Source organism: Dipodomys spectabilis, unplaced genomic scaffold, assembly GCF_019054845.1.
Source record: "Dipodomys spectabilis isolate Male_0828 unplaced genomic scaffold, ASM1905484v1 ptg000513l, whole genome shotgun sequence".
In the NCBI taxonomy this organism is placed as follows: domain Eukaryota; kingdom Metazoa; phylum Chordata; class Mammalia; order Rodentia; family Heteromyidae; genus Dipodomys; species Dipodomys spectabilis.
This window is the reverse complement of record NW_024871190.1, coordinates 803745-875833: the sequence shown is the minus strand read 5'-3', so window position 1 is coordinate 875833 and position 72089 is coordinate 803745.

Below are 72089 nucleotides of genomic sequence, written 5' to 3'. Positions count from 1 at the left end.
TCTAAAACAAAGCTCCAACAAAGAATTTGAAGCCATCAAAGCCAACCAATTAGAAGGAAAAGAAATAAAAAACAAAGTAGAAAGTCTTGACAGTAGGTTAGACCATGCAGAAGATTGAATCTCGGGGATTGAAGACAGCCTAGATATTATAGAGAAAGCACATACAACCACCCAAGAAAAATCCAAGAAATATGATAGATCTATTCAACATTTTGAAAACACCATCAGAAGGCCTAATCTGAGGATAATGGGTGCAGAGGAGCACCTAGAGACAGAAGTTAATGGTCTAGGAAATTTGTTTCACAGCATCCTAGCAGAGAACTTCCCAAACATGCAAAAAAGATAGGCCTATTCAAATACAACAAGCTTTTAGAACTCCAAATAGGCCAGACCAGAATAGGACATCCTATTGTCACATTATAATCCCCACAGGATCAATTCAGACCAATGAAAACATCCTTAAATCTGTCAAGGAGAAAAGATCAATCACCTATAAAGGGAAACCAATTAGAATCACCTCAGATATCTCAGCAGAGACAATCAAAGCAAGAAAAGCCTGGAATGATGTATGCCATGCCCTAAAGACAAACAACAATGAACCAAAAGTACTGTACCCAGCTGTATTCTCCTTCATAACCGAAGGGCAACTAAATACCTTCCATAGCAATGAAAAATTGAAACAATATATCTCTACCTAACCAGCCCTACAAAAGATTCTTAAAGATGTCCTACACATAGAAAACCAACAAGACCACAATAGAGGCCAAGAAACTGCCCCCAAACTGAGAATCCAAAAACCATAGGAAGAACCTAGTTGCCGCAGCCCCCAAGAAAGTGGATAAAATAGCAGAAACTCCTAAGTACCACTCTGTCCTATCTCTTAACATTAATGGACTTAACTCTCCAATTAGCGACATACACTGTCTAGCTGGATTAAAAAGATCCTTCTATCTGCTGCCTTCAGGAATCTTGCCCATAAAAACAAACACATTTTCAATGTGAAAGGTTAGAACAAAATGTACCAAGCAAATGGCCTCCATAAAAAAGCTGGAGTTGTAATCCTAATATCAGATGAAATAGATTTCATATTAAAATTAGTAAGAAGAGATAAAGAAGGTCTCTACATATTAATTAATGGATCTTTCTTTCAGGAGGATATTAAAATTCTAAACATCTATTCGCCAAACAACGGAGCACCCAAATTTATCCAAGAAGTATTACTTTCCCTCAAATACCACATAGATCCAAAGACATTAATTGTTGGGGACTTTAACACGTCACTTTCCCACTAGATAGATCAACTCGGCAAAATCTCGGAAGAGAAACCGAAGATATAAACAACTGCATAGATCCACTAGATTTAACAGACATCTACCGAATATCTCACCCAACAGCTTCAGAATACACGTTTTTCTCAGCAGCACATGGAACATTTTCCAAAATATACCACATTGAAGGACACAAAGCAAACTTGTCCAAATTAAGAAACATTGAATTTATACCTTACATTCTCTCAGACCACAAGGGAGTAAAATTAGAACTCAACACCAAAAGCCACCAAAGAAATTCCTGTAACACATTGAGGCTGAACAACACACTGCTGAATCACGAGTGGGTCATGGAAGAGACTAGAAAGGAAATTCAAATGTTCATGATATTCAACAAAAATGAACACACAAACTACCAGCTCCTCTGGGACACAACAAAGCATTACTCAGGGGTAAGTTTATAGCTCTGAGTTCCTACATGAACAAATTGGTGAGATCTGAAACCAACAAACTAATGAGGCATCTGAGCATCCTTAAAAACGAGCAGCAATATAAATCCCAAACCAGTAGATTGAAAGAAATAATTAAAATTAAATCAGAATTAAATGAATTAGAATCCAAAAAAACTATAGAAAGAATCAATCAAACAATGAGTTGGTTCTTCGAAAAAAACAAAATTGACAGACCCTTAGCTAATATTATCAGAAAAAGAAGAGAACACACCCAAATAAATAAACTTAGAGATGAGAATGGAAACATTACTCCACAAACAACCAAGATTCAGAACATTATAAGGGAATACTTCTGAAAACCTTATGCTAAGAAGTTTGAGAACATGACAGAAACGGACCTTTTCCTAACAAATATTGACATGCCGAAACTAACACAAGATGAGTTAAATCATCTAACAGGCCCATATCAAGTATTGAAATAGAAACATCAATAAGAGACTCCCATCTATGAAAAACCAAGGACCAGATGGTTTAACAGCAGAATTCTACAAGTCCTTCAAAGCAGAGCTCACACCAATACACTTCCAACTCTTCAATGAAATTGAAAGAGAAAGTTCACTACCGAATTCATTCTATGAAGCCATCATAACCCTCATCCCAAAACCAGGCAGGGACTCATCAAAGAAAGAGAACTATAGACCCATTACTTTGATGATCATTGATTCAAAACTTGTCAAAAAATTTTGGCCAATCGACTTCAAAAGTTCATCCAAAAATCATACACGATGATCAAACAGGATTCATTTCAGGGAAGCAAAGCTGGTTCAATATGGGCAAGTCATTTAATATAATTAATCACATCAACAAGAGCAAGGATAAGAACCACATGGTTATTTCAATAGATGCAGAAAAATTATTTAACAAAATCCAACTTCCCATTATGATGAAGGTTCTGGAAAAATTAAGAATCCATGAAACATTCCTCAATACAATAAAGGCTGTATATGACAAACCTACAGCCAGCAATATACATAATGCTGAAAAACTAAAGCCATTTCCTCTTAACTCAGGAATGAGACAAGGATGCCCAGTCTCTCTAATGCTATTCAATCTAGTATTTGAATGCCTAGATATAGTAATAAGACAAGATGCTAACATAATAGTGATCCAAATAGGGAAAGAATTTAAACTCTCCTTCTTTGCAGTTGACATGATCTTTTATTTAAAGAATCACACAGAATCCACTCCCAAATTACTCAAAACTTTGGCAAAGTAGCAGAGTATAAATTTAAATCTCAAAAATCAAAGGCATTTCTGTATGCCAACAATGAGAAAAGTGTGGCTGAAATTAGGAAAGCAATTCCATTCGTAATAGCCCACAAAAAATAAAATATCTAGGAATTAACTTAACCAAAGAAGTGAAGGACCTCTATGATGAAAACCTTAAAAACTTGAAAAAGGAATTCAAAACAGAACTTAGAAAGTGGCAAAAACGGAAGGACATGGGAAGATGGCGGAGGAGAAGCTGGAGTCAAAACAAGCTCTCACATCGAAAGCAGTTTTAGAGTTCCAGTGAACAGTCGCAAGCCAGAGAATCACACCAAGTGTGCCATCACAGATCAGAGAGTTAGGCCAGAGAGGGAATATCCAGGCAAGGAGACAGATCTGAGCTCTTGCCAGCAGCTGCCGCTGTAGCATCTGCGACAGGGGTGGCTGTGGCGGCCACAGATGCCATACCTGAAACAGAGAGAGTCCAGGACAAAAGAACCATACGGAGCAGGTGAGCGAATTCTACTCATCACCAGCAAGAACCGACACGGAGCACACATCTTTATCCTCCAGTTCCCAGACCAGAGATGACCCAGGAACCAAGACGCGGCTTCAGTAGAAGCCTGACGTCCTCACTCCTTCTCAGGAAGCAGAGGAGGGAAGGCCACTCCTCCCCCCCACCCCCCAGTACCGGAGATCTCCATCTTGGATACCAACAAAGCTCCGAGGAGCTGCTAGCTCCAACTCAAGCCTTGGAATAAAACTAGGGTCATTTAGCAGGTCACAAGAACTTAATGGTGTGACCTGCCAGACTCAGCTCCACCCAGGGAAAAGTCACCCAGTTCAGGCACCAGCCCTAGGAGTGGATTTCTTCATTGGGTAATCAGAGCCAGAGGCTGCCCCTCCCTTTAGCAGCCTCGACATCAGTAAACAGAATCCCTGAGAGTGGCTCCTGGCTGGGCTCTGTGAGTTTCTCACAAACTAGCCCCCAGGAAAAGCTACTGTTTGCTGAAAGACCTCAACTCTACCCAGAACCTGGCCTCATCACGGCATCTCCAAACTTGAGGAAAAAGCCATCACCGTCTTTTGTGATACTCAAAGCAAACCCCCCTCCCATTGAACTAACTTGGGAGGAGGATCGAAAAATCCTGGGCAAAGCAGAGCATTTTTCTGCCTGTCCAAACAAACTGAATTAAGAAACCAACCAAGCCACAGGACCATAAGCAGACCAGAGACTCCAACCAGAGGCTGATTACAGACACAAGGGAGATATAGGATTTTTCCCAAACCTCCCCCAAAAAAATCAAAGAACTGTTTTATTTTAATCTTCTTGTTTTTTTTTTATACCTTTTACAATTTTTTTTCTTTTCTAAAACGTTTTCTAATTTTTAATTTTCACCTTTTTTGAAAAAAATTGTTTTCTAGTAACTTTTTTTCCTCCTTATAATCTTTATTTTAGGGGTACATATGTGTGTGCATTTTTCCTTCTTTTTTTTTTCTTCTTTAAAAAAATTTCTTTTTGTTTTTTGCTTAGCTCGACTGAACTTCTGATCTTTTTTTTCTTTCTTCGTTATTCTTCTCACCTTTTCATCTCTTTTGTTATTCTTTATGAGACTAAATTGTTGTTCTGCACATCCTCAGATAAACCCTAGTTGAATATTGGACCCTATCACCCATTGTGTCCACACTTAATCCACAAATTTATTACTCAATTCAAAACTTCTGAGACTTAAATTCCTTAATGGCAGTACTACCTCTTTATACCTATATAATATTTTAGGTATTTTTATTTTTAAGTTTTTCACATCTCGTTTATATCCCTCCCCTTCTCTCATTATATTAACGTTCTTTGAATAGTTTGTTCTCGATCTGCATATTATTAATTTTTAATCTTCTATTTTTTTCTGGTCTCTTTTTGTTCCCTTTCTTTTTCTTCTTGATTTCTCTCTCACTACTTTAATCCTCTCCAAACTGTTTCCTGCTTTGAGACTAGGACTACTTAAGTTAACTCTCCCTGTGCCTTCCCACATCACTCTATTCCTATTTTTTACCTACATCTCTCCCTAACCCTAATAATTTCTGGTTTACCAAATTCTTCTTTGTGGTTTATAGCCCATTAATATATACTTGTTTGATGTTGAATAGAGGTATCTGTTGAACTAGATTGTATCTGCAGACTATTGACTGTGTATATACAGACTTTGGTTGATGCTTGCCCTAAGTAAGTGTTCTAGCACAAAACTGGTGTTACTTTCATTCCAAATGGGCAGAGTAAGCCGGAAAACCACAAGAAAAATGGCAAGTCTGGGTATCTCCACTCCCACTCATGATAATCAGAGGACAGAACAGATAATGAATAATCCAGAAGAGATTTCCCAAATAGCTCTACAAACACTGCTGGCAAACATGATAAATGAAAAGACTGAAAACATACAAAGAACTCTGTATGAGCGTGATAGGGAGAGAGAGGAGGCCAAAAATGGTCAATGCAGGAAAAGATTGAAAACATACAAAGGATTCTGTATGAGCGTGAGAGGGAGAGAGAGGAAGCAATCCAAAGGTTTATGGAGGAATATCATGAACGTGAGGAAGCTACTCAAAACCTGATACAGGATTTGCACGAGCAGGTTGAGAATACTCAAAAAGAAAGGCAGGAATGGCATGAACAGGCTGACAACACTCAAAGAGAACTACAAGAATGGCATGAACGGGAGGAAGCTAAGCAGAGAGTAATATAGGAATTGAGAGAGGAGGATGAGAATACACAAAGATCACTAAAGGCATTCATGGGATCCATTAACAAAGAGCTGAAGGAAGTCAGGGAGACCACAAAGGGAATGCTGAATGGAACCCAACAGAAGGAATGGGAGTCCAAGGACACCATAAACAATCAATTAAATGATTTGAGAATAAACACTAAATGCCAAACTAAGGAAGTAAAGAAGTCCGTACAAGATCTAAAACAATGCTTCAACAAAGAATTTGAAGCCATTAAAGCTGAACAATTAGAAGGAAAAGAAATAAAAAACAAAGTAGAAAGTCTTGACAGCAGGTTACACCATGCAGAAGATCAAAACTCGGAGACTGAAGATAGCCTAGATATTATAGAGAAAGAGCATACAATCATCCAAGACAAGTCCAAGAAATATGAGAGATCTATCCAACACTTGGAAGACACCATCAGAAGGCCTAATCTAAGGATAATGCGTGTAGAGGAGCATCTAGAAACAGAAGTTAATGGTCTAGGAAATTTGTTTAACAGGATCCTAGCAGAGAACTTCTCAAACATGCAAAAAGATAGGCCTATTCAGATACAAGAAGCTTCTCGAACTCCAAATAGACCAGATCAGTATAGAATATCCCTCCGGCACATTATAATCCACACAGGACCAACTCAGACCAAAAAGCTGTGAAGGAGAATAGATTAATCACCTATAAAGGGAAACCAATTAGAATCACCTCAGATTTCTTAGCAGAGACAATCAAAACAAGAAGAGCCTGGAATGATATATGCCAAGCCCTAAAAACAAACAACTATCAACCAAGAATACTGTACCCAGCTAAACTCTCCTTGATAATTGAAGGCCAAGTAAAACCCTTCCATAGCAAAGAAAAATTGAAACAACACATCGACACCAAACCAGCCCTACAAAAGATTTTAAAGATGTCCTACGCATAGAAAACCAACAAGACCACAATAAAGGCCAAGAAACTGCACCCAAACTGAGAATCCAAGAACCATAGGAAGAATCCAGTTTTTGCAACACCCAAGAAAGTGGATAACATGGCAGGAACCCCCAAATACCTCTCAGTCATTTATCTTAACATTACTGGACTTAACTCTCCAATTAGGAGACATAGACTCTCTAGTTGGAATAAAAATCAAGGTTCTTTTATCTGCTGCCTGCAGGAGTCACGTCTTCCCATAAAAAAAAAAAAAAAAAACACATTTTCACGGTTAAAGGCTGGAGCAAAATCTACCAAGCAAACGGCCCCCATAAACAGGCAGGAGTTGCAATCCTAATATCAGATAAAATACACTTCAAATTAAAATTTGTGAGAAGAGATAAAGAAGGTTGCTACACGCTAATTAAAGGATCTCTCCTTAAGGAGGATATTACAATTCTAAATATCTATTCGCCAAACAATTGAGCACCCAAATTTATCCAAGAAACACTACTTTCCCTCAAATCCCACATAGATCCAAAGACATTAATTGTTGGGGATTTTAACACACCACTCTCCCCACTAGATAGATCAACTCGGCAAATCTCAACAGAGAAACTTCAGATCTAAACAGCTGCATAGATCAACTAGATTTAACAGACATCTACTGAATATTTCCCCCAGCAGCATCAGAACACACGTTTTTCTCAGCACCTCATGTAACATTTTCTAAAATAGAGCACATTTTAGGCCACAAAGCAATCTTGTCCAAATTCAGAAACATTGAATTCATACCCTGCATTCTCTCTGAACACAAGGAATAAAATTAGAACTCAAAACCAAAAGCCACCAAAGAAAGTCTGATAACACATGGAGCCTGAACAGCCCACTGATGAATCACGAGTGGGTCATGGAAGAGATTAGAAAGGAAATTCAAATGTTCATGCTATTCAACAAAAATGAGCACACAAATTACCAGCTCCTCTGGGACCCAGCAAAGGCAGTACTCAGATGGATGTTTATACCTCTGAGCTCCTACATCAACAAATTGGAGAGATCAGAAATCAACAATTTAATGAGACATCTGAACCTACTTGAAAAAGAGCATCAAGAAAAACCGCAAACCAGTAGATGGAAAGAAATAATTAAAATTAAATCAGAATTAAATGAATTAGAATCCAAAGAAACTATAGAAAGAAAGAACAAAATGAAGAGTTGGTTCTTCGAAAAAATTAACAAAATTGACAAACCCTTAGCAAATCTTATCAGAAAAAGAAAAGAACACACCCAAATAAATAAACTTAGAGATGAGAATGGAAACATCACCATGAAAACAACCAAGATTCAGAACATTATAAGAGAATACTTCTCAAAACATTATGCTAATCAGTTTGAGAACTTGACAGAAATGGACCTTTTCATAGCAAACATAGACATGCCAAAACTAAATCAAGATGAGTTAAACCATCTTAACATTTCCATATCAAGCATTGAAATAGAAACAGCAATAAGAGACCTTCCAGCTAAGAAAAGTCCAGGACCAGATGGTTTTACAGCGGAATTCTACAAGGCCTTCAAAGCAGAGCTCACACCTATACTGCTCCAACTCTTCAATGAAATTGAAAGAGAAAGTTCACTACCGAACACATTCTATGAAGCCATCATAACCCTCATCCCAAAACTAGGCAGGGACTCATCAAAGACAGAGAACTATAGACCCATTTCTTTTATGAACATTGATGCAAAACTTTTCAACAAAATTTTGGCGAATCAACTTCAACAATTCATCCAAAAAATCATACACCACGATCAAACAGGATTAATTTCAGGGATGCAAAGCTGGTTCAATATGCGCAAATCAAATAATATTATTCATCACATCAACAGGAGCAAGGATAAGAGCCACATGGTTATCTCAATAGATGCAGGAAAAGCATTCGAGAACATCCAACACCCCTTTATGATGAAGTTTTTGGAAAAGTTAGGAATCCATGGAACATTCCTCAATACAATAAAGGCTTTATTTGACAAACCTACAGCCAGCATTATACTTAATGGTGAAAACCTAAAGCCATTTCCTCTTAACTCAGGAACAAAACAAGGATGTCCACTCTCTCCACTTCTCTTCATTCTAGTATTAGAATGTCTAGCTACAGCAATAAGACAAGATGTAAACGTAAAGGGGATCTGAATAGGGGAAGAAGAAATAAAACTCTCGCTCTTTGCAGATAACATGATCTTGTATTTAAAGAATCCCATAGACTCCACTCCCAAATTACTCAGGGTGATTCAAAACTTTGGCAAAATCAATGGCTTTTCTGTAGGCCAACAATGAGAAAAGTGTGTCTGAAATTAGGAAAGTAACTCCATTTGTAACAGCCCCTCAAAATATAAAATACCTAGGAATTAACTTAACCAAAGAAGTGAAGGATGTCTTTGATGAAAACTTTAAAATCTTGAAAAATGAAATTAAACAGAACTTAGAAAATGGCAAAACCTCCCACGCTCCTGGATTGGAAAGATTAACATCGTGAAAATGGCAATATTTACCAAGGCTATCTACAACTTCCATGCGATACCTATCAAAATTCCAACCTCATTCTTCAAGGAAATAGAAGAGGCAATCCAAAAATTCATATGGAACAATAAAACACCCCGAATAGCAAAAACGCTCCTCAATGGAAAGAACACTGTTGGAGGAATATCAATACCAAATTTCAAACTCTGCTATAAAGCCATAGTAATCAAATCCGCTTGGTATTGTCACAAGAACAGACCTCAGGACAATTGGAATAGAATTGAAAACCCAGAAATGAACCTACTGACCTATAGCCATCTAATTTTTGATAAGGGAGCTAAAAAATAGAATGGAAGAAAGACAACCTCTTCAGTAAATGGTGCTGGCAAAATGGTTAACTACTTGTAGAAAAGTAAAGCTAGATCCTTATATATCACCCTGCAGCAGAATCAACTCCAAATGGATCAAGGACATCGGAGTCAAAGCAGACACTCTGGAAACATTACAGGATGGAATTAGAGAAAACCTAGGTCTCCTTGGCTCAGGCCGAAATTTTCTTAATAGAGACCCAGAAACACAACACATCAAAGAAAGGTTGGACAAATGGGATTGCATGAAGTTGCACAGCTTCTGCATAAAGGACATAGCTAGCAAGATCAATAGAAAGCCCACAGATTGGGAGAAGATCTTCACTAGCCATACAACGGTCAAGGGTCTCATATCTATAATATACTTGAAACTCAAAAAATTAAATCCCTCAACAACAAATCCTCAAAGAAACAAGTGCCCAATAAATAAGTGGGCTAAAGACTTGAAGAGAAACTTCTCTGAAGAAGAAAGAAGGATGGCCAATACACACATGAAGAAATGCTCAACCTCCCTAGCCATAAAAGCCATAAAAGAAATGCAAATCAAAACAACATTGAGATACCACCTCAATTCAGTTAGAATGGCAAAAATCAAGAACTCTAACAACAACAGATGCTGGAGGGGATGTGGACAGAAGGGAACCTTACTTCATTGTTTTTGGGAATGTAAACTTGTTCATCCACTTTGGCAAGCAGTATGGAGGTTCCTCAAAAGACTCCACATAGAACTCCCCTATGACCCAGCAATCCCACTATTGGGCATTTACCCAAATGTTTACAAACAAGAGCACACTAAAGCTACCAGCACAACTATGTTTATTGCAGTATTATTTACCATAGCTAAGATATGGAACCAACCTAGATGCCCCTCAGTAGATGAATGGATCAAGAAAATATGGTATATATACACAATGGAATTCTATGCCTCCATCAGAAAAAATGACATTTCCCCATTTGTTAGGAAATGGAAAGTCTTGGGAAAATAAATATATTAAGTGAAGTAATCCAAGCCCAAAGAAACATAGGTCACATGGTTTCCCTTATTTGCAATATCTAGTATATATATGAGTCAAGCAGGAAAGATCAGATAATATGATGTTAGGAAAATGAACCCTTAGATATGTATTTAAATGTTTTTTTTCTTTCGTGCATTTGTTTCTAACTCTTTTATAAGATTATTTCTTTGTAGCTTTGTATGTCCCTCCCCCACAGTATAACCTCTATTTCACTATATTTCATGTCGGTATAATTTGTGGAGGAGATGGGGAAAAATAAGTCGTTTAAGGATGCAGGTGGACCCGATGCATATATGAGAAGTACAAGTTGTCATGTCAAAACGAACTTTACAACTTTGTTGCCCGGGGGGGGAGGGGGGGGGGATTGTGTGGAAGCGCGGGGGGGGGGGGGCTGGTAAGTGATGTGACGGCAAACAAAGGAGGAGGTTTCAATGCTTGATATGAAATGTACTCATTATCTTGCCCATGTAATTGTAACCCCTCTGTACAGTATGTTCACAAAAAATAAAATTAAAATTAAAAAAAAATACCTGAGCTTTTAAAGTAGCTAAAACACTTAATGAGTTTTATAAGAATTATTTAATCACACATAGAATTGTAATGTCATCATTTAATTTTGAGATTAAACAATCAAAGAACTTTGCCTTATGAAAAAACAAGTGGCAAAAACTCTCATGCTCCTGGACTGGAAAGATCAACATCGTTAAAATGGCGATACTTCACAAGGCTATCTTCAAATCCAATGCGATACCTATCAATATTCCATCCTCATTCTTCAAGGAAATAAAAGCGGCAATCCAAAAATGTATATGGAAAAATAAAAGACCCAATAATATCTAAAATGATCCTTAACAGAAAGAATAGTGATGGAGGAATATCAGTACCAAATTTCAAACTCTACTACAAAGCCATAGTAATAAAAACAGCTTGGTACTGCCACTAGAACTGACCTCAGGACCAAAGGAATAGAATTGAAAACCTTGAAATAAAACTACAGACCTATAGACATTTAATCTTGGATAAGAATAAGGGAGCTAAAAAATAGAATGGAATAAAGTCAGCCTCTTCAGTAAATGGTGCTGGCAAAATAGGTTCATCACTTCTAGAAAACTAAATCTAGATCCTTATATATCACCCTGCACCAGAATTAACTCCAAATGGATCAAAGGCCTCAGAGTCAAAGTAGCCACGCTTAAAACATTACAGGATTTAATGGGAGAAACCCCAGGTCTCCATGGCACAGGCCGAAATTTTCTTATAGAGACCCAGAAACACAACACATCAAAGAAAGGTTCGACAAATGGGATTGCATGAAATTGCAGATTTTCTGCATGGCAGAGGACATAGCTAGCAAGATGAATAGAAAGCCCACGGATTGGGAGAAGATCTTCACTAGCCATATAACAGACAAGGGTCTCATATCTAAAATATACTTGGAACTCAAAAGATTAAATTCCCCAGCAACAAATTTTCAAAGAAACAACTGCCCAATAAATAAGTGGTCTAAAGACTTACAGAGAAATTTCTCAGAAGAGGAAAGAAGGATTTCCAATAGACACATGAAGAAATGCTCAACCTCTCTAGCCATAAAAGTAATGCAAATCAAAACAACATTGAGATACCGCCTTACCCCAGTTAGAATGGCTATAATCAAGAACTATAATAACAACAGATGCTGGAGGGGATGTGGACAGAAGGGAACCTTATTGCATTGTTGGTGGGAGTGTAAACTTGTTCAACCACTTTGGAAATGGTATGGAGGTTCCTCAAAAGACTCCACATAGAGCTCCCCTATGACCTAGCAATCCCACTTTTGGGCATTTACCCAAATGTTCACAAACAAGATCACACTTCAGCTACCAGCACGTCTATGTTTATTGCAGCCTTATTTTCCATAGCTAAAATATGGAACCAACCCAGATGCCCCTCTGTAGATGGATGGATCAAGAAAATGTGGTATATATACATAATGGAATTCTATGCCTCCATCAGAAAGAATGATATTGCACCATTTCTTAGGAAATGGAAAGACTTGGAAAAAATTATATTAAGTGAAGTAATCCAGGCCCAAAAAACTTAGGATCCATGGTTTCCCTTATTTGCAATAACTATTATATGTCTGAGTCAAGCAGGAAAGGTTAGATAAGTTGATGTTAGGGAAATGAACACCATGATATGTATTTCAATGTTTTCTTTTTCTTTCAGGTGATTGTTTCTAACACATTTATAAGATTATATCTTTGTTTCTTTGTATGTCCCTCCCCAATACCATAACTCCTGCTTTCACTGTATTTGAGGTTCGTATAATTTGTGGTGGGCAAGGGAAAAAACAAATCATTTAAATAGGTATACAGATGAATCCATTTCAACAATGAGATGTACAAGTCGTTATATGGAAAAACAAACTTACAACTTTGGTGGGTGATGAGGAAGATTGGGTGGGGGGACTGGGAGAGGATCGGAAGGGGAAACAAAGGAGGAGGCTACTATGCTTGATAGGAAATGTACTCATTATATTTCCAATATAATTGTAATCCCTCTGTACAGTATTTTCACAGTAAAAATTAAAATTAAAAATAATCATCTAGTATTATTATAGTATTATATTCTGACTTATTACTTTACTTTGTAACAGTTTTTAAACTTTTTGCTTCTCTGCTGAAATTTATGTGTTTAAATATTATCATCAAAGTATATCCTTCGGGTACTGGGGGCAGATTTTACAAAGTTTTTAACCAATGGCTTTTAAGAATTCTTAATTGGTATATTATTTGTTTCATTTTTAATTTCAATTTTATTTATTGTGAAGGTAATATACAGAGGGGTTACAGTTACATAAGATAATGAGTACATTTCTTATGGAAGGAACATTGATATCCCCTCCATGGGTTTTATTTCTACACTCAAACAACTACTGTACTTTTGCTTTCTTTGTTCATGTATTTTCATTATAAAATTGATATACAGATGGTTTGCAGTTATTTAGGTCAACTAAACAGTACAATTCATTTTATTTTCTAAATTTCAAATTTTGAACTTCTTTTGTTTCTTTAGGGTAATTCTTTTTTCATAGTTGTAGGATTAGTTAATTTAATTTTGCATGATTTTAACACATGTAAATTATTCAGGCACATATATTTTGCTTTTAAAATATTTAACATGTGAATATCTAAAATTATTTCCTTAATTTATATATGGAAGGTGAATTTAAATAAATTTATTTTCTTATAGTTCTAAACATATTTTCCAGGTAACAAATATTACTATATTTCCAAGAAACACATACTTTATTAAGAAAAACTTCATAACCCGGTTATTTTTTGTAAATATTTGTACTTGAATTAAAAATAAGTTTGAGCTGGGCAAGGTGATTTGTGGCTTCCATTTTCTAGTTATGGTAGTAACTGTGAATAGGGTTTGTAATTCAGGAGAGCCTGAGAAACTGAGACCTCATTATAAAAATATCCATATTGAAATGATTAGAGATATGGCCATCCCTAGTGAGATATAGAGCAGCTGGTTATCACCAGTAACATCAATATTTTGTCAAAATAAAAGGATAAATGCTTCAAAATGTTCATTATTTAAAACTTGTTTGCAAAGGTTCTCATGTCTTCAATTTCTTATTTTTCAATTAACTTAATCTATAAGAATCCAAGTATATTGTGACTATTTTATTTCTACTAAACTTTTAAATAGTACAAGTAATATTATGATTTACTATATTAAATTACTTTTTACTATTTGTGGTAATTTCTTTTGTTTAATATGATAATAATAATCCCAATGTGTGTATGTGGTATGTGTGTGTGTTTATGTGGTTTTTGTGTGTGTATGATTTGTGTGTATTTTGTAATGCTTGGGATATCACTTGGGATAACATTGTTTCACATATGCTAAACCAAGTTTTTACCTCTGAACTATACTGTGCAGTTATAATGTAAATAGTGCTTTAAATTATGACTTTTAAATTTTCCTTCCTAGTATGTTTTTTCAAAATTATATATGCTACAATGTGATCCATATTCTATCCATGTTAGCAAATTTTATTGTTATTTTATTGTTACTTAGAATATTTCCACTTCCAAACCCTTGCGTTTGTTGATAAAGGTTTTATTTGCTTCTTTTCTCTCTTCATTCTTTTTGCCTTTATATTTTACCTATTCTTTCTCTTATTTCTTTGGTAATTAATTATCACAATCTTATTACAATTTCTTTACATTGTAACAGGTCTATACAATGCTTTATTTTCAATTTTATTTTTTCCCATCTTCTCTGACTCTCAGTCCACACTATTAGGTGGATTAAAAAGAACCTTGATTCAGGACACTTTAATTATTTTCCTCCTCCTCCTCTCTCAAGACTTTCTGTTTTTTGAAACACAAAACCAATGACATACACAAAACCAATGACATACAGCTCGTATGTGGTCCATCATTCTATTCTATCCCCTCTCACTCTCCTCTGTAGTACAGCTCAAATCATTATCATTCAGGTTTATTGTGCTATAGTGTTATCTAAATTTTAACTCATTCCTAAATTAATTTTAGTTTTTTCAAGCATTCTCTTAAGACATTTTACTATATGTAATATCTGGGATCGTGTGTTTTCACAAAGTGCCAAATATGATTGATGATCAAACATCTAGATAACTGTTAAATACTGGTCCACCTGCTCAATAAACTTGTATGTAAATTCAAGGAATACAGGTCAGTCAGAATAATTTTGTAAACTGCTGTAGCTTGAGCCCTCATACTAGATTTGAATCATATTACCATGTTTAGTCTACTATAAGAACAGACACATAGAAGAATGTAACAGATTTGTCAAAAATAAATTCTTAGTTTTATGGTCAACAGATTTTGAAGAGGATGCCATGACTTTATTAAATAAAAATAGAATCTTAAATTGGTGTATTTGCACTATTGCCTCTTTAGATTTAAAGAATGAGCTTAGACTACTTCCTCAAACCTTATACAAAATTTTAAAATAAAATATGATTATCAAACTAAATGTGAGATGTAAAAACCTATAAAACATAAATGTAAAAATTCATGGCATTGGATCAGTAAAGGTTTCTAAAAATTTGACATGGAAAGCATTAGTGGCTAAAGAAAAGAAGAATGTACTGGTTAATATCAACTGATAACCTTTTATAATTCTATGAAAGAAGTGAAAACATATCCAACAGATAGAGGGCACATATTTGTTAATGGTACAATGTTAATGCTACAATGATACTGAGTCTTAAGTACTTTTATATCTTCTAATTTTATATAATGTTTTCCCAAACAGGATATTTCTTTAAAGAACATATGTAAATTAATAGTCAATAGGAGGAGCATATGAAATAAGCTCCTCTTTAGTTTCTAAGAAAAAATAAAATGAAAACTCACAAGTATGACCATAATATAAAAAGATGACGCAAAATATAGTAATGCATTTGTGGAGAAATTGATATACTCCACATAGTAGATTGATTTGCATAATACTGCAATCATTTTAGCAAGCAAGTTTTCAAGTCTTCAAAAGGTCAAAGAGAATTGTATATGATTCAGCCATTACACTTCTATGTGTGTATTAAAGAGAATTAAAAAACTTATTTGGACATAGAATGTAGTTCACTGACAGTGCACGTCAATAGTCTGTGTGAGACCTTGGAAATAATCCCCCAAAACGAATTTTGATAAGACACACAATTGAGGATGTATGCTGGACAAATTATTGTAAGTGAATTTTATATCTATTTTAATATCTGTTCTAAAATTTACACCATTTCTATTTGAAGAAATGCAAGGGAAAATTAGGCTTGGAAAATCTATGATTGTAAAATTCACTTCCAAAGCACTAAATTGTATACTATAGAAGGAGATAATATATGGCATGTGAATTACATGTTAGCAAAAAAAAAAACAAAAAAAACCCACTATTGTTAATGATACTTCACACAAATTGAAGAATACCTAAAAAGATGTTTTCGGTGTTGGCTAAATCTATTTGTAAAGTACAGCTTTTAGAACAGAGATTTGATTTCTGTTTATTTTGAGTTTTTTGGTCTGTTTGTTTTAGTTTTACAGAGATAGCTCAATCAAAAAGTGTATGTGATACCTGGAATACCTAGGGATTATGCATCACTTATAAGTAATTGATAACCTTTGCTGGAAGAAACGTTTAGCAAATGACAGAAGACCCAAATATGTACACCTGTGATTTATGAAAACCATATGTTACTTGCTCAATCCAATTGCTTTTCTCTACTTTGCTAAGAAAAAAAGTATTCTCAGGATAAGAGCCAATAGCAATGAAAAGAAACAAAATACACAATAATCTTGATTTATTTGTGAAAATAACAAATGAAATAAAGCAATTCCATTTAAGGGGCTCTAATATTAGTATCTATGAAGATGTTCCTGAATGCCAACATCCACTGAATTTTTGGAATTTTAATTTCTACCAACATATGAAAACTAGAATAAGAAAACAAATACAGTCTTAGAGTAACTAGCCTTGGAATCAATTTCTTAATAGTTTTGAAATTACAAAAGAATTGATACCATTAAAAATGATTCTTTACTATGGAAATCATTTAAAAATGTTTAACATTTATTATAATTCAAATACCAAACAAAAGTAATTTTACATATTCATTACAAATATTATTTTATTACTATCGCAAAATAGAATAAAACACCAGTCTTGATATGTTATCATTATTTTTAATTCCTAATCATTACCTAAATATCTTAAACAATCTAAATAGTCATGTATTTAACATAGATGTAAATATTCTATACTTTTACTGAACATTTTCCAGGGGCATGTATTCATGTTTCTAAGAAATGTACACAGCAGTTAAAAGATGCTTTTGTGAAATTAATGTAATATATTTTGTTGCTGTTGTTGTTGTTGTTGTTTACAAGGCCGGTGCATTGTCCTTAAGCCTTTTTATGCTCAATGCCAGCACTCTACAACTTGAGGCACAGAGCTAATTCCTGTTTATAGTGGTTAATTGGAGATGAGAATCTTACAAGTACTTTTCTGTCTGGGCCAGTTTCAAAAACAAATCTAAGATCTCATTACCCAGAATAGCTCCATTTATAGGCATGAGTCAGTGGCACTTGGTTTGATGTATTTTTTTTAATTTTAAATATGTTTTAAGATGTTTGTTTCATTGTAATGTACATCATTCTACACATAAATGTAGACATATGTATATATTTCTGATGACAACTAATCTCTAAAAATGTATGTCTTTCTATTCACACACACACACACACACACACACACACACACACACATTTCTGAAGATAGACACCTTCTAAAACTTTATGCTCTTTTTTGACCTTTTTTCATTTCACAAATATACAGTATATTTTTCCAAAAGTTTCCTAGAATAGAATGACTAACCTTCAATAGAAAGTAGAGTTTATTACTTTCAAGGGTATTTTAGATATACACATGATATTGTAGTAACATTTACAGTATATTACTTGAAATGATTCTGTTCAAACTCTTAAATATTTGTGTGTAGTGGTGGGGAAAGAGGAAGTGAATTCACACTGGTTAGGAATTTGCAATACTTCAAATTTCTATTCCATAATTTGTTATAAGCACATAGTCAAGTTACCTGTTATGGCTTAATTTTTTTGTTTCTTTATTTGTTCAAAATTTTAATATGGATGTATGCACAGTGGTAACATTAAAATTATTAATCAACAGAGAAATAATTGCAAAATCATAGATACATATCAGACTTCAATAGTTAGCAAATATGATGCTAATATTAATTTTATGATGATGATGAGGGCCACAGTGTACCCTGATAATGACCATGTTGTGATTCAAAAGGAAAAAAAAAACTTTACACAATTTTGAAGCTAGATTTCCCACATTGAATACATAGTAATCAACAGCTTTGGATTACATACAATAAGAATAACAAGACGAGAGTTTCAATATCAAGAAATGTAATCACAGATAGTAAAACCATAAAGTAATTCCTACAGTCTCTTTCATGTATGCTCACTATTCTTGGCGGTATTGTTTTCTTATAAATAAAATCATTAATTTCCACATTTTGATGGAATAAGTTGTACTTTTCAACTTAGTGTGATTAGTTCAAATAACAGGAAAGCCATGGCTCTCATATACATACAATTCAATAACCAATGTTTTCCAGTAATATATTAAGAGTATGTTCTTCAATACAGCTGTAACACATGACAAAATTTACATAATACTACTTACATATCTGTAGTTACCTTAAAAGTACTTAGGCCTTAGAGCAAGGAGGTAAAATTTATTTTTATTTCTGCATGAAATAATTTGTGACTTTATACCAACAAACTGAATTTGACTCTTTCCTTACTTGTATGTTAAGTTGGAAAATGTAAGGTCTCTTCACTCTTCTCTTTTCTTGCTCTAGAAGTCAACAAATATATTCTTCATTATTTCTGGTAGATTACATCCATTTACAGATGGGAAATGTAAGGCCAACAGTCAATGTAGTGAGCAAAGAATGATAGCAGAATTTTTGTCTGAGGTCTTCACTCTGTGTGCTTACAAAGAGTAATTTGGTGATGGAGAGGACCAATATGAAAAGAATATGGGGAAAAAGCATACTTTGGAAATGGTTGTTTTAGGACTAGGTGACAGTGATGAGTAAATGAAACAAGCTGGTGTCAGGGGCATGAAAAGGAGTACATAGAAATCATATTAGAGACAAAACCTGAGAAAATCTTGATCATTCATCTTATCTAATGGGAGGGAGTAGAAGGGTAAGAAGAAATCTAAGGTCCTTCCACAGGTCTGGCTAGCAACTGTATTAGTGATATTCTTAGTAATAAGGACCACAGGTGGAAATGATGGATTTAGGGGATAAAACTCTGATAGGTCTAAAGTTCATATTAAACAGATGCAAAGATAGGTATGTTTAGACATCATCAAAATATCAACGACCATGGATATGAAAAAGGATAATAAAATAGGGGGAGTATTATTGAAGAGAAGAGGAAAAGAAAAGTTCTCACACAAATGTGAGCAATGTGAGCACCAGTGTGGACAAGATTGGAACAAAGTGAAAAACAAGGAACCAAAAAAGTAATAAACACACATTTTCCTAAGTAAAGGAAGGAAAGAATTTTCAGGAAGATATTGAAGGGAATATGCTATTTGGATTTGAAAAGTGAAAGGATATAGACAAGTTTAAAAAGAACAGTGTTTTGTTGAAAGTTATATTGATAAAATTTTGAGCCCATAAAATTCTGGATCCATGAATTCAACAGATCCTGTTGATTTTAAATGCTGGGAACAAATGCTTTTTATCCTGACCTTAGCAAAATTATACAGATATAACTCTCATGAACTTTACTTAGAGGTATTCTGTGAATATTTTTGAATACTTTGTTCAGCCAGCAGATTAGAGATTGAACTACAGCACAGACAAGCCTAATTTGTCCTGCAGTTCCAATTAGTGACCCATGTATCCACAACAGTTTGAGATTTTATTGAAATATCTTTAGATATGTTTGGATATTTTATCAGCCTATTCATTATAAATGTAGGAAAAGTAAAACCAAGTATTAGGTTGAACATACAGCTTTGCTGATGTGATTGAAGACTTCTGGAATTGATTCCTCTTTAGAGTAGAAAATGCCTCAAAAGCCATTGACACATCATAACTGCCGTATACTCTATTTAACTCTAGTTCTTGTTAGGGATATCTCCACGCTGAAATAAATCAATGAATTCTTATATGTAGGACTTACTCTTATAAACTTCAAGCTTTTATTGAATGGAAGAGTTCAGACATTTCCCTCACCACTAGGATTAAATGCCTATAGAGGTAAGACATTTTGCTTTAATGCCTTTCTTTCATTTTCTTATAGCCATTTGCAAGTAGGGAAGGATTCTGATGTAACAACAATACAATGGTGACTTGTTTTAACACAACGTCTAAGATCTAGTGTTAATTCGGATACTTACTAATTAGCTCCAGATTTTGTGGATATTTATATTTCTCCTGGGTAAACTAATGAGCTCCAAGAAAATGTCCCTAAGAAGCCTTTCAATTCTAATATCACTGTTTGTCTCAAAATGCTTTAAATTCTACATTCTCTAATGTGGTCATACGGTTATATTGTGGAACTTTTCGCCTCAGAGAGTGAGTACTACCCTATTGCTTAACATGGACAAAGTACCAAACTAAAAGTGGTAGTTGAACAGTGTTCTTAGCAATTTTTACAGATGAAATGGAAATAGAGCAACTATGAACTCAAAAGGAATGTGCAAAAAGACAGAGGCACAAAGTAGAATGTGCCACAGAAATGCTGAAGTGTAATTTGAAATTATGTGTTCAAGTGTGAGGGAGTGTTCAAAGTATAGCTTCAGACAATGTAATTGGATATCTTCAGGCGAAACTTCTTTAAACTATTCTGGGATAATTGTACAAGTAGAAGCCCCTTAGTCTGACTCTAATCAGCTACAACATAATCAACTTAGGGATTATATTCCATGTGCAAAGTGAGAAAAAGAGGGCTCATCAGAGTTAGTGTTCAGGTTGAAGTACGTCTTCATTTATTTTGGAGCATTAAACTAGGAAAAAGCCAAGTAAACATTTTGCAAGTACCTTAATTAAGTGGGACTGGGGCTGGGGGGTTATCCCAGCAGAAGGGCGCCCTTCCGGCACGCACAAAGCCCTGGGTTCAGTCCTCAGCCCTGGAAAAAAAAAACACCTAAATTAAGTGAGACGTATTCTATTGGTCTCTTTTTAACTTGGAAGTTATAGATTGTGTCCTTTTATACTTGGGACAATGATCTACGGTCAGTTATTTCTTCTCTTCTGCTTCTTTTGCCCTTTCACTTGCATAATTTTTATTTAAAGAGACATACTTGCGCTTGCATTTCTAAATCCTTCAAAATTATCTGAACTGCTTCATACTTCTGGCAACGTCCTATATCTTTCTCAAGGGAATATTTTGTCACTACCATTTTTATCCTATATGATGCTGGATACCTTCCTGCCTAATCCAGTGCAAGATATACATTAGGCTGATACACATGTCTCAATACTTGGACCACCATGAAATCCTATCTTATATAGAAATCATGATTTTAAAATGTCTGGGGAAGTGGCTCTGTCATTTTTGAATGGCCCTACGTGATACTTACATGCAATCTGTTTCAAACCAATGTGCCACTCAGTAGATGAGCGAATTGACAAAATGTGATATATATATATACCAGGTGGAATTATATCCTTCCAATTCATAAGGAAATGGAAATATTTGGGAAAATCCTACTAAGTAAAATACACGAGACACAAAGAAATAGATTCCATGGTTTCCCTCATTTGTAATAAGTAGGAATATCTAGGATTGTCCTAGCAGATGAGCACAATTGTTCAATAGCTATGTGTAAGATGATGCTGAGCAAAATGAACTCCTACATATGGAAACAGAGGTTTTTCTTTGTGGTTGTTGTTTTTAATGTACTATGTGATTTCTTTTTTCTTTTGTGTTTTCTCCTATGGCTTGTTCCTTGCTGTATTTGTTTTCAGTATCATGTGTCATTGTATATATATTTATCTTAATTTGGCAAGGGAAGAGGAACAACAAAATGGCGAGACAAAGGTCAAAGGGCAAACCAATGCAATAGCAATACTCACAAAACAAAATTTTGGAAATTTACATTACGACTTGTGAGGGGTATTGGGGTGAAGGAAAACAGTAAGGAAAATGAGGGAGTGGGTAAAAAGTTCATGTTATATATTCACTACCTTACAATTACTTCAATCCCTTCTATATATCCCCTTGACAATAAAATTTAATTAAAATATAAGCTACATAAAATATAATTTCACTGTATTGGTATAGTCAATATTATTCAATTACTCCTTTCTTTATCAGAGGGTCATCAACTTGAATGTTATCAAACTATACAATATTTTCAGAATATACTTGCCATTATTTTGAAAAAAACATTATTTTAGTAATGTCTTATACTAAAACAGAAAACAGTTCTACTCTATGGAAAGTACTAACTTTTAAAACTGAATAATTGTTAAGAGGACAAAATATATGTGTTCTTAAAAATTCCTATGACTACTAAATACTCATTTTCAAATTCTGAACATACCATACCAGAGACATTTAAAATAGTATCTGTTTGCCTTTTATTTAATTCTGCAATAGATGCAGTTTCCAATGGGATGTTACATATTTAAAAGTCAACAAAAAATGGCCACATTCTGGTAGAAGATAAACCTATGAACTAACTATAATAATTAATTCCTGAAGAGTATACATTTGTTCATCAGAGTAAGCTATTATTTCTATGACAATCAATCCCAAATTTTTATGCCATAAAGTCATCCTAGCACAACAGTTTCCAATTTGTAAAGTGCACCTTAAAATTTCCTAAATTCACATCATGACTTGCTTATCACTATTGTGAAAAAATACTACACTTCTGCTGTGATACCCTCCGAATTGTGCGAAGAACACTACAATAAACTTTGCTGCATCATTTTCCCCCAAGTTTTATTCTTGAGATCAGAACACTTGCAAATATTATTTATTGTTATATTTATTTTATTATATATTATTATTATTTCATCTATCATAGACATTCAGGAGATCCGAATATCTGAATATTAAGATCTGAAGATTATGGTTCAAAGCCCACCGAGGCAGGAAGTTTCCTTAGCTTCTTATCTCCAATAAACTGTTCAGGAAAAGCCAGACATCACTAATGAAGTACAGTGTTAAGACCTGCAGGACTCCTGGGGCTGTTACATGTGACATTATTATGTAAAGCACCATTAACAGTCATCTCCGACATCCATAACATTCTGCTTCCACTTACAAGTAAATCAGAGTGGCTCGAAGAAGAATAAAAATATGATTTTTCCCTGTCTGGTTTCCACCATAATGTGGGACCATGACTCTAAATATCTAATAAAACATTTGCCTTGGCTATTTTTTTAAAATAGCTTTTTAAATAAATAGTAATTTAAAAAAAACTTTAAAAATAATTTTTAAATAAATAGTAATTTGTTGTTTGCTTTTGGCAGGCATGAAATAAGACTGCATTAACATTTTGTGAGTTGAGAGGCTAAATTTTATCAGAATCTAAACAAAATGAAAAATAAATGATTTTAAGATAAGTAGCTGTTAGGTACATTATTTTTATTTTTTTAATTTTACTTTTTATTTTTTGTGAACATACAGTACAGAAGGGTTACAATTACATGGGCAAAGTAATGAGTACATTTCTTATCAAGCATTGCAGCCTCCTCCTTTGTTTACACTTCACATCCCTTCCCTGCTTCCTCCCACCCACCCACCCAATCTCTCCCTCCCCCGCCCCCGTTAGGTACATTTTTAACGTGACATACACACAGAGACATCTTTATTCTAAGCAGTTCATGTAATTCAAATAACTGTGTTTCAGAAATAGATGACACAATAAGTTAGTAAAAGAGAACCAGTATTGGGTAGTATAGTCTTTAAAAATAGCTGACAAATAAATATTAACCATAATTCCAAAATAATAGCAGTCAAATGTTCTTGAAAAGAGAAGATTTTAAACAGAATGTATAAAAAGTGCCAGTGCCAGCACTGCTTCAGTAGCTGCTCTCTGGGATTTAGGGCTTCTAGTACATGAGAATGTTTTAACCAAGATTAATTGCTTTGAGGGACTAAATTTTTTTTAGTTATAATTCATAGAAGAAATATGTTGTTCAAATTTAATGAAAGGATAACAGTTCATATTAGAAAGAATGCTACACACTTATTGTGGTAGGCAGTGAAATACCTTCCCAAAATATCATCCCCAAATATCTAATTCCTTAAATGTAGATTTGCATTTTATACATATCTATCTATCTATCTATCTATCTATCTATCTATCTATCTATCTATCTATCTATCTATCTATCTATCTATCTATCTATCTATCTATCTATCTATCTATCTATCTATCTATCTATCTATCTATCTAATCTATCTATCTATCTATCTATCTATCTATCTATCTATCTATCTATCTATCTATCTAATCTATCTATCTATCTATCTATCTATCTATCTATCTATCTAATCTATCTATCTATCTATCTATCTATCTATCTATCTATCTATCTATCTATCTATCTATCTATCTATCTATCTATCTATCTATCTGTCTGTCTATCTATCTAAGTTTGTAAAAATAATCACTTTTCATTACCCAAGGAGCGCAAATTTGAATAATTATCAGATAGGGGAAGTATATTCAAATGGGTACTTAAAAGTCCCAGCTGTAGTGGGAAAGGGGCATGATTAGGGTAAGAACCCTCAGAAAGATGTAAAGTTGCTACATTAGAAGATAAAGGAAAAGACAACAACCCACATTCTGAAGTTTCTGGAAAGCGGAACAGGAAGTAAATGCCATTTCCACTAGAATCATCTGAAAAGTATTTCAGCTCTGTCGGTGGCTCGATTTTAATCTAGTGAGACTTCTTTTAGATTTCTGTCCTTTAGAACTAAAATGATAAATACGGATTATACAAGCCACTTAACTTGTCGAAATTTGACAGATTTGATAGAGTAAACCAAGTCAACTACAGCCTTTTACTGATGCAACTACAGGGACAACACCAGTTCCTAGTTTCTGAGAATATGAAAAAGTTGCCACTGGCTTTGTATACATGTATGAGTACATACTACTAAAGGCCTTGAATTAATGAAGTCTTGAAATTCTAAATAATATCTAAATAAGGAGCTCCCTATCTTTATTTTCACATTTGGGGATCACTAAGTACTACAGTTATGTAGAAAGCTAAGGTACGAATAGGGAAATGAAATCTGTCTCCTAATATTATAAAGATAATTTATGTCATTTTGGGTTATATTTTCTAAAGTAATAAAAAATGAAGTAAAACAGAAACAGAAACTCAATTTTCTATCCTTCCTAACTTTCCAACAGAAATTAGAGAATCCAGTAAAGATACAACAATCCCAGAATTGTATGGAATGTTATAAGATCACTAGATGGTGAAAAAGAAGATAACAAAAATGGGTCCCTTGGAACAATGGGAAACAAAATCTACACCTACAGATTGTGATATAGCTAGAAAATAGTTTCCACTATTCTGTCTTTGATATTTTAGGTTTGTTTACACAGCAACTTTCCTCTCATAGGAAAGGCCTCTTTATTAATACTTAAGGGTTTGCAGCTTATAACCCAGCAACAAATAATGCTTCTAAATGTAAAAAAGAATGATACTAAGAGTAATGAAGGCTACTTGTGTTGCTATAGCTAATAAATAAGAATGATCTTTGGGAATAGTCAAACAATCTTGATCTTTTTCATACCTTTCCTCTTCTTCAACAAGAGAAATCCTAGTCAAGATATGTAAAACATTAATAAAGTTTTTTTATATTTTTTATTGTTCACACTAAAGCAAATACACTTTTCCTCTTTGCAAGCCTGATTTTGAAAGAGTCAGAACTTCATAATTATTTTATAGACAAAAGTTTATTGCTTTGGCTTAGTTTTTTTCCTGCATTTGGGCATTGCTCTCTATTATTTTGGCAACTACACAAAAAAACAAGATAAATCCATTATGCTTATGTTGAATTGTTCAAAGTCAAGCTTTCTTCAAACAAAATTTTCTGTTCCCTTCTACACTGCTAATTGAAGCTTAAATGATAACAAAAACGTGATACTTTAATGTACATTTTCATTGAAACCAGTGAAAACAAGAGTGTCTGTTATTGCTTTTTAAAATGTTTTCAAGTATTTTCCTTGGCTATTTTCATTATTGCCTTTGTTCCATCCTGTAATTAGGAGCACAGAGTTTACAAAAAGATCTTCCTAAGGAATAAGATGTTAGTCAAAAAATAGGTGTATAACAAAGATTTTCATCACTTACGAGATTGAATAGGTCAGAAGACATTTTGCCATTACTGGCATGGTTCTTAAACTAAGTGAAATGCATGTAAATGTGACAGTTATTCCAAACAATGACTATGGCTTATACTTTTCTGCTTCAATAAAATGAGTAACTTTACTGTAAATGAAACCTCTGGCAAGGTTGGAGAGCATATAGATTTAGGGTAGAAGGGTTAATGTTAGAAAGCCAAGAGAGAGTCCATAAACAGCACTGGCTATCACTTATCAGTTAATTATATTTATGACATATGAGTAGATAAACATAAATATGAATTGAGTGAGAAATATGTGATTTACACAATTGATTCAATGATGACTAAGACCAGAAAACACTTCCCTACATTTATGTAAACTATTATATCTGGTGAAGATTTAAAGAGTTTTAGAATATATATTTTAACATTTATGTCAAAATATTTATTTTTACCTGTTTATTTTTACATTTGGCGGCTGTGTGGTTTGAGATCTGGGCCTGGACGTTTTCTCTCAACTGTTCAGCTCAAAGCTAGTGCTCTACCACTTGAGCCACTGCCAGTTTTTTGTTGGCTCATTGGAGATAAGAGTCTCAGGGACTTTCCTGCCTAGGCTGGTTTTGAACCATGATTCTCAGCTCTCCGAATACTTAGTAGCTAGGATTACAATTATCAACCACTGGCACCTACTACATAATTATTTTTACACATTTATGAAGTATGGAGTGGTAATACCATTCATTTATATCTTGAGTTTTCCTGCCAGCATCCAGTTTCTCTGTTTCTTGATCGCATTTAGTATGGACATTATTGTATTATGTGAAGTAATTCTCATATATGTTTTATGATGTCATGTTAGTTCTAATGTTCATTCATTTGATGACTGATGATAATTTTCTTGTGCTTATTTTTCACAAGAGGTATTTTGATGTTTTCTAATTGATTTTTTTAACATTAGGTTTTGAGAGTTCTATGTAGACTCTAAGTTTGAGGCATGCTTCAGATACAGGATTTGTAACTATTTTATCCTTGACTATGGGTACCTTCCATCATCATCATCATCATCACTATTAGTATTACTACTATTACTTTTTTACATGTATGTATGGTCCTGGGGTTTGAACTCAGGGCCCCTGAGATTTGTTGCATTTTGTTAACAATTTACCATTTGAGTCATGCCTCAGTTCTGGCTTTTTTGCTGATTAAGCAGAGATAAGATTCTCAGGAACTTTATTTTGTGGGCTGCCTTCAAACACAATACTCAAATCACAGCCTCCCAAGTAGCTAGGATGTGATACATGAGCCACCTGCTCCCAACTTCTATTCATTACTTGTATATGAGCTTTTACAGACTAAATTATTTTACACTTTTATTGAGTTCTACTATATCAAGTTTTCCTTTCCTATAATTTTAATGCCATATTTAAGTATGCTTCATCTCAAAATTGTCAAGACATCTTCCTTTGCTTTATATTTACATCACTCTTTTTGTTTTATATGCCACCTTCAAAACCTGCTTTAAGAGAATATTTGAATAAATTATTATATTTAAGTCAACATTCACTTTTTAATTCTCCCCAATACTGTCTAATCTATCACCACTATTAAAGAAAATGTCATTCCACAAGTGTTTGGTTTTACACTTTTATTAAATATTCCTTGATAATATGTATGTGGCTCTAATATGGTGCCCTACAGACACATTTAGCTATATAATCTTTCCTCTACAAATATGACAATTTTACACTAAAAGTTTTAATATTGGACAGAGAAATATATTCCAGTTTATATTCCTTTGTCAATGAATTAAAGTGTGTTGGTCAGGTGTTTTAAGAAATTGTCAAAAACTTATAAATAAAATTGTGAAGTTGGGCGCTGATATCTCATGCTTATAATCCTTGCTGCATAGGAGGCTGATATCTGAGGATTGTGGTTCAAATGCAGCTGGAATGGGAATGTCTGTGAGACTCTTATCTCCAATTAACCATGGGAAATCTAGAAGTGGCAAAGTTGCTCAATGGGTACAGCACTCACTTTGAGGTGAAGAGCTGAGGGACAGTACCCAGGCCCAGATTTTAAGCCCCAAGAATGACCAAAAAATGGGGGGGAGGAAGCAGGAGACAATATGCATCCTCCAATCCATAAAAATTATATGTCTCTATTTATTTAGATTTTTGTCTTTATATTCAACATGGTATAATTTTCAATGATGGTGGGTGAACAGCACTGAAATAGATTTTGACGATGTGTGGAGATAGCACAAAGACATTCACAGAAAACCATTGCAAAATAAAGGGCTATGGGAATTGAGAAAGACAGAAACAGTTTAATCGGGCCATTGATTAATATGTGAGTGTGCAAAATATTTCAATACGATTTCTTCATAAAATTAATATACACCAATTAATAAATATCTTCCAAAGGCATTGGTATTCAAGCATGACATAAAGGATAAATACAGATTCTGTGGTGAAATGAAACAATGATAGATGAGAAAATACATGATTATAGTAATTGTGCAAACAAACTAAGAAATTTGGTCAACAGTCGGGGCTCATGGCTCATTAGAATAGAAGGCCATTGGTGTCTAAGATAATACTAAAACCTTAGACTTGAACCTATATTTAAGACTGCTTATTGCTAAAGCCAATAAAGGACATGTTTGGCAAATAAAGTAAAATGATAGCTTACGGACAAATGAAAATAATAATAATATATAAATATATATATGTCTATATACATGTATAAATAGATCTGCATATTCATTTATGTGTATACATATATAGTTATTTGTATATATACACATGTAAGTATGAATATATGCATACGTACACATAGTAGGTATACATATACACTGATTTAAAGAGACTTGAATCAGAAATATATTAAGGGCATATTAATGCCAATGAAAAACTTAACCATCCTGACTAAGTTATCAAAAAGTCCAAATACATATCTTTGTAATAATATGTCAACAACCAAATAATATTTGGAAAGAACATAACCTACCTAGACATTGCATACATATAGAGATTAGTGGAAATAGAAACAAGATAGCACTGCACAACCACTATGTAGAAATTGGAATCCTTATACATTGGTGTTTAGCACTTAAAATGATATAGTCAGTTTGTTAAACATACTGACAATCTTTAAGATATTACACATATAGTTGCTCTATTATCCAGCATTTTGAATCATAATTTTATATACAAAATTGATTTCAACACATGCCCAATGAGACACATGTACAAGCATATACATAGCAAAACCTTTTACAATAATATATAATAAAATATTGAAATGCCAATTGAGGACATTATACAATTATTCAAATGCATACAAAACAATATGCTCTATAATTGAGAAAAATTTATATGAACTTACTTGGGAAACACTAATATTACATGGGAGAAATACATAAAATAAACTTCATTTTCTAATTAAATTAGCTTTTTAAAATTGGCACAACTGTAGTGGTAGACTATGAAGTAATGGTTTGTCAATGGATGGTAGGTTGAAATGATGACAGGAAGTGACTACTAATAAATACTGGAGTATTTTGAGAGGGTTGTGATGACAAAATATTCTAGAACTGAAGGTGATGTTCATAGTCCAACTGTAACATTCTATGAATCATTGTACTTTATCGAAGAATTACAGATTGCATTTGCATTAACCTTAGGAAAAATTTTAGAATAGTAGTGGGTGAATCTGAGAGATAATTTAGAAATTAAAATCACAGAATTCTGTAATGCATAAGTTTAGTATGTTGATGAATGAGATTATCTATAAAATATGATCTGTGGCATATCCTCTACGTGACTATATATGATATTGCGAGTCAGTGAATATTCTACAAAATTATGTAAATTGAGGGATGAGATAGGATTGAAAAGGATGAGGGAAAATGATCATCAAGATGCATTATACTGGGCTGGGAATGTGGCTTAGTGGTAGACTTAGTGGTAGTATGAAGCCCTCGGTTTGATTCCTCAGTACTACTTAAACAAAAATTCTGGAATTGGCACTGTGATACAAATTGTAGAGTGCTAGCCTGAGGAAAAGAAGTTCAAGGACATTGCCCATTGTCAAGACCCTAAGTTCAAGACCCAGGACTGGCCAAAAAAAAAGGAAGCAATGTATTAAGACAGGCACTAGTGGCTCATGCCTGTAATCCTAAATAATCAGGAGGGTGAGGATTGAGGTTTGAAGCCAGCCCAGGCAGGAAAGTCTGTGAGATTCTTATCTCCAGTTAAATCTCAGAAAAATCTGAAAGTACTACTGTTCCTCCAGTAATAGAGTTCTAGTGTTCATCCAAAAGAGCTCAGGGGCAGCACCCAGGCCCAGAGTTCAAACCTCAGGAGATAAAAAAGGAAACCAAAATAACTCACTAAACACTATTTATAAACTGCATGGTCAAACAGCAACCCCCAATTACGTACTTAAAGTTAATTAAAAATATGCTCAGAATAAAATACAAGTCATTTTAGGGACCAAATATAGATAGAATTCAAAGGCTGTTTACAGGGGCAAAGTAAATTTTATATCACGCAGTTTGAGTTGGCATTTGTTCTTCACTCTTAATAAATAATTTATAAAATTGACAACACTGCCAATTATAGGTCAATTTCATTGAGGAACAGATTGAATTCTGCTGTCTTTTCATAGCAAAGAATAGTGATGAATTTTTTGCCTCTTGTTGAAGTACATCTGATATTTTAAAGTAGATTTGCCCTACTATAATATTAATTTAATCAATCATTTCATTATCTTATCCCTTGTACTAAATGAGAGCATGCTATGTCAGTCTCCTATTAATATGACAAAATACTTTATAAAATCAACCTAAAAGGAGGAAAGATTAATCTTGCCTTCTGATTTTATACATGTCAGTTCATGTTTCTTATCCTCATTGCTTTGGGTTGGTGGTGGCACAGTACCCCATGTCAGGAACATGCAATGGAGTATGTGTTTTCATGGAAGCGAGGAAGTAAAGAAGAGGAGGAATAGGAGTGGGAGAGGGAGAAAAAGGAGGAGGGGGAGAGGAAGTGGGAGAAGGAAAGGGAGAAGGAAAGGGAGAAGGAGACAGAGAAGAAAAAGAAGGAAGAGGAGGAAAGGTTTTTGATTTTATTGTCCTCTTTGATCACAAGTTCAGAGTGACCAAATCTCTACAATTGTGCCCACTTGAAAATGTTCACCACCTCTTTATGGCAACATAGTGAAAACTAATTATTAATCCCAATCCTTTATGACTTCAGATTTAATTTCTAGAGTGGTGGGTAGATATTTCTGTACAATTGTATAACTTCTGTTCCTAAATATTTACTTGAATTAATCAGAGGAGATATTTGGCTTGGAGTTGGTTAGGTTATACAATTGCTGGAGAGGTGAATGAAATATTTTGAGTGCAAATACATTTTATTTAACAGATAAGGAAGCATCAAGATATTTCATTTTTTATCTTCAAAAATGACTATTTCATCTAACTCATAATGGCTTGAATTTTTCCTAATTTTATGGCATTTTTATTCAAGTTTTTTGTCATCTATAGCGAGGTTCATTCTTTCAAGTAGAAGGAAAATGAATACTATCACTTCTATAGAGAGTAGGTATAATATGATTTTCCTGCCATTCAACAATAAGTTATATTCAGATCTATAGGAATAATTGGATAAGTCATGGAATATCTTGCTTTAGTTATCTCATATTTAGATTGATTCAATTTCCAAAAGTCAGTGTTGACATAAAATACATGAAATTAACCTCTGAAACCACTACTACTCGAACCTCAGAAATACATGACCAGTAACTAAGATTTCTGCATACTCAAAAATTATATGAATCTACATTTTATGTCAAAAACGTTTAGGGTAAAAAGAATAGAAAATCGTCTAGCCACAATAGATAAAAATTAATGTTAATGACAAATTGCTTCATTCAGACTGACAGAGCCTATTGATTTTAGCTTACATGAGACATTTGATTAATGATCTTTTTGTCGCTTTTGAGTAATAGAGTATTTAAATTTGTCCAAAGATTCTGTCATTTAAACCTTCGAGTGTATATTTTTTCATAAAAATGAAAAGTATTTTTCCACAGTGCAGGTTCAGATTTAATAACTAAATAAATATCTAAATGTTAATTTGTTAAATTGACCTCTGGAATTCAAAAAACAAGAAATTTATTTTATATTTAAATATATTATATCCATGCTGAATATGAGTCTCTCAAGCTTCTAATCCTGGGTACGCTGGAAGCTGGAGTTAAAAGCCAGCCTTGGCAAGAAATTTTGTGAGACACATCTCAATCATACAGAGAGAGAGAGAGAGAGAGAGAGAGAGAGGGAGAGAAAGCCAGGAGTGGAGTTGTGGATCAAATGTTACGACACTGTACTTGAGTGAATAAAACTAAGGGATAGGCCTTGAGTTCAAATTACAAGAACAAAACACACGCACACACATACACAGAGAGACATGGAAAATATTATGTGTAAATTCTTATTTTAGTTTGAAGAAATAAACAATATCATGAAAAGTCATATTTGTTACATATACTGCAACTTTTGTGAAGTGGTTTTTAGTAAAATTTGTTTTAAGATATAGCATAGGTTATTAAAATTAATATTAATATACTTAATAGTTATAATTCCTCATAACACCTTGGAGTAGAACATTTGGTATTTTTCTATAGTCTTAAGAAATATTCTGAGTAAAAGAAAGAAAGGAAGAATGGAATAAAGAAAGAAAGAAAGAGAGAATGAAAGAAAGAGAGAGAAAGAAAGAAAGAAAGAAAGAAAGAAAGAAAGAAAGAAAGAAAAAGAAAGACAGACAGAAAGAAAGAAAGAAAAAGAAGTAAAGAAAGAAAGAAAAGAAAGAAAGAAAAAGAAAGAGAAAGAAAGAAGAGAGAAAGAGAGAGATAGGGATGGAGGGAAGGAGGGAGAAAGGAAGGAAAGAAGGAAGGAAGGAAGGAAGGAAGGAAGGAAGGAAGGAAGGAAGGAAGGAAGGAAAAAAATGAATGAAGGAAGGAAGGGACAAAAACAATTTAATTTATAAAATCTGCTATTTAGCCCAACATAAATTTCATGTAAGTTAACCCTTTAGTAATTGCAAGTTTGTAATTGTCATTTCTCTGCCTGTTCTCTATGCATGAATGAAACCAACAAATGAAGGATCAGAAATAACCACGTGAATGTTTGTATCTGTAGTAAATATGTACACAAAGCTTTTTCTCATTTTCTATACATCATCAAATAACTATTTACAAGCAATTTACATTTAGTTATAAATATCCTAAAAATTGATGCAACCAAAGGATGTAAATGTATTATATAATGTGAGCAGTAGTATTTAAAATGCTAATAATATTACAATCTTCATGTTATATTAATTATAACAATTATTTATTTTATCAGAGAAATTAGCATCCTCTAATTTTGGTGTCTGTGGGAGTCCTAATAGCAGACATTATTAAAATCAAAGGAGATCTGTATTTCTGAAAGCAATTAACTCAATGGAGATTGTTCAAATACATCAGAAGGGCCTTAGAAAGGTTAAAACCATGTTTACATGATTACCTTTGATCTAGTTCAAGAGCCACAAAACAATCATACTTCGCTTTGTCATCACTATAAATATTCCCATTGTAAGAAGAACCATTCATATGATTTACTTGTTATAGGTTTGTCCTTAAGTTATTATTTTCTATGAAATAATATCCAAATGATAAATTACACTGAGTTAAAAGTTGCAAAATATATTGGACGATGTAACTCCTCCCAAATACATATTTTGAAATTGTATTCACCTGTCTGGTGACATTAGAATTACCCTTTCAGAGATGACCCTGAAATAATGATCCTGATAAAAGAAGCTCAATATAACTACTCTGCCATGTGAACATCCAGTAAATAAAGTATAATGAACTAGAAAGTAGACCCCCGTAAGACAAGGAATTGATTTGAATAACCATTTTTATAATCAATGTTCAAGCTTCTAGATTATAAGTAATATACTCTTGATGTTTGTAAGCCACTTACTTTGAAGTATTCTCTTATAAAAGCCCAATGGTTGACAAAAAGCAAAGTAGTTTTGATTTAAATTTCAAATTTTCAGAAAAAAAGATTCATAATGTTTTATTATTTGAATATTATTCTCCAAACCTTCAGGTTAAAAATATTTTTAAATGGGAATTGAATTGATGTGCAACTCTCTATTCAACTATCATAATTATTTTTTTGAATATTTTAATATCTTTAAGAAGTTGTACAAGGGAGTTGCCATTCACTGAAACAGTTTATGGTTGCAGTGCATCTTGGTCAATGTCACCCTTTCAATATTCTCATTCACTCCTCCCAATCAACCCCAGTCTTTACGTATCTCAATATTATGTTATATATGGAATTACTTGCCATTTAACAAAGCAATTTATGTGTACAATGCACCTGGAATTGTGTTACCATTTCAACAACTTGCCTCCCATTTCATACTACCCCTTGCTTTGTATATTTCAATTCTGGGAAGTATGCAATAGTTTAATGCCTGTATTCTATCCTTTTCCCCTTCAATTTCCTACCCCTCTCACATTGTCCACAGTGTCCTCTCTTGCAGTACACATTTATTGGTATTTATTTTGTGGGGCTTTGACTTAATCTTTTAAGAGAATAATAACAGTATTTCACTCTCCATGGACTCTGATACTTGAGATAATTCATTTGTACCTGTTTGTATACCATCCAGTATATTTAACCCCCATGGTATAACCCTCGCTTTCACTGCATTTGATGTTGGTATAATTTGTGGAGGGGAAGGGCAAAAAAAATCGTTTAACTAGGGATACAGGTGGACCCATTGCAACAATGAGATGTACAAATCGTTATGTTGAAAAACGAGCTTTACAACTTTGGTGGAGGGGGGGGAGGATCAGGTCGGGAGAGGTGGGGATTGTATGGGAAGGGATGGGAAGGGGAAACAAAGAGGAGGCAACAATCCTTGATAAGAAATGAACTTGTTATCTTTCCCATATAATTGTAACTCCTCTGTATGGTATTTTCACAATAAAATTAATTAATTAAAGAAGAATTTTACATTTATAAGAACCTTCTATCTACCACAAATGAAGAAAATCATGCAACCTACGTTTCTCTGAGTACAGTTAATTTCACTTAATATTATTATTTCTAAGTATTTCATTTTCCTTAAGAATGGTGCAATATTATTCTTTCTGATGGATTAATGGAATTTGATTATTTATATATATATATATATGTATATATATGTGTGTGTATATATACATACATACATACTTAAAAATAGGGATCAATAAAATTATATATATATATATATATATAAGTCTTGTATGTATATGTATATATTTACATATGTATGTATGTGTATGTGTGTGTGTGTGTGTATGTAGGTTGCATGATTTCCCTTATTTGTTGCATTAAAATGTGCCTATAATTCTACAAGTAAACACACTTAGATGGTAAAAGAGAAAACATTAGACTTGGACAAGATAAGTTATATGGGATTCTAAAAATTTATACAGTGAGATCAACGGAGGACGCCCTTTGGAGAAGATCACAAAAGCTCAATAGCTGTATGAGTATTATCATATAAAATAATATTCAGCAAAACTATCTAAAAGAAATGATCATGAGAGTTTTATTATTTTGCATTTTCCTCCTGGCTTCTGTTGCTGTTTTGATTTTTGTACCTTTGGTCTTATATGTAAGTTTGGAAAGGGCAAGGGGAAACAGAAATGGTGGGGCAAAGGGTGAACAAAGGCAGCAGTGCTACTCAATAAACACTACATTGAAAATGAACTATACAACTTATTGGGGAGGGAGGTTCAAATGGAAAATCTGGGAGAACATGAGGGAAGAGGTGAGACTGTTCAAAAGAGTGTCCAATATCTGATTATATAATTGTAACCCTTCTGTACATCATCTTTTTTTATTGTGAAAATACTGTACAGAGGGGTTAAAATTACATGGGCAAGATATGAGTACATTTCTTATCAAGCATTGTAGCCTCCTCCTTTGTTTCCCCTTCCCATCCCTTCCCATCCTCTCCCCTCACTGAATCCACCTCCATCCCTCCCCCCTCGTTTTCGACATAACGACTTATATGTCTCATTGTTGCAATAGGTCCACCTGTATCCCTATTTAAACGATTTGTTTTTTCCCTTCCCCTCCACAAATTATATCAACATCAAATAGAGTGAAAGCAGGGGTTATACCGTTGGGGAGGGACATACAAAGCAACTAAGAAATAATCTTATAAATATGTTGGAAAAAATCGCATGAAAGAAAAAAACATTTGAATATACATCTTAGGGTTCACAAATTAAAAATGGACTTCATAAACAGGCTAGAGTAGGTATACAAATGTTAGATAAAATAGGCTTAAATCAAAAGTTGGATGAAAGTAAAAAGAGACAAAAAACGACATTAAATATTGACAAAGAAAACGGGAGTAGGTATACAAATGTTAGATAAAATAGGCTTAAATCAAAAGTTGGATGAAAGTAAAAAGAGACAAAAAACGACATTAAATATTGACAAAGAAAACGGGGATATAACAATTCTAAATATCAATGCCCTGAATCCTAGAGCTCCCAAGTTCATCAGAAAAATGCCACTTAACGTAAAAATATGCATACATCCAAACACATTATTGGTTGCTTGAACACATCATTCTTACCTCTGGATAGGCCAGCCAGGTAAAAACTTAGCAAAAAAAATCTTCAGACCTAAGTAACTGCAATGACAAGCTATTCCTAATAGTTATCTACAAAATTTTTCACCTAGCAGCATCATACTATATATCTCTCTCAGCAGCCCATCAAATACTCTCCAAAATATATATCTTAGATCACAAGGAAAATCTATGAAAATTCAAAAATAAAAATGAAATTACTCCTTGTATCCTGTCAGACTATGATGGGACCAAATTAGATATTGACAACAAAAGGCATCATAGAAAATTCTGAAACTCACAGAGACTGAATAAAACATTTCTAAATCATCAGTGAGTCACTGAAGAAATATGGAGGGAAGTTCCAACGTTTATGGAATTCAGTGGACATGAACACACAAAATACTACTTCCTCTGGGACACAACAGCACAGACAATACCTGGAGGAAAATTTATAACTTTGAGTATGTACGGTAATAAATTAGAACAATCTTGAATCAGCACTAATGGTGCACCACTAGGTCCTTGAAAAACAGGAACAAGCCAAACCAAAAACCTGTAGACAGAAATAATACAAATTAGATTAAAGCAATAAATAAATCAGAATTTCAAAAAAACATACAAGCAATCATAATTGACTTGTATCTACTAGTAACTCACAAATTCACTCAATGAATGTCAATGTAGCTATTTTCAGAGATAGACTCAAACAGCTCAAACCAGTGAACAAAAAAAACTTCTAGAATTCTAAAAAGCAATATTCTATTTGACTTTAAAAAATTTCTCTGTTGTTATTATTAAGGTGATTTATAGAGGGATTACAATTGCATGAGTCAGGTTATGAGTACATTTCCTTTTATGAAATGTCTTTGGTTCCCTCACTTGTTCCTAGTCCCTCACTCCTGTCCCCATCCATGTGTTAAATAGTTCACTTTCATCAATGTTCAATGAACTCCACTGCTGCAATATTTTACCCATTTCCCTAAAGCTCTGTGCATACCCCTCACCTTCCTGAAGACGTACAATGAATATATCAGGCGTAAGGTAAAGACAGATTCATCACAAAGTATAAAGAACAACAAACACAAAACAAAAAAGGAGACTTCTGTTTCCATGTCTCATAGTTTGTTTGAGTATGTATATCATGTTATATAAATATAATTTTTTTTATCATAAAAGTCAATTCAGGGACTATGGTATGATAACTTATAATGTTGCTTTCTATTTAATAATGCTTTTTTTAACATTAAATTTGTAAGTAACACAATTCAATTCCTAGTGAAATTTGAAGGTTCAGGTTTAAAGTTAAATTTTCAAAGTGTGTAATAGTTCCATTTTGGCAACCAAAATGAAAATCAGGGATGTTTTATACACAAGAATGTCATTATTTCATGTGTAAAAAAATTAAAATAAATGTAATATTAATCCAGTGGAAATAAGAAATCAAATTGTTTTGCAATGAATCAATTCCATAGATTATGAGATCTATTGATAAAATTAATAAAACTAGTAAAATGGTTTTTAGACAGAACTTCTTGTACATTTTATAGTTGTGAGGGTCTGCCTGTATCTCTATTTAAACAATTTATTTTTTCCCTTCACTTCCACAAATTATACCAACTGGGAGATGTGAAGGAATGGGAAGGGGAAACAAAGGAAGAGGCAACAATGTTTGATAAGAAATGTACTTATTACCTTGCCCATGTGATTGTAACCCCTCTGTAGGGTATTTTCACAATTAATTATATATATAATAAAACCCAGGACTAGGAAAACATATTTTAAGAGAAAAAAATTAATACAACTTGTTTTAAGTAGATTACTTAAGACATGAAGCAAGTGATAATTTTCTTTTTTAGGTGGTTGATATAGAAATCAAACCCAAAGATTCCAGAGTTCGGTGTGCTTAATACATGTCAATTTATACATATGCTTGACTCATCTTAACATTATATGAAAATAACTGAGAACAGGACTAGAATAAAAAACATCACCGAAATGTTTATTTTATGACTGAATATGTCTTTTTTTATATCTCTTTATTTTATTTGAAAAATCTGGTAATTTATTTAAGTTACATCAACAGTAATGAGAAATAAACAGCCCCTAACTCCTTAAAAGACAATCAATAAGACAAAAAGGAAACAACAAAGAAAAATATTGAACCTCATTTTGTACTTTGTCTTTGTATATTGTGGTGCTTTGTAATTGTATATTATGTGCCTATCCCATGAATCTCGGCTCAAATCACTAGGGCTACTGGAAGAAAATTTCAAAATCTAGAGCAGCTAACACAGCTGTGCAGTTGTTTGTGGGTTTCACTACAGTAGGAGATAGACATGAAGTGCTTTGCAGGCAAGAATGTGATGAAAAGCATACTGTTATCTTCTTAGATGAAATATGAAGATCACACTTCAAAAGCTTACTAAATGATCAGCCTTATAAAGAACAGTACCATTTTTAAGGCACTCTATATAATTCAAGTCCTTCATTCCATCCACAAGCATTGCTGCCATTCACAAATCACTGCCAAAGTGAATTTGCAGTTCTTTTTGATATTTCAAATGGCTTAGGAGTAACATAAACAATAATTCAAGTTGTTGAGAAAATTTAATTTAGAATAATCAAACAAATCAGATTCAACTCCATAGCATAACCTTTAGGAAAAATGAACTAAGGAATATGGCATGTCCTTTGTAATTTAATATTAGACATTAGGGCAAAATGCCAGAAAAAGGGTATGCAAAGAAAAAGAAGTTTTTGATAAGTTATATAAAAGATTACACAGAGGAAAGTAATTTTACCTACATTTTCTATTATATGATAACATATTTTTGTCTGCTAATCAGAGAGACTCAAAATTATTTTAATTATGATATGAAAAATGCATTGTCATAAATGAATTAAATCAGGGAGTAGAAGGTACAGGAACTGAGTGATTCCGTTAAATATTCTCATTATTTTGAATGATCTGGTATTTTTATATGTGTGGAATTATGAATGTATTTTATGTCTGGGCAGGAAAGTTTGATTATTAGATGATTGTCTGATACCCAATGTCAGGAACCTAACCTGAGTCAGAGTGGTAAGTGTGTGTGTGTGTGTGTGTGTGTGTGTGTGTGTGTGTGTGTGTGTGTGTGTGTGTGTGTGTGAGTGCCTTGAAGCATGTATTTCAAAGGAAGAATCTTATTTTCCTCAAGGTATATACTTAATTGTATTAGTTATACTACATTAATGACATCAGGTAAAAGTAATTAACATTTGCTTCATATGTTTATGTTTCTATAATTGCATGAACAAACTAAAAACTTATATTCGGGGTATGAGTTTTGTGGAAGGTCAGCTGAAAGTATAAACATCTGGAATCTTGAGAAAGCTATCAATGGCAATCATTTCAGTGTAGATCAGTTTAAGACAACACTTGCAAGGTTATGTAATCCTATATGAAAATGCAACATTTATTGATTTTCCAAAGCTACACTATTCTATAAATTTGTAGCAAAACAAGTTAAATTATGGATCTTCACTAGCCATAAAACAGACAAGGGTCTCATAACTAAAATATACCTGGAACTCAAAAAATTAAATCCCCCAAAAACAAATTCTCAAAGAAACAACTGCCCAATAAATAAGTGGGCTAAAGACTTAAAGAGAAACTTCTCTGAAGAAGAAAGAAAGATAGCCAATAGACACATGAAGAAATTCTCCACCTCCCTAGCCATAAAAGAAATGCAAATGAAAACAACATTGAGATACCACCTCACCCTTGTTAAAATGGCTATAAATAAGAACTCTAATAACAACAGAACCTGGAGGGGATTTGCAGAGAAGGGAACCCTATTGTGTTGTTGGTGGGCGTGTAAACTTGTTCAACCACTGTGAAAGTAGTATGGAGGTTCCTCAAAAGACTCCACAAAGCGCTCCGCTATTTCCCAGCAATTTCTCTTTTGGGCACTTACCCATATGATCAGAAACATGACCATACTAAAGCTACCAGCACAACTATGTTTATTAAAGCATTATTTACCATAGCTAAAATATGGAACCAACCCAGATACCCCTCAGTAAATGAATGGATCAAGAAAATGTGGTATATATACACAATGGAATTCAATGCCTCCATCAGAAAGAAAGACATTGCCCTATTTTTTTAGGAAATTGAAAGACTTGGAAAAAATTATATTAAGTGAAGTAAGCCAGACCCAAAGAAATATAAGTCTCATGGTTTCCCTTATTTGCAATTATTAGTATATGTGTTGGACAAGCAGCAATGATCAGATAAGTTGATGTTAGGTGAAATGAACCCAAAGATAAGGACTCAAATGTTTTTTATTTCTCTTGCTATTATTTTTAGCATATTTATAAGATGATTTCTTTGTTGCTTTGTATGTCCCTCCCCCATGACATAACCCTTGTTTTCACTGTATTTGATGTTGTTATAATTTGTGGAGGGGAAGGGAAAAACAAGTAGTATAAATAGGGATACAGGTGGTCCCATGCAATAATCAGATGTACAACAAGTTATGTCGGAAAATGAACTTTACAACGTTGGTGCCTGGGTTGCTTTGAGGGGTAGATGGGAAGGAATGGTAAGGGGAACCAAAGGAGGGAGAAACAATGTTTGATAACAAATGTAATCATTACCTTGCTCATGTAATTGTAACCCTTCTGTATTTTTACAATAAAAAATAATGAAATAATAAAGTAAAAATCCATGTCATTTTTTTTTTTTGGTGGTCGTGGGGCTTGAACTCTGGGCCTGGTTGCAGATTTCAATGAGCTCTTCTGCTCATTGATACCACTGTACCATTTGAGCCACAGTGCTGTTTCTAGTTTTCAAGTGGGTTATTGGAGATAAAAGTCTCACAGACTTTTCTGTCCAGGCTGGCTTTGAACCACTATCCTCGATCTCAGACTCCTGACTAGTTAGAATTACATGCATGAGCCACCAAAGCCCAGATCCAAATCAATGTATAAAAAGCAAGCTTATTGCAACGTCTGGCTTTTCCAATAAACAATCTTACTTTTTAGCATTAGTTTATAATTATGAGTAATTTTTAGATGTAACTGTGAAGTTTTTAATAGAATAAAATATAATTTTTACTATTACTCAGTATCTCAAAAAATCCACTGTAATTGACATTCCCCAAAGTCAATTATTACATATTATATTACTCACTATTATTACAGTCTATATTACATATAGTGTGAAGAGAAAATAGTTTGGACTATTTCATATAAATTAGTAGATGCTATTTTAGCATTATAAATTCACATCTGTGATTTTAAAAGAAGGAAAGAAGGTTTTAGAGTTAAAATCAATTATAAATGTGTAGTGTGTCCCAATTAAAGCAAAAATTCTGAGTTCATACAGACAAAATTATTTTCTTTCCACTAAAGACTTTGAAGTAATACTATTTGAAATAGTGAGGCAATAAGAGGAAGAATTCAAACCATGTCAAACAATGTCTGTTTTATTCTACTACCCCCTCCACTAACAAGACCTATCCGGTCCCAGATGTCACAAAACTTCAAGTGTCTCTCTAAGAAATCTATTTCAAAAAGTTCCAAATCACTGATTCTTTTTGTACTTTCTGTTATATGAAACAAAATATAGACACAAAACAATTGAAATAAAATGCACACATATGTTGAAGTCACCACAGCTTGCAAAACAACCAACAAAGTAGAACTCCACCAGGAATAAAAACATGTTGTGCCCAGTTATTTTTAAGCACAAAAATCTCAAATACATGTTACCCTTGACTAGAACCATAAAGATAACTGTGTCTCAAAAATACGGTTGTGTTCATTTGTAATTAAATTCATCTAGATGAACCTGATATAGCAAATCCCTTGAATGGATCAAATTGTTTAAAAGAAATGTGACTGTATGTGGAGTAAGATCTGTACATATTTAAGAGAATAAAATAACAAAAATCATGACATCTTAAAAAATGCAGAAATGCAATGAATAAGTCTAATAGTATCCATATTGAGACCTAAATCCTACTGATTTAACAAGAACAAAATATGCCAATAGTAGAATCTGAGCAGTGTACCTGAGTGTACATAATTTTAAACTACTCCAAATTACATTTTGTAGAATACAGAATGTGGGTTATCTAAAGGAAAACATCAACCCATGATATAAATGACATTAAAAATATCATGAAAAGGGCTGGGAAGGTGGCTCAGTGGTAGAGCGTTTGTCTTGCATGCATGAGGCCCTGGTTTTGATTCCTCAGCACCACATACACAAAAATAAAGAAGCCGGAAGTGGCGCTGTGGCCCAAGTGGTAGAGCACTAGCCTTGAGCTGAAGAGCTGAGAGACAGCACCCAGGCCCATAGTTCAGGCCCCACGACCGGACCCCCAAAAAAAATCTCATGAAAAGAGAGTAGTAGTTTCTGGAAAATAATAGTTTAATAAATAGTGGTAAAAAATTTTTTATACTACTGACAAAATTGCATACATATATTGTTCAATCCAAAAAAGACCCAAGATACTCAAGCTCATTTGAAACTTTGGCAAAGTAGCAGGATACAACTGTAACATTATTATGGATGTTGACTCTGGCATGGAATTAATTTCCTCTTTGATCTGACAAATGAATATATGAAAAAACAGAAATTCAACTAAATATCAAGACCTAACTAAACATATAACCATAAAAGTCATCATGCAAGCCGTATTGCAACTGGGATAAAAGAAAAATCAGTCATACTGATTCTGTATTTATTGTAAATGTGGACTTTTCCATAAATTATTTCCTTTAGCTTACATTTTTAAAACAGTGCGTTAAGTGTATATCTTGGTAACTAATTTTGGATTCCTCCTTCAATATAGTTCTGAGTATAATGTCGCACATCAATTCCTAACCCATGAAATGATGTTGATTACAAAACAAATGGTAATAACCATTGTTTATAATACACAAAATCTCATAAGGATGACACCAGTAAGCATTGGTTAACATTTTGGTATCATGGTCTCATGACTGATGAGGCCTATCTGCATGAGCATAATTGTACCTAGATTCCTCAGCCTAAATTTAACAACTGTTAAAAAATGTTTATATCTTTATCTGTCACCCATCAGAGATTAAACCTGAATATAAAGCCTAAGGAAAATGATAAGGTAAGAATTTAGCTTTTCTAGATACAAAGTAAACAAAATGCAGCGTAGAATAACTGGTTTAAAGTTAACCTAGTTCTCCAAAACATTCTAAGCATTTCCTTACAATGTGTATTATTCTCAAGAAGGGAATAGGTAATGTGAGAAGAGGACTAACCAAGCATTGTCTTCAAATATACATAATTTGGATTTACCTCTTTAATTTGCTATAAGCATTTTTGATAAAAAAGTTTGAATATCAAGTATAATATATGCTAGTTGTATATACCAATGTACATTCAGAAAATGGTATATAGCAATTAAGTAAAGAAAGTCCGGGCAGAAAAAATGGCATCTCTATACTATGTGATGCCCAATTCTTCAGTATTTCATTCTGCCTCCATTTAATGAATGTGATTGTTTAAATGCTTTATAAAGTATTAATTAAAATCAGTGTCCTAGAATACAATTGTGTATAATTTTATCCTAGAATCATGCAAGAACTGCCCATTCAATCATGATATTCATCACATTCCATTGGTATTCATATGGATAGGAATTTGTTTCTTAGGATCTCCTGCCATTTGGAAGTGGCAGGACCAGGATTCCAACCACGAGTTCCAGCTCCCACCACTTAAACCTGAGGATAGGGAACTCATGGGTGTGTCCAAGAACATCAGCAAAACCAATGATGAGGCAGGCACCAGTGGCTCCTCCTTGATACTTACAAGACTGTGATAGGAGGATCATGGTCAAGTCACTCTAAGCCAGAAAGTCCTTGAGACCCCTGTCCAACTTCAATCTCAACAAAGCCAGAAGTGGAGCCATGTGGCTCCAGTGGTAGAGGGCTAGCTCTGAGCAAAAACAGCTCAAGGACTGTGCCAGATCCTAAGTTCAATGTCCGAGACTGGCAACAAACGGACATACACAACAATCTGTGCAGCCATCCGGCTCAAGCAGGTCATCCTGTCCCTAACTGAACTGGACAGAGTTCCCTGGGAAAGGAGCTGGGGGAGACCTGTCATCTTAACTCTGTCCATTCTGCCTGCATCACAGGATTCTGGCCACACCCCTACTATTTCATGATTCTTTCTGACCAATAGGATACAAGAAATGTGGCTACGCCCACATTCCATGTTGCCTGGTAGATGGATGAGGCTCTGTTAAGACACTGAGGCTGAGATCTAGAGGGGGGAAAATCATACCTCAGGAGCAGTGGGCCAGCTGCAGGCACCTGGCCTACCTGGCAGCTCAGTGACAGACTGAGCTGGAGCTACAGCCCCCTGCCACATGTGCTGCCACCACAGCATTCATGGGGATGGGAAGCAGGACATGTGGGCGTCCAAGAAGTAAATCTGCTTCGTCCACAACCTGCCTGATGAGGTGGACTTCCAGAATCCAGCAGGTGAGCTCCACCATCGATGCATCCAGCGGTCAGCACACATCCAAACTATTGAGGAATCCCTCGTGGTGTGTAAAGAGCAGATGTTGGCTCTGAATGAGCTGTTTTGGGAGAAATCTAAGTGTGTGTGCTGGCTGTCCCAGGAGAAGATGAAGAAGGGGAGAGTGCTGCTGGAGCTGCTGTTGATCCTCACAGAGGAAGGCATGGACAGCATGCTCCAGATGCCAGCAAATGTGAGCCCCCCCCACCCCACCAATGCTGCTTCAGATGCATCAGGGCCTGTAGTGGGTGAAATGAGGGAGGAGCAGAAAGGTTTTGAAGAATTGCAACTTGAAGACAGTGTGGAAACTGCCAGAGGATAGGTCAGGGTTCTTGTCACCATAGAGGACTCCCTCAAGGAGCACGTCTTGCTGCAGATGCCCCAGATACAGATCTGCCCACAGCTCAGGCGAGGAGTGCTCCCTCCCTTTCTTCTGTAGACTGATGCAGATAATGACTCTCCATGTGACATATTGACTCTCAAAAGCCTTGGAAGCCACCAGAAGTAGGTGGTCAGGTGGCCTTCTCTCAGGCCTCAATCTGCTGGGTGAAGGGAAGGTTAAACTGGGTGTTGGGTAGGGCAGAGGCTGTCGGGAGGTGGCCCAAGCTCAAGAGATATAATGGCCCATTGGTGGCCAGGGAAGAGACCCATGTTATGCTTATCACAATAAATTGTTTTGAAAGGGGAAAAAAAGCCTCCAACAAAGATTTGTTCTTCCAGTCCTGGGGCTTGAACTAAGGGCCTGGCCACTCTCCCTGAGCTCTTTTTGATCAAGGCTGGTGCTCGACCAGTTGAGCCCCACTTCCCCTTCCAGCTTTTTCTGTGTGGAATCAAGCCCAGGGCTTCAGTCATGCTAGGCGACCACTCTACCACTGACGCACCTTCTCAGCTAGGATGATTCACCACTCCCAAACCCATATGGCCATTCCTCAGATAAATAGGAAGTAGGGGCTAGGATGAATATGAAGCACTTCTGGTTCACACCAAAATACTTCCCCGCCCCCTAATCCCACACCCTTAGTTGAAGTTTATCTTCTACCATTGAGAGATGAGGGAGGGACAGGGGAGTCCTGAGAGAGGAGTATCAAGAGCAGTGGCCCTACATCCTCCCCCACACAAGGGGTCCTCTAGATTCCAATCTTACCTGACTCAATGTGGAGTCTACACTGTCTTCCCACCACTGTAAGGCTCAGGATGAAATAAAGGTCAACTCTGGGCTCAGCCCACACCCACGGTGGAAGTTCCTAATCCCAGACCTACTTCCACCTCTGACTTCCCCGAGTTAGGCCAGACCCACCACTCACCACTATGTTGGTGGTGATGACCTCATGGATGGATTCAAGGAAGAAAGTTTATGGCAAAGAGCAGAAGCAGCAGGGTGAGCATGGCAGAAGGAGGTGGGGTGATTGCTCTGGGATCTTCCTCCTTGGAGCCCTTCCTTCCATCCAGAGCCATGCTGACCCAAAGCATGGACAAGGCCAGGGGGTGAGACAAGATGGACCAGTACAGGACTAACGGAGGCACTGCTTTGTCTTGGAGCACTTGAAAATTCCAATTATATTTGGCCAATGCCAATCCCAAAGCCAACATGCAAAGCCTCTCCTTGTTGTTGCTGGACATGAACACTGTCCCTGAGCTCTTATTCTCGAGGCTGGCACTCTACCACTTGAGCCAAAGGACCACTTTTGTTTTCTGACGGTTCATCGAGGATAAGAGTCTCACACACTTTCTGCCCAGGCTGGCTTGGCACCGTGATCCTCCAAATCTCAGCTTCCTGAGTAGCTATGATGTCAGGCATGAGCCACCAGTGCCCAGTATGTGATGACTTTTGAAGGCATCTTGTCGATTTTGTAAAGGAGCCCCAAAGGGCCTGGATAGACCATGACCCAATCAAGGAGCTGGGATCAGAGAAAGATGACCTTCTACCCATTCTGTTCCCCAAAATTAAAGATGCCAGGTAGTGGTGTATGCATGACACCTAGGCCAGCAGCCACCAGGCTTAGTGGGGAAAAAGTAGAGAATATCCAAAGATTGCAGTATAGAAATCTCTGATTTTTCATGCATGTGGTGTGTGTGTGTGTGTGTGTGTGTGTGTGTGTGTGTGTGTGTGTGTGTGTGTGTGTGTGTGAACTCAGGGTCTACAGTTTTCTTGCTCAAGGCTACTGCTCTGCCACTTGAGCTACAGCCCCACTTGCTTTTTGATTGTTAATTGTAGGTAAGTGTCTCAAGGATTTTCCTGTCCAGGGTGACTTGGAAGCATGATGGAGACCCCAGGGAAGCAAGAGTAAACATAACTCCCAGGTACAATCCCTATGGTGGGCCACTCCTGCCTCCTGGTGGCCAGATGCGGGATATGCAGCCCCATGCCATTGTCCTCTAGAGTTCAATTTTGAGAAGTGACCAGGGGCCAAGCTGACTTTTGTTCACCCTGATTGCTGATACCAGAGCAGGTCTTTTCCAGCCTAGGCCAAGAGAGCTCCATGAGGCCCAGCTTCCCAGGAGCACAAGGAAGAGGGAGGTCAGCTCCAGGCTGAACTAAGAGCCTTTGCACACAGACACCCCAACTTGGCCTTCCTTATCACCATAAGACCTGTCAAAGAACAACCCCAAAAAAACAAAATTGGAGCTGTGCCTCCAAGTGATAGAGCTCTAGCCTTGAATCAAAATGCTCAGGGATATGGCCCCCAAACTTTGAGTTCGAGACCCCCAGCTGACCCTCCCCCATAAAACACAGGTTGGCTAAATGTGAACTAGTAGGATTTGTGAAGTGTTTCCGAAGAATGGGGATACTGAAGAAAGCACCCTAATTCTAATGAAAGCTAAACCTGTGACATACAGCTATGTGCTGAGTCCTTTAAAGGGCGCTATTTGCTGGGTCCTTCCCACATGGGGGTTTTGTGTTGAGTCCTCAAAAAGGTGCTGTTTGCTGAGTCATCCCATAGGTTGCTATGTGCTGAGTCCCTGAGAAGAGTGGGCTGTGCTGAGTTTTTCAAAGGGTGCTGTGTGCTGAGTCCATTACACAATGTACTGTATGCTGAGTCCTTCAAAAGTTGTAGTGTGCTAATTCATCCAAAAGGGTCCTGCTGTGTACTGAGTCCTTGAGAAGAGAGGGATGAGGTGAGTTTTTTGAGTGCTGTGTGCTGAGTCCTTTACACAAGGTGCTCTGTATTGTCCTTCAAACGGTGCTGTGTGCTGAGTGCTTCCACAGTGTGGTACATGCTGAGTCCTGCCATAGTGTGGTATGTGCAGAAACCTTCAAAATTCTTTTATGTGCTGAGTTCTTTGAAGGGTGCTATGCAATGAGTGGTTTACAAAAGGTGCTTTTTACTCAGCCTTTCAAAGGGCTGTGTGGAGTCTTAACACAGAAGGTGCTATGTAATGAGCCCCTGGGAAAGTGTGTTATGTGCCGAGTTTTTCAAAGCATGCAATGTGCTGAGTCCTTTACACTGCAAGCTATGGACTCCCTCCTTCAAAGGATGCTGTGTGCTGAGTACTCTACACAGGGTACTATATGCTGAGTCCTTCAAAGGGAGCTGTGTGCTCAGTCCTTTACTTTTGTGCTGTGTGCTGTTTTTCGAAGTGTGCTGTGTGTCATCCCAAAGAGTGCTATGTTCTGAGTCCTTGAGAGTAGTTATCCCCAACATCACATACACACACACACATACACACACACACACAAACACACACACATACACACACATACACAAGGGTCACCATGCACCTTCTTAGTGTGTGGATTGAAGGGGGATGGAGGAGAATCTCCTCTAGGGGTGGAGCTGAGGGGAGATTCGATCCCTGGGGCAGGTACTGGGGTTGGGGGAAAGTGCTGAGCTGAGGTGATGCTGCAATTGCCATGGCCTGGAAGCCTTAGAGCCCAGTCAGGGTTGTGATTGCAGCTAGGAATAGGGGGCATGGCCTAGGGGAGGAGTGGGCATGGCCAAGTGGAGGAGGGGGAGGGGCCCTGGGGTGAACTGTGGTGGCAGCGATGGGGGGGAGCAGGCACGCCTGTGCGCTGGCCCAGGAGTGGAGTGGGGGCAGAGAGAGAGAGAGCAGAGAGAAGAGCAAGCACAAGCATGAGGGGAAGCTGTTCTAGAGGCTGGCGGCCGCTGCCATCAATGCACAGTCCTGAACAGTAGCACAGAGCACCTGGAGCCGGCAAGGCAGGTACATCACTGCGGGCAGCCCCACGGGGGCACGGCGGCCATGGCTGCCCTGAATCTGAGGTCCTGGCATGGGAAGCACTGCGGTGGCTTCGGTGGTGGTGGCAACGGAAGCAGGCAGTTGAGACGGAGGTGGTGGTGGTGATGGCAGCTGAGGCAGGGGTGGCAGCAAGCACAGCTGCAGGCAGATGCCCCCTCCACCTCCCAGCAGCGCAGCATTTCAAACATGGCCCTGCCTGGTCTGATCCGAGGCCCCTTTCGCAGTGGCCCAGCAGAAATGGTGGGTCCCTGCCTGGCATGAGGCCCCGACCCAGTCCCTGGACCTGGTCCTTGCACTCCGGGCCTGGGTGCACCCAGAGCCATCGCCTATAGCTTCTCCCAGCAGCACGCATGAGTGGCCACTCCATGGGACCACACCTGGTGACTCCTGCAAAAGGCGAACCCCCTGACCCCCTCCTTCCCCCTCCCCCACAGACCCGGACCCCGCCTCCTGTCTCCTCTCTCCATCCTGCCTGCACCTCCCCTGCACTCCACAGTCCACCCTGGCTCTGCCACAAATGCGCCCCAGGAGAGGGGGGTGGGTGTTGCCCCAAGGATCCCACCCCCATTCCTAGGGCCAGTGTCCCAGGAAAAGGGCAGATGCAGGGATTGGTGAGGAGGGGGCACCACAGAACCCCTGGCCTAGAGCAGGGAAAGCCACATCTGCACCCTTCCTCTCCTTGGTGGGAACCTAGTGGCTTTAGTCAGATGTGGGGAGGAGCACCTCCACACCTGCCTTCTAGGGTCTTTTCCTTTTTGCTGGGGTTGGGGGGTGTTAGATGCAAGAGATAGGCCCCCCTTGCTGTGTGAGCCCTTGTCTTCTGTGCTAGGTCACCCTTTCACCTGAGGAGGTCCCAGAAGAACCCACTAGGGAGGTGAGGGCACTGGGGGTCAGAAGGTGACTATCTGGGAGGAACACACCCCCTCTGACATACATACACCTGTCTTGTCCCCCCCCCCAGCTGTCAACAGTACTCGCAGGGTGATCACATTTCCCAGCTCTGCCTGCTTCTGCTGGTGCTCCTGGTCCTTCTGGAAGCTCCTGGTCCTCCCCAAGAATCCGCCAATTAGCCCAGAAGCATCTAGGCTGGAAATAGGGAGTCCATCCATGTATGTAGCCTTTATGACCCCATCAAATTCCCCAACAACAGTCCCACCCCAAGTCAGACACTTCTCTGGAGGCACCAGGACTGCCTGCTGTGTTTTCTTTCAGGGCTCTGAGGAGTCATCTGTCTCTGGATTCCTTGACCCAGTGTCCGGGCCTAGGGTTTTGGTGAATGGGGAGTCAAGGCTGGTTGTTCCCAATGGAAAGGTCTGGCCCTGGGTAAAGGGAGAGGGAGGGTGGTTCTGCATTATTAGAGCAGTGTTCCCCTTGGTTGGGAGCCCCTGGTTCTGACAAGGGAACTGCCATGCTCGAGCTTGTACATTGCCCAGATGAGGAACCAACAAACTCAGGAGAGGCACTGCCCTGAGTCTGTTTGTGTGTGTGTGTGTGTGTGTGTGTGTGTGTGTGTGTGTGTGTATGTGTGTATGAGACAGAGAGAGACAGAGACAGAGACAGAGAGAGAGAGAGAGAGAGAGAGAGAGAGGGAGGGAGGGAGGGAGAGGGAGGGAGGGAGGGAGATATCGATCATCTCTCTCCTCATACAGCCTGACTGTGCTCAGGTCAGTGATCAGTTGGCAAATTGCAGGTGTTTCATGGTGAGTCTTGTGTGACCCATTTGGATGTGTGTGTGTGTGTGTGTGTGTGTGTGTGTTGGGAGATTAGGAGATGAGAAAAATGAAAATATATTTAAGTCACCATATGTAAAAAGAGCAAAAGCAGTTTATTTGTGTGTATGTGTGTATTTGTTGTTCTTTTTTCAGAATGCTCAGTATGAGCCCAGCCACAATTTTTGTTTTCTCCTTCACCATTTCATGGCTCCTTTGGGGAAGGTTTCAGTATATGTTCCTTTCCACCTCTTTCCACCTCCCTCTTCCCCTTTCTTGCAGCCCACAGTAGCTGCTGGACCTGCATGGGACTCCCTAGGAGGTCTGTGTGAACCACAGAACAGAGTGGACCCCTGTCCTGTCTTCAGCCAGACCCTTGTGAGGCCAGTGTGACCACAGCCGCACTCTTCCAGCCAGACGCTCTGCTCTCATGTGTATAGTTGGAGTTAATTCAAGGGTTGGGAATGTGTCTGCCAAACATAATTAAGGAACGAGATGGGTGGGAGTAGGGCAGGGGCTGTGAAGCTAGGAGTGTCTGGGGAGTGGCGAACGGTGTAACATGGCAGATGCTTCACCACAACCAAGGATGAGAGGAGAACCTTACCCAGGGCATTGACGGTGTCTGTGGGCATCTGGGCAAGGGGCTCTGGACCCCCACTGAGGGCGTGGATTCCCTCCTGAGACAGTGCATCCATGTGTAGTCCTTCCTGGTGTCCGGCAGTCTCCAATCTGTGTCCCACCTGGGCCGTTTCCAGCTGGACAGTGGTAGGCAAGTTTCCCCTCCTGGAGCCTGCTCGGTATCATACCGTGGCAGTTAGTTAGGGCTCTCTGAATGCCAGTTTCTGTAACCTGCTGTAGGCTGCTTGGAAGAAAAAGGGGACCACTGACTTTGGAACCGTTTAAGCTTGATTGGGACAAGTGAAATGCCACCTTTTCCAGGTTTTTTTTTTTTTTTCTTGAAGCTGGCAATTTCCACTAATGCCTGCATTCATGGGTTAAATTAGATGAACCAATTCAGCTGTCAAACAGTGACGTTAAAAGAGGCACAGGCAGAGTTCCCAAGCCAGATGGTCTCCTGCTATGAATGTCATGCCTTGACTGCGTTTCTCTAGCAGCTGCTGATTCTTCTACAGCTCTCTCTAGGGTGACCACCACAGTTGAGGATGTCATGGGGAGCAGAGAGTGACCTTGCCATCCCCAGCCTGCCAGCTGTGAGCAGAGATGATTTTCAGCACTTGAAGTGGAACCCGGGATGCCTCGAGAATCCTTTCTCTGTAACATGCAACTTGGGGGCCAGATATAATGGGCCATCCTGTCTGGTCCCACAGAGAGGAAAGGAGGCCACTTGAGCCAGGGGTTCAGCTCATGGCAACCTCGTTCACACCTGAGGGGGGAATTCAGTGCCACAGATTTGGTCAGCCACTGGACAGAGATCTTTGAGAATATAGACATCCCAGTGGCCCCAGAATCCAGCGAGAACATTGTGGCTCACATCCAGGGAGCCAAAACAGTTAAATGCGGTGGCACCAGGAGGGTGGGAAGAAGGATGAGGGAGAACTGTGGGAGAGCTACATCAGGCTTTGCCTTGCCCCCTCTCCCCCCGCCCCAGGATGCTTACATGAATTGGATGGGACTTTTCTGTAATATGGTCATAGACAGATGCTCATTTAGTTATCCAACAAATAGTTACAGTGTGCGCCATGCTCGAAGGGGTGGAGGTTGTCATAGAAGATGAAAGGTTCCAGTGCTGGTTCCACAGGACATGAAGAAACCTTGGTTTGAACTGGATGCTGGTGCTTCATGCCTGTCATGCTAGCTACTTAGGAGGCTGAGATGGGAGGATCAAAGCTTAAGGCCCAGCCAGGAAAGACTGTAAGACTCTTATCTCCACTAACAACCAAAAAGAAAATGCCAGAAATGGATGTGTACCTCAAGCCGTAGACTGGTCGCCTTGAGTAAAAAGGCTCAGGGACAACATCCAGGCTCCTAATTCAAGGCCAGGAGTGAGACAAAGAAAGGAAACAGAGAGAGAGGAGGGAAGGACGAAGGGAAAAAAAGAGGAAAGGAAGGAAGAAGGGAGCATGCGAGCTTTGGTTTGGAGTCCCTGGATCAAGAGAGCCAACCACTCACAATCTCTGTGGGTAACATTTCAGAGCCTAAAGCCAGTATGTAGGACTAAGCCACTGACCCTTCAGCAACTTCATGACATCCAGGAGCTGTGTGGTCACCAAATGCAGGGGGAAGCAGCCTCAGGAAGGACCTAGGGCTCAGGGTGCGTCACCAGGTTTCAATTATCCCGGCCCTAGCAAGTTTATTTCCTGGTCAGATAATAAGAAATTGTCTAAGGGCTAGGGAGGTGTTGGGGTGAGGGAGTGTCAAGGGCGGGGCAAGGCATAAGCAGGATGATGAAGAGGTTGGACGATCCCAGGTCAGGTGTGTCAGGACATTGAAGCCATGATCTCTCCTGACAACATAGACCACCAGTTATGGAGTCTTTGACCCAGCCACAGTTCTATTAAGAGTCCTAGAACCTTAGGTTCACCATTGACTGCCTGGCTGTTGTCCACTGCAGGATGCCTGTGCAGTACATCCTTGGGGACTGGGACTTTCCATGGCTCAATCAGAAGATGACACCCCCGGTGTTCATTCTTCCACCAGAGTCAGAGGTAAGTGGGCCACTGGCACAGCGCAGCCAGGGAATGAGGACGGGAGTCAGGACCTGAGTGACTTTGAGACTTCCTCTAGGGGGTGCTAGGACTACGTGTCTGCCATTCTCAGGGGCAGAGGTGGGTCTCTGGTGGCTCAACCTTTAGTCTACATGGCAGTCTGGGATTCAGAGAGGGCTGACTGAAGGTGGGGCAGGCTTGGGTTGAGGCTGGTGGGAAAACAAGAGGCACTGAGCTCTGAGCAGGGTTGTTTCTTTGAGGATACTCACAACCTAAGAACATTCCTGGGATGGACCAGCACTTTTCTCCTTCCAGAGAGAGAGGGACCTGGAAGGGTGAGATGCTTAATGGGGACTCAGCACTTAAATTATAAGACCAAGGTATCTGTGTGCCCTGGAGATGTCTACTCGTGCCGCGGACTGGCTCTGTTGGGACAGCGGAGGACACCTAGTAGGGGTAACTGGAACAGGTAGGGAGGTGGCAAACAGACAACTCACACACAAGAGGAGTGAATGCTGAGTGCGATTTGTTGCAAAGGATGACAAGCTTTTATAGAAAAAAGGCTCCATGAGAAAGGGCAAACGGTTACACAATCTTGTTGCAAGGCTTTGGGTGGTCACCAGCTGGTCGCCTGATCTTGTTCTTGGATGATGAGCTATGATGATAGGCACTTGTTCCAGGCTTTACCTCATCAACCCCATAAGAATAGCAAAGTTAATCGGTTTTGAGATGCTTATCACCTATTAACCATTAACCAGAGCGTATGGGCAAGGTGTTAGGCAGAAAGGCATAAACTCTAGTATTTTATTTTTACTTCTGCTTAGTTTTGTACTTTATACATTTCAAATCTTTTCTAAGCAATTGTGCTTCTTTGCCATTCTTTAGAAAGTCCCCAATTTGTGGCCAAAAATCATGATATTCAGTATAGATAGCTAAATCTGGCCATACATCAAATTCAGGCTCATAGTGTCTTCTCTGTAACCCTTTCACATAATCGTTTACTCTTCTCCATAGAGGCCTTAACTGTCTCATAAGATCTTCCTTATTCTTTTTGATAGTAAGCATCAACGAGTCCTAGATCTAGCAAGTCTCTCAGTAAATGGAAAAGAGTAATAGGAAATTATTTCTCCTAAGTAATTTTCCCAACGGTTGCTATATTTATCATACACACCTGTAAAAGGCTATGGATCTGGGGAAAGTCTTTGAGGCCCTCTTGATAAGGCAGGATCCCACCAGCATCCCCTAATATGCCACTGCCATCTTCCATCCACCAATCTTTTAGGAATCTTATTTAGTTTTTGGTCTAAATATCCCTCTACATCTTTCTTATCTACTGTAGATACTTCAGGATTAAAGGGAAGTCTCCAATAGCCATGCACTCTTTCTGCTCTAGCCATGCCTACAGCTTCTTGTAAATCTCTTACAAACAATTCCTTCTGCTGAAGTGAAGTCATAAAACCCCCAATGCTTTTATTTTCACTTATGACTTGTTTAATAGCCTCTATAAGAGGGGCTTTCAGCGTATCACTTAAATCTGGTGGATTAGTCATATTCTCAGGAAACTCATCGGATGTTGGAGTCATCATCACTTCCAAGAAAGAGCCCTGAATAAGAGAATGCTGAGCATGAGTAAGTAGAACAAGCAGCAGGAACAGTAAAAGAATAATGGGTACTCCTATGCAGCAAAGAAAAGAGAAACAGGAACAGGAACACATCTTTCCCAGGGGCTTGCCAGACTTTCCAGGACGTAGGCCTCTTTGAAGCCCCACTCTCAGATCTGATAGCAGATGTTCCATGCTAAGCAGACTCCACTGGAATAGGTGTGGCATACTCCCTTGGGCATGGTTGGTGGCAGAAGGAGCTTGGGAGGACCTGGGGGTAAGGCCTGCAGAGGTGGCTCCCCAGGGGGACAGAGAGCATGGCCAGCACTTAGTAAGGATGAGAGCCCTGTTAATATGGAGTGCACTCTCATGGTTCAGACTTTGGGTCTTATCATGATGTTTGATGGGCGAGGCCAACCCTATTTTAAATGTTGACCTGTGATCTTCAGATCTCAGCCTCCTGAGTACTAGGATTATTGGCATAAGCCTCTGGCACCAGGGCCTCTGATTCTTTTTGGTATATTACGGTTTGAATTCAAGGCTTTAGACTTGCCAGCCAGGTCTTCTAACATGTGAGCCAAGACTTTCTGTCTTGGGTATTTCCGAGATAGAGTCTCAATATATGTTCAGGCTGGTCTGGATTGGATTCCCCACTGCTACCTTTCTGGCCAGACCCTGGTTGTAAGAAAATGAATTCACTCTATGTCTACATCGCTTTGCTGGGATGTCATTTTGGGGAGCGGGGGCAGTGTGAAGAGGAAAGACCCCAGAACTGACACCTTCTGGGGGACATTTCTTCTTGTGACAGAGCCAAGTCTTTGCTGTGTATGACGAGGAAGCCACCATCAGACTGACCTGGAACAATGCTCAAAGGTATGTAGGCTGTTGAAGTATCAAACCCACCCATGTCTGCTGCCCACTCACAACAAGGAGGTGCAGTGCAGGTGGTCCAGCACTGGCCCTAGGGGATTATAAATGGATGGTGGTGGTCAGGTGCCAGTGGTTCCTGCACATCATCCTGGCTATTGGGGAGGCTGAGGTCTGATGGACGTGACTCAAAGCCAGTCCAGGCAGGAGAGTCTGTGAGATTCTTATCTCCCATAAACCAACAACCACCCCCCCCCCACACACACACACACAAAAGCCAGATTTGGTGCTGTGGCTCAAGTGTTAGAGCCTCAGCCTTGAGTAAAAGAAGCTCAGGAATGACATTCAGGCCCTGAATCCAAGCCCTAGGACTCACAAAAAAATAATGAAATAAATGAATAGTGGGCATCTGTTACCTTACTACCAAAAAGGATGGATTCAGTCTTCTCTCTGGTACTTGTATCCAAAGGTCATGGGCTTCTCTTGATGTTCTTCTAAACTTCTCCTCTCCATTATCTTTCCAGGCTTCAGTTGCAGGATAGAATTCATATCATTCCACTCAATGTGACCTTATGTACCCTCCCCTACCCGCCTTCCTTGGGGTGGGGATCCTGGATGTACTCATCACTGGGAGGATGAGGCACCGGAGAAATAGGGTAGGTATCCCTGAAACTTATACACACACACACACACACACACACACACACACACACACACACACACACACACACACACACATACACCCATACTCACCCAGGCCAACTCAGACTAGCCTTTTCCAAAGACACTTCATCTCCTTGGATTAACTGGCCTAGGAGAGGAACTTGATTTCCTGTAACTAAGTATTTTAACTAGGGCTTGCTAGTTGACATGAGATAAACAGAAGCTCAAAAGAAAGGCTCTGGTGCCCATCACCTCTGGCTCAGGCTCACAGCTGACATCCTGGCTACTTGGGAGGCAGACATCTGAGGATCAAAGATTGAAGCCAGCCATAAGCTGGAAAGCTGGTGAGACGCTTCTCTCCATGGAAATACCAAAAAGTCAGAAGTGGAGCTATGGCTTAAGTGGTAAAGCAGCAGCCTTGAGTACAAAACCTCAGAGACGCAGCTCCCAGATCCTCAGTTCAAGCCCACACAAAGTAATGGACCCATCTTGTTGCCCCTAGACTGCCTGGGCCTCTAGTGTCCTCTCACGGAGTGTGATACAGCATTGGTCCCTGGTTAGTGTATCAGAGCCTTCAAAAATTGGGTGGTGGAAACCAGGCCTTCCCCTTCATGTGCTTTCAACCCACTCCAGCAGGAAGGGAGAGTGTGACTGCAGAGCAGAGAAGACCCCACTCTGCCAGGGTGATTGGAGCAGGATTCTTAGAAGCAGCACTTGAAAAGGGGTCTTGCTTAACAAGGAGTATCTGACAGGAAGCACACAGAGCAAAGATGCTGTACATAAAGGACAACATAGAGGAGCATGTTCACTTCCAGCCAGAGCTGCTGCTGAGAAACTCGGTACAGATGTGCAGGACTGTCTTGAGACACGCCCAAGTGGTTACAGAAGAACAGCTATCCAGGGTTGGGATTGTGTCTTAGCAGTAGTGGGCTTGCCTAGCGCACAGGAAACCCTGGGTTCAATCCCTAGATCCCACATACACAGAAAAAGCTGGAAGTGGCACCATGGCTCAGGTGGAAGAGCATTGGCCTGGAGCAAAAGAAGCTTGGGTACAACACCTAAGGCCCGAGATCAAGCCCCAGGACTGTCAACATAAAACAGCACTCCAAGGGTCCTTGGTGACAGGTGGATGGCTATGCCCTGTAGCTCTTAGTAGATCCATCCATTTTATGTGTCGCCTTCTTTGACAGAGGGAAGCTGGACACTCCTGCCCTGGCATCTCCTGGACCCAGTTATCAGCAAACCTCCCAACATCTTCCACCAGGACATGGAGCAGCTGGCCCCAGAAATCCTCAGATACCATTTGAGTGGCGCAATGGGATACAGGGCAGGACCCAGAAATCCTAGTGGGTCTGATCTGCCCCAGATGGCCATGCCTTCCAGAGGAGGCGGTTGGGAGGTTAGAGAGGGGTAGTGATGTGGAAGGGGCACTTTAATGCCTATGGCCCTACCCAGATTCTGAGCCTCCCTTTGCTGTCCCTAAGGGATCTAGAGGAGTGACTAGGTTGGAGTGTCTAAAGGAGGACTAGTTGGAAATTCTAAAGAATGAGACACCATAAACCATGCTCTGATGGCTCATGCCTATCATCCTGGCTACTCGGGAGTATCTTGTTTCCCCAACACAGGCAGGAACGTCCCAGGGAAGTCTCATTTCCAATCTCCAACCAGGAGTGGCACCATGGTTCAAGCACTGGCCTTGAGCAAAAATCATCATCAGGGACAGTATCCAAACCCTGAGTTTAAGCCCCTCAACCAAAAAACAAAAAACAAAAAATCCAAGAAAGAAAGACACTCCTTGCCTACAAGAGATGGTTAAGGAGAGGGGTTGCTGTGGTTGGGAGACCAGGTGCTGGCCTCAGGGTACAGACATTTCTAAGAACTCCCCAGTTTTGCCCAAGGGTGAAGTTACAGCATGGTGGGCTTTGCCTTACCAAGAACTCCCGAGGTCATGGCCTTTCTTAAGCAGGGAGTGGGCGAATGGGAATAGGGGTGGGAGGGTAGTGTCAATTATATTCTCACCATCCATGGAAGAATGGTTTTGTATGCTGGTGTTAAAGTCTGAAGGGAAGGGCTGCATGTGGTTTGTGGCCTGAAGGTGGGTTTCCCCTGGGTGTGAGAAGGTGGCTGAAGCCAGGCATTGCCTGTGGCTCACAACTTTCATCCTTGTTACTCAGGAGGCTGAGCTCTGAGGATCCAGTTTCAAAGCCAGCTCGGGCAGGAAAATCTGTGAGACTTTTTCTCCAGTGAACTACCAGAAAACCGCAAGTGGCGCTGTGGCTCCAGTGGTAGAGCGTGCACCTTCAACTGAAGAGCTGAGGGACTGCGCACAAGCCCAAAGTTCAAACCCCATGACCAACAACCAAAAATAAGGTAGCTGAGTTTTCTACATAGCGATGTGTACAGTAGGAAATGGCATGCTGTGCCGGGAGACATTCCAGACATGTGAGAAGCTCTGAGTTTTGTCTATGGTTGGTCTGAGGATGGTAGTGCCATCTTCTCAAGGGTTGGGGTATTCAGGTGCTCAGGGACTGCTGAGGCCTTGGGCTACCCATGTGATGTGTGTGTGTGTGTGTGTGTGTGTGTGTGTGTGTGTGTGTGTGTGTGAATTTTTCCATCGTCTTTGTCTGTCCCCTTCATTGGTGCCTGTTTGCCTCTTTCTGACCTCACATGGTGCCCCTCCTGCACAGCAACCTTGCTTTTAGCCCCTTATCAGGGTCTACAATGAGTCTTAAATTGCCAGAGACCTGCAAATTTCAGCTTTTCTTTGGGGCCCAAATCCAGTCGTCCATGTTTCTGGCCACCTCCAGGGGATTCTCGGTTAGCAGGGCAGGTGGCATAGGTTCTCCCCTGACACAGGGTGGGGGGAAGGGCGGGGGCTCAGTCATGTGATGTCCTGTCGTTTTCCTCAGCTGGGCCTCTGGCTGCATGTCCCTTCCTGAAGGCTGGTAGTGGAGTGGGGGAAGGGTGGTTGCCTGTGGCTCTGGACAACTCAAGCATGAAAGCTGACTGAAGGCCGCCCAACCAAGGATCTTCCAGAGCTACATGGGAGGTGAGGCCTAGGTGGCTTGGAAGTATCTGTCGGTGTCTAGGAAATGTCAATGTACCTTACCACAGGAAAGTCTATCTTCTGGCCCCAGCTGGACTTCTCTAGGTCCTTCTAGACAATTCTGGATGCCCAGAACACAGAGACACAGACTTTAGATTCCAGGGCTAGGGAACTGGGGAATGAGAGACTGGTATGGCCAATTCCTCAATGTTCTGGGGCATTAGCCATGACCTGGCTATGCCCCCCCCTTGTGTATGTTCATTTCTTAATCCAGTGTTTGCCACACACCAGCCTTTTGTGGCAGTACTGTGGAAGTAGCAGGAGTGGAAGTGAGACCTAGGATAACCAAAATCTGGATATATGGCCTGTGGGGATGGGGATGGCAAAGGGTGTCTATTAAGAAAAACATCTCAGATCTGGAAATCAGGGCCTAGGCACTGTCCCTGAGCTAACACTCTACCACTTGAGCCACAGCTCACCTTTCATCCTTTTTAGTCGTTTAGCGGAGAGAAGAGTCTCGTGGACTTTCCTGCCTGGGCTGGCTTCAAGCTGCCATCTTAAGAGCTCAGCCTCTGAGTAGCTGGGGTTGCTGGTATGAGCCATTGGCAACTGCTAAGGATGTTACCGTGTGTATGTGTGTGTACATGCACATGTAAGTGTGTGTGTGTGTGTGTTTGTGTTTACCAGGGCTTGAACTCAGAGCCTAGGTGGTATCCTTTAGCTTGTTTGCACAAGGTTGGTGCTGTACCACTTGAACTAGGGTATCTCTGCTTCCCAGATTGTTGGTGATTCATTGGAGAGAAGAGTCTACCCAGGCTAGCTTTGAATCTTGATTGATCCTCAGGTGTCACTCTTGAGTAGCTAGGATTATAGACATGAGCCACTGGCATCCAGCTACAAAGATGTCTTCTCATACTCTCTTCTGTTCTAACACATTGTCTGCTTGCCCTGGCCTAGATCTTCTGACCTCCACATCAGCCCCTGGCTGTGTGGAGAACATAAAGCTCAAAATTGATCCTATTTCTTTCTCCTCAGGGAAGGGAATGTTTCCTCTGAAGCCAGGGTTAGGAGGGGTAGCTGCAGATGTGTACTCGGCTTGGAGAGAGGTACTCTGTTTTAGGCAAGAAGGAAAGTGTGGCCAGATGCTAATAGCTGATGATGTCCTATTCATAGCTTCTCAGGAGGCTGAGATGTGAGGATTACCATTCAGAGCCAGTCCAGCTAGAAAAGTGTGTGAGACTCTCTTCTGCAAATAAACACCCAAAAGCTGAAAGAAAAGCTGTGGCTCAAGTAGTAGACTGGTAGCCTTGAACGAAAAAACTGAGGGACAGAGCCCAGGCCTTGAGGTCAAGCCCTAGCACCAAGATGCATGGGTGTGCGTGCACACACGCACATGCTCACACACACACAGACACACATACAAAGACACACACACACACACACACACACACACCACACACACACACACACACACATGAACTGAGCTAGAACTGGGGGGCAGTCCTGAGGCATAGTCATAGTCATAGTAAACTCTCAAATTAGATCAAGTGCTTTCTCCCTAAGTCCTTCTTGGGCTGAGTGGGTATGGGCCATGGCAGTAAGTTCCATGGAATCTGCCCCTCCATCTGTGCACAGGGCCACAGGACCAAGGGAAGGACACTATGAATGCTCCTTTGTAGTCAGTCCAAGATTGAAGACCTTCATCTGTCCCCAAGCAGTGGAGAGGAAAGCAGGGCTCTGAGCCCTGGGACTCCTGGGATAGTGACTGCTACAAGCATCAGCCAGCCAGCTGTGGATACCTGAGCCTACAAGTCTTTCATGAGCCCACCTCAACACCTGCCCAAGGTGTGCCTGACAGAGTCACAAACTTTTGATACCCGCATGAGTGGGCATTACCTGCTGTGCCATCTTGCAGCTCCTGCTCCTCCTGGCCCAGAACCGTGGTCTGAAATGTCGGTTTACTGTTCAGATGCACACTGCACCCATGACTGATGCCATTCTGATGAGCGGGCTGATGACCTGCATGCCCCAAGGCGGGACCCTTCTCGATACTCTGGCCTGTTCCAAACACAAAGGCCGCAAAAGAGACTGCTCTGAAGACACCTAGACATTGGGAGACTCGACCCTAAGAGGCCCATTGAAAAGCACTCTGCCTAGAGCCACAGAGTGAGCTCCAAGCAGGTGTTTGTCAAGGGGCTCAAACTCTGGGCCTGGGCACTGTAGCTCAGCTCTTCAGCTTACCACTTGATCCACAGCACCTCTTCCTGATTTCTGGTGATTCCTTGGAGATCAGAGTCTCCTGGACTTTCTTGCCAGGGCTGGCTTTGAACCACAATCTTCTGATCTCAGCTTCCTGAGGATCTAGGAGGACATGCATGAACCACATGCTCTTAGCTGATCTGGCCTTTCACCACAGTGGGCTAAGAGCTTCTTAAAGCTTTTCTTTATTTTTTTCTGTGCTTGTACTGGGGCTTGAACTCAGAGTTTGAGCCCTGGTTTCTTAACTTTTTCTATAGGCTGTCACTTTACCACTTGAGCCACATTTCCATTTCTGTCTTTTGGTAGTTCATTGGCAAGAAAAGAGTCTCACTAACTTTCTTCCCCTGAGTTGGATTTGACCCATGATATCTTATCTCTGTCTCCTGAATAGCTAGGATTTACAGGGGTTGAGCCACTGGTTGATAGAAACTTTTCTTAAGAAAGAGTTCTTCCCTGCATTTGCCCTGACTCCTCCATGCAAAGGAGGCCTCTGAGGGTCAGGAGCTGTGAAAAATATGCTTCCAGCCACTGGAAATGGCTGGGGTCCATGGTGAAAAGCCAAGCTAATCTTCCCCCTGGGCCCCATTCTGGGTCCTCACCCTCTGCCCTACCTGTGACTCAAGTACAAACCTTGACCCAGCCTTGAATCTCCTTCCAGACTTGTCTGAAGTCAAAGAACCTTCATTCCACCCACACCACCGGCTCTACACCATACCTCATGCTGTACCTTCTGCTTGAGGCTCTCTGTCCTTTTCTATATCTTAGAACTGCTGTGGAATTTTGGCACTGGTTATATCACCTCCTGAAGCAACTCTTTCCTTCCCTTCTCTCTCTTTTTTTAATTATTGAGTTTCTAGAGATAGAACTTGTGCAGGCCAACTGGCAAATGCTCTATCTTGGTGTGTGTGTTTGTGCCAGTCTGGGGGTTTGAATTCATCACCTTGACAGTATCCCTGAGCTTTTGTGCTCAAGGCTAGCACTCCAGTACTTGAACCACAGATCTACTTCTGGCATTTGGGGTGTTTAATTGGAGAAAAGTGTCTCATTATAGTCTTTCCTGCTTGTAATTTTGATCCTCAGATCTCAGCCTGTTGAGTAGCTAAGATTACAGGGGTGAGCCATCAGCACCTGACCTCTTACTTTGAACCTCGGCCCTCCTCTGAGTCCCAGAAGAATATATCTCACCAGGGTCCCTTTTTTGCCAGTCTTGGGGCTTAATCTCAAAGTCTGAGCATGTTCCTGAGCTTCTTTTGCTCAAGGCTCGCACTCTATCACTTAAGTCACAGTACCACTTTCGGCTTTTTCTTTTTCTGTGGTACTAAGGAATCGAATCCAGGACTTCGTGCAATCTAGGTAAGTATTCTACCACTAAGCCACATCCCCAGCCCAAGGCTCACTTTAACAGGAGCTATGAGGGTGGGACTTATTGGCTAACCCCTTTCGGCACAGAAATCACTGGCTATTTCCTATCTTTCCCAGGATTTGGGACCAGCCTGAGACTTGGCAATCAGGAATGATGAATGAGTGATAGGCACCAGGCCCCACATCCTACAGAGGGATCTAGAATATGTAGCAAGAACCTCGGACAACTCCTACAGCCTAGGAAGTGTGGTCTCCCTGGATGCAGTGGCTGGCTTCTAGGTGTCCTGATGGGACACCTCACCCACAACATAATGCACCTGTTGCACAAACAAGCCCAGGCAAAGCCTTTGGGGTTTCAGTACTTAAATGGCAGAGAAGGATGCTTTGTTCAAGCTGCCAGCTCAGACTTAGTATTGTCTCAGTGCTTATCCCAGTTTACCCAGTTTTGGGAACTGGGCATGGGCAACCTGCTGAATGCCCATCATCCATACACCATCCATCTATACACAGAGACACAGAATTCTGCCTCCTTTTTTTTTTTTTTTTTTTTTTTTGGTCAGGTCCGGGATTGAACTATGTGCCTAGGCACTGTCCCTGAGCTCCTTTTGCTCAAGGGTAGTGCTCTGCTCTTGAGCCACAGCCCCACCCATGTGTGTATTTTTTTCCTGTGGTCTCTTAGAAATAAGAGTGTCAGGAACTTTCCTGCCCCAGCTGAATTCCAACTGGCATTCTCTACATCTCAGCCTCCTGAGGAGCTAGGATTATAGGCAGAAGCCGCTGACACCTGGCTTTCTTTTCTTCCTGTTCTTTTTTTAACCGTGACAAGCTGAAGTATTCACAGTGCCATTCTAATGGTTTGTATTCGAAGTAAACTACCCAGGCCTGGAGTTTGAATGCTAGGACTGCCCCCCACAAATGAAGGGAGAATCTGAAAAACTCATTCCTATTCATGTGAATGCTAATGGAATGTTATAAAAGTAATAATTTGCAGTTAATTCTTGATTCTATTTTAGAATGCCACACACAAATTACTGGATTTATATCTTCCATTCTAGCACCTAATGGAAGGATATTGACTAATTTTTAATAACAGATTTTGTAAGTATTCAACCAAAATACTTCATGAAATGGAGGGATAATGTAATCATTAATAATTGGTTATATACATATATATATATATATAATATCTTCACATTCCTTCTCTGTATATATATATGCATATATACACATACACTCACATATATATATGTATATATATATACATATATATACACATCTATCTATCTATCTATCTATCTATCTATCTATCTATCTATCCAACTATCTATCTTTCTATATATATATCTTTCTGTCTATCTATATATTGGACACTACTGTGGCTTGATCACAGGTCCTCAGAACTTCCTGGCAGCTCAGTTTGCCACACACTGGTCTGCTAAGACTGTGACCCCATTTATGGATTGGATATTGTGAGTTGAAATCCCAACATGGCCAAAAATTTATTCGTGGAGTAAGAAGCTAATTTTGACACATTTTTTTCTTCTCTGTGACAGTCCTTGGTCTGTGTGATGTATAATCCAAATGCAAATATATCCTAGGTGATATGAGGTAATGAAACATTATATGTGTAATAATACTAAATTAATAAGTGTAATAAATGCCATATGCTGTACACCCATGCAATATAAATAGATCTCATATATAAATATTAGTTTTTTTAGTGCTGGTGCTTCAATTCAGGCTCTGGGAATTGGTCTGAATTTCTTGTTTTCAAGGACAGTGATCTTCCCCTTCACCCACAGTGTCACAGAGTTACCCAGACCCTGAGTTCATATCAAAGGCCTGCCAGAAAAATGGTGCAAATTCCAAGTCAGGGCCTTATTATTATTATTTTTTGGCCAAACCATGGGGCTTGAACTCAGGTCTTGGCATCTCTGCCACAACCAACCCTGGGATCCTAGGACCAGAGTTCAAATCTTGGGGCTGGCAAAAAAAAATCAAAAGACAAGGATAAAGCTGAGATGGAAAGGGGAAACAAAGAGGAGGCAACAATGCTTGATTATAAATGTACTAGTTATCTTGCCCATGTAATTGTAACTCCTCTGTATGGTATTCTTACAATAAAAAAACTGAGAAGTTCAAGAAGGTGGTTTTACTTTTTTTCCCCCTTTGCATTGTGGCCATCCTGGGTCTAAATGACAAGGCCCAGAAAGTGTACATGACCTTGCATTGCTGATGTTAAGTGGGCTATTAGGGAAGCCATAGCCAAAAGAGGCAACTTAGGCCTGGAGGTCGAATCCTGGTACTGCCACTAATGAATGGTGGGAGATTCTAAGGTGCATTCTGATATACATCCATACAAATGAAATGTTATAAAAGTAACAAATAAATTACTAGTGTATGATTATATTATAAAACTATATAAAACAATTATACTACATTAATTTTCAATTAATACTTTATTATGTATTCAATCATGATACTTAAAAAAGTAAGGAATAATTTAATTGCCAATAATTGGTAGTAATATCGTATAGGCAATTTCATAATATACAGACATTTCTTTCTTGTTTTAAGCATATACCTCTATATCTATCTATCTATCTACCTATCTATCTATCTATCTATCTATCTATCTATCTATCTATCTATCTATCTATCTATCTATCTATCTATCTATCTATCTATCTATCTGTCTGTCTGTCTGTCTGTCTGTCTGTCTGTCTGTCTGTCTGTCTGTCTGTCTGTCTGTCTGTCTGTCTGTCTATCTATCTATCTATCTATCTATCTATCTATCTATCTATCTATCTATCTATCTATCTATCTATCTACCTACCTACCTACCTACCTATATACCAGTCTACACATTTATCTGTTTGTACACTTGTCACTCCTGGGTGTCAGTGGTAGTGTGCTCTCCTAGGACATACAAAGCCCTGGGTTTGATTCCTCACTACCACATGCACAGAAAAACCAAAAATTGTGCTGTCTAGCTTAAGTAGTAGAGGACTAGCTTTGAGCATAAAAGCATAGGGACTGTGTCTAGACCCTTACTCAAGACCCTAGTTGTGGCACCAAAAAAAAAAGATAGAATGTTCTGACTGCAATGATATCAGGATAGGCTGCAAATACCTCATCACAGAACTAGCTGGGAGTCTGGGATTGACAGGTGACATCTAACCTGACAACCAGAAGTAAACCACTGCAACACAGCTCCACCGAAACAGATGCTGCTGGCTCACTCACCCCTGTCATCCAAGATACTCGGGGCTGAGATCTGACACTGGTGGGTTTAGAACTCAGCCCTGGCATGAAGTCTGCAAATCTCTGACCTGTGGCTCAAAGTGGCAGAGCTCTAGGCTTGAGCTAAAGATCTTAGGATAGTACCCCCAACCTCTGAGTGCAATCCACGTGGCTGACTCCCCCCCAAAATATTCCCCTCTAAATCATTAGAGGTGAACTTTGTGAGGTTTGTGATGTGATTCTGAAAGAATGGTGATACTGATGAAAGCACCCTAATTCTAATTACAGCATGTGGGATACAACTATGTGATGAGTTCTTCATGAGTTGTTGTGTGCCTAGTCTTTCATGGGGTTCATTCTTTCATCTGGTCCTTTAAGAGCTCCACAAGTAAGATGATTGTGCAGATGGGAAAGTTGAGGCTCAGATATGTCCCCATGTCAGGGCCAAAATAATGTATGTACTGAAATCTAGTGAGTTGTCTCCTGCAGACAATTGTTTAGGTTCAGTTTTCTCCATCATGTACCTTGAACTCAGAGACTAGGCGCTGACTTTCATCCTGGGCTCATGGCTAGCACTCTACCACATGGAGCCAACGACCCCTTGTATAAAAGTGTCAGAGCTTAGGTGTCTTTAGCTGAGGTCTGTCATCTTGCCTACTCAGGAAGCTGAAATCTGATGATCTGAGTTCCAAACTATACCAGACACAAAAGGTCCCATGAGACTATTATCTCCTATTCACCACTTAGAAATTGAAGTGGAAGCTGGGTACCGGTGACTTGCGCCTGTCATCCTAGCTACTCAGGTGGCTGAGAGCTGAGGATCACAGTCCAAAGCCAGCCTGAGCAGGAAATTCCTTGAGATGGTTATCTCCAATGAACCACCAGAAATCTGAAGGGGCTCTTTAGCACAAGTGATAGAGCTCTAGACTTGAGCTGAAGAGCTCAGAGACAGCACCCAGGCCCAGACTTCAACTCCTCCAACTTATAAGAAAAAAGAAACCTGAAGTGGAGTGCTGGGAATGTGTCATAGGGGTAGAGTGCTTTGTATGTATGAAACCCTGGGCTTGAATCCTCAGTACCACATCAGTAGAAAAAAATCTAATGTGTTCTGTAGCTCAAGTTGTAGAGTGCTGTCCTTGTACAGGAGAAACTCAGGTACAGTGATCAAGTCCTGAGTCCTTCAGGACTGGTGTATGCACACACACACACACACACACACACACACACACACACACACACACACACACACACAGACCAGAAGTGAAACTGTGACATCAAATGGGAAAGCACTGAGATTCTGCTCTGAACTCATGGTCAGCACCTTCGCCCTGTGTCCGACCCCAAAACCTAGCCACCGAGGGCCCAACTAGGAGAGGTCAAAGGTTTCAAATCCTGATGAGCTTCACCAGCCCTAGATGACAGGAAGCATTGTGATTTTGCACAAGTGCTTAGATTTAGCAAGCTTCCGGAAACCTAGGGAGGCAACACTGCCAATTATGAATCATTTCATTAGACTCATGGCCCTAGTTGTCTGCCAGAAGGACTCTTTAATTAATTGCAGCAGTTTGTCTCAACTTTGGAACACAGTGTAACAAAGACAGGATGTGTACAGGGAACTTGGCCTGCCACAGGAGGTGGCACAAATGAAGACTTCCTGTCAAAACAGAGCACTGGGGAGAGAGATAGCTTGGGGTAAAAGGAGGCCTTTTTCTCCTGGCCTTTAGAACCCACCCACACTCATCCTCACTAATTGCCCTGGATGAAATGTTTGTTACACAGCTGTACAGGAGTAAGGCTTTTTTTTTTTGCCGGTTCCAACAATGAAGCAGACTTCCTCCAGTAGCCTGGGGTGTGGAGAAACCCTGAGGTTACACTGGGAACCGTGAGGGGAGCTCTGGAACATGCACTGTCTTGAAAGCTGTGCTATGAAATCATTCTATTTAAAGCAAATTTCCTAGCTGGGTTCCTTTTTTCATAGTAACTCTGGATGTTCACCGATAGAAATACTTGCATATATACACAGATACATGGAGTTACTGGCTCTTTTTTTTTGCGGCAGTTCCTGAGACTTGAACTGTGAGCTTAGACATTGTCCCTGAGCTCCTTTTGCTCAAGGAAGCATTTTATTGTGCCTTAAAACATGATAATCATTAAATGGAGGCATAATTCAATACCTATTAATTATTAGGAATATATTACATGTAATTTTATATGTAGACATCTCGCATTCTATAAATATTTTTATATATTTAAATATACAATCGAATATACCTATAAATCTCTCTCTCTCCCCCAGCCCTCTCTCTCTCTGTATATATATATATATATATATATATATATATATATATATATATATATATGCTAGAAGTCAGGTCCTGGGAACTGCCTGGCAGTAAATTATTTTGAGGCTGCTGTGCTTACTGACCACTTGAAGAACTGGGGACATTCCAGGCCCTGAGTTCAAATCAGAGCAGTGCCAAAGTCAATAGGTGGAGTAAGAAGCCAACGTTGAACTGTTTTACTTTCTGTGAAAGAGTTGTGTCCTAGGTACAATATGTAATATCTATGCAAATACATACATATATATGATGTACATTATAAATGTTTATAAATATTATTTTTGGCCACTCCTGGGCCTGTAATTAATGCCTTGGGAAATGTTCCTGAATTTCTTTTCTTCAAGGTGGGTGAGCTCCTATGTCACCCAGATCACAATAGAGTTACCCAGCCCCTGAGTTCAAATCCCAGGTATGGCAGATAAAATGGCCCAAATTCCAAGTCAATGTGTTAATATTTTTTTTGGGGGGGAAGGCATGGGTCTTGAAATTAGGTTGTCCTAACTCTGCCTCAGCCTTGATTACCCTAAGATGGGGTGCAGCTTTTACACCCACAGATGACCCAGGTATCCTAGGACCCGAGTTCAACTCCCATCACTGGCAAAAAAAACATCAAACCAACAAAAATGGAGGATGAATAATACACAACAGTATTACCTTTGTTTCCTTTGCACTGTAATCATCCTGTGTGACAGTGAATAAGCTTGAAAATTTTACATGACCTTGCATAGCTGGGGGGCTGTCAATGAAGCCTGAGCCCAAGCCAGGCACAGAGGCCCTTAGTTCGATCCTGAGACTGCCACCTACACATGGCTGAAGATCCTAGGAAACTCGTTCCTATCTATAGGAATACTAATAGAATGTTGACATGTACTAATTGAATCACTAATTAGCTAGTCATTCTAGTATAAGATTGTACACAATAAATATAGATCATTAATTTAATTAATACTTCATTAAATCTTCTACCATGATTAATTAATGGAGGCATAATTTTATACCAAATAATTGTTAGTAATATATATATATACATATATATATATATATATATATATATACACACACACAATATAGACATCAAACTTTATATGGAGTTATACACTAGAATCTACATAAATGTCTGTCACTGTATACATTTATTGATAGATGCATATACATATGTAAATACACACACACATTTCAGTTTACACATCTATCTGTTTATATATTGGCCATTCCTAGGTCGTGAACTAGGGTCCTCAAATTTGCCCGACAAATTCACTTGCATCAGACTGGTATGCTAACATTGATCTATTCATGAAGTGGGCCTTCTAGGCTCTGAGTTCAAATCACAGAATTGCCAAAAACTTAATCCTGGTGGAAGAAGCCAATTGTCCCACATGGTTTCCTTACCGGTGAAAGTCCTGGGTCTCAAGTATGATGTACAATAGTTATGCAAATCTATGTCCTATGTGATAGGATGTAAAAAATGTTATATGTGTAATCATACTCACTAAAATACATAACAAATATTTAAAAACAAAATGATTAGCTACACTAACTGCAATATGCAGTAAACATTTTGGGTCTGGTAGTGGGGCCTGAACTCTGGGCCTGGGGACTGTCCCTCAGCTCTTCAGCTCAAGAGGAGCACTCAACCACTTGAACCACATTGCCACTTCCGGCTTTTTGCTTTTTGCTTATGTGATGCTGAGGAATTGAACCCATGGCTTCAGGCATTCAAGGCAAGTGCTCTACCACTGAGCCACCTTCCCAGCCTCTGCAGTAAACAATTCTAAGTAAATATAAGTCATGTATTTAAAATGAATACGAATATTATGTTTTGAGTGCTAAGGTTGAATTCAGGTTCTGGGAACAGGCCTGAGTTTCTTGTCTTCCAACACAGTGAGCTTGCCCTTCCCCCATAGTGCTGTAGATTTACCCCGATCCTGAGTTCAAATCCCATGTCTGCCAGAAAAAAATGGCATGAATTCCAAGCCAAGGAGCCTTATAATTTTTTTAAATATTTGTAGTGTACATATGTATGTATGTATGAATGTATGTATGTATGTATGTATATATGTATGTATGTAATCTTATTTTGCCACAGGGCTTGAACCCAGATCGTGGCAACTCTGCCTCAGCTTTGATCACTCTAGCCTGGGGTGTAGCCACTGGATCCACAGCCGAACCTGGGTTCCTAGGCCCCAAAGGCTGACAGGAAAAAAGTAAAAAATCAACACAGAATAAAACCGTTCAACTTGCAGATGGCTGACGGTTTTACATTTGTTTTTTTTGCAAGGTGAGCATCCTGGATCTGAATGACACAACTGAAAAATGTTCCTAACGTGGCTTGTTGAAAGCTGGCGGGCTACCAGGGAAGCCACAGGCCAACATGGCAACATAGACCCTGAGTTCAAAGCCCAGTTCTGACCC